The sequence below is a fragment of the Aquarana catesbeiana genome, linkage group LG02 (genome assembly GCF_042186555.1).
Source record: "Aquarana catesbeiana isolate 2022-GZ linkage group LG02, ASM4218655v1, whole genome shotgun sequence".
Classification (NCBI taxonomy): domain Eukaryota; kingdom Metazoa; phylum Chordata; class Amphibia; order Anura; family Ranidae; genus Aquarana; species Aquarana catesbeiana.
In genome coordinates this window covers 341,414,382-341,486,470 of record NC_133325.1, presented here as the reverse complement: position 1 = coordinate 341,486,470, position 72,089 = coordinate 341,414,382, and the positions used below count along the sequence as shown (strand labels likewise).

At 44.1% G+C, this 72,089-nt stretch overlaps 1 protein-coding gene across 2 annotated transcripts; it reads right to left on the bottom strand.

Moving 5' to 3' along the window:
* Positions 1–25,702: 25,702 nt before the first annotated feature.
* Positions 25,703–71,748, bottom strand: NXPE3 (neurexophilin and PC-esterase domain family member 3). 2 transcript variants are annotated; one of them, XM_073614951.1, is made up of 6 exons: positions 71,585–71,748; positions 63,468–63,675; positions 44,003–44,754; positions 41,831–41,904; positions 38,971–39,168; positions 25,703–28,589 (listed from the first exon to the last, which is right to left on the bottom strand). In XM_073614951.1, the coding sequence occupies exons 2-6, from the start codon at positions 63,558–63,560 to the stop codon at positions 28,045–28,047; spliced, it is 1,662 nt and encodes a 553-aa protein (XP_073471052.1). In that variant the 5' UTR covers positions 63,561–63,675; positions 71,585–71,748; the 3' UTR covers positions 25,703–28,044. The 2 variants fall into 2 exon arrangements, with proteins under 2 accessions (XP_073471052.1, XP_073471053.1); XM_073614952.1 differs by lacking the exon at positions 71,585–71,748 and adding an exon at positions 70,824–71,552.
* Between the last annotated feature and the right edge of the window lie 341 nt (positions 71,749–72,089).

The window sequence follows — 72,089 nt, the reverse complement described above, 5'->3', positions numbered from 1 at the left end:
AATTCTGTTAAAAATGTTTTAGGATGGCCCCAGGGCTCTTCCATACATGCATGGTTACTTCTGGTAAGACAGGAAATTTGCATGAGCACACAGACTATGGTTTCAAGAACTGTTACGAAGTCAACATTCAATTTTACCTGAAAAAAAAAAACACAAAAGTTTTGGAAAGAGAATATTGGCTTCTTTATGGAGTTTTCCCAGTTGTCAATGGTGTGTACAACGTGTAGATCATAATCTACAGCTAGGGCTACACAGGTAGTTTGTATTTCTTAGTTCATTTTATGTTTGAAATATTGTAGCACTGCACTTTCCATTTATTACTGAGTTTTATCATAGGGTTTGTCACCTTTGTGGTAGCAGCTTCACCTCTGAAGCACTTACTGTGTCTGATTGAGGTTTTATTTCTTGCTACCCAGAGATTTAGACATTTGTTTGTGGTTACCTTATTAACATTAGATTGAAATCAATGTGCTATAAATGAGATTATCATCAACAGGTGGTCCCAATTGGACTTGTACATCCATTTTAACAATTGCTTCATTATTGTAATTGTATCCCTTGTGTAGTGGTAACATTTGTTACAAGTATATTTTAAGTGCCACTAAACTCTGGTTTAGAACAAAATCTATTCAAGTACGTATTCTTAACTCAAAAAAGTAACAAACAAAACAGAGCAGCATAGAAGGCTGATATGAAAAAAAGAAATAATTGGGGAGCGCTGAATATACAAAAAGTCAAATGCTAAACACAAATATCCAGAGAAAATTTCTATGTGTTATTCCCAGTACACCAGCCTGCCTATGTAAACCAAATTGAATGTGTTTAAATATTGTGACTAAAACCATTGAAAGTGATAGTGCAAAACAATATTAAACAATCATAGCACAGCAAATAATTACAATATTGATACCTCAAGTGAAAATAAAAAACATAATTAATGACAAGTGATTAATAAGTGAAACGTATATAAATGAAAGTCCATATATAAAAAAATGTGTTGAAGTGAAATCCTTGTCTGGATCTTGATATCAAAGCATGAACAGTAGAATCCCTTCACCGTCAATAAAAAATCACCAAAACGAAAATGCTCATGGAACGGGTGTCAGCTTACCAGATGGAGTTGACCAATTTAATGAAAAAAAGGTCAAATAGGCTTTAGCAAGATAATGCTTGCTGCAATGAAGAAAAGTAGACCGGACTCCTGTCCTCACATCATAGGGTCTCACGTATGGGATATATACAGATGGAGAGGCACCGAATATAGTGTAACACCGTTTATTGTATAAATTGATAAAAACAAGCATAGCCAAAAGGCTGCTCACATATGAAGTGCCATCGCCCGGCACTGAGGCTGGAAAGCGTGTCGTTGGCAATGGATAACTAGCTCCAAGGTATTCCCGGCAGATCCCGGCAGCAGCGTGCGTTCCACCCACAACAGACAGACAACCACGGGAACCGGATGTGATGTAATTGCGTGACCAAGTACCGCTGATAGTGTAGTAAATATGAAATGAAATTTAATGTTTAAAAACAGTAAAAATGTCTCACTCACAAAAATGAGAGTAAAGTCCAGCAACAATCCAAATCCAGGGTAGTCCAGTATCCCAACAAAAGCTCCCTAACTTGGCCAGGGGAAGAGTCAGCTCTTACAGGACAGCCACGGGTTATATTGGTACCATCCATGCATACTGGTATCTCTTCATTTGTACATTTGATATTATTTTACAACTCGGGAGGGGTCAGTGTTTGTATTTGTATCAAACAGTTATATCATGGGTGCTCAACCTGTGGCCCTTCAGCTCATGCCTCTTTTTCCCAGTGATTTATGCTGAATGTGATCATCCTGTGATCGCTAGATCCCAAGTTGTCCCATAATTCCACATCTGTGATCAGATCTGAATAGATCAAGCAAAGCATTCTTTCTAGTTGGGGAATCCACCAATTGGGACATGAAGTTGTCCTGTAAGACATTTAGGAAATCATGGGCCTTTAAGGAGTGAGCTGTCTCTTCTGCCCAGTCAATATCTGGATAGTTGAAGTTCCCCTTTAAGATGACATTGCCCTGCCTCGCCGCCATTTCTAACTATGATAGGATGTCTAGCTCCTCTTCCTCCTTCAGGATAGGGGGCTTGTAACATACCCCCACTATTCATTTCCCACTTGTTTCTTCCCTTTGAAGTATCACACACACACAGATTCCACCTCCTCCTTTGCCCCATTTACAATGTCATTCCGCTGTTCCACCCGTAAATCATTCTTGATATATAGACAGACCCCTCCCCCTCTTCTACCCTCCCTGTCCCTCCAATACAATGAATACCCCTGAATAGTTGCCAGACAGTCCTGTGAGCTGTCAACCAAGTTTCTGTTATTCCCACAAACTCTAAATCCTCTTCGTTTTTGGAACATTGGGCTTCCTCTGGGATTTGCATTGTTGTTGGACCATACCCTCAGTTTTGTGAGTAAGAATTCACTCTTTTTGCTTTAGATAGTTGACCACAGTGATGGAGAGGAGAAAGAAAAAGTAAGAATAAGCAGCGTGATAGGTAATAGCAAAGTGAACCTCTAATGGCCCAAGCACAGGTTCTCTTTAAAAAGGCTCATAGATGTATTCAATAGTGCAACCAGAACAGACATCATACACCAGTCCCAATTTGAGACAGGTCACAATGGCTCTAGTGATCACCATGATCATTTTCAGAAACATACCATTTTAGTCACATTGTAACTTGTAACTGTTATAGCAAAAAGGCAGACAAATTGAGGCTAAAGAAATTGAATAAGCTATTGTGCTGACTAGAACCCAACTGTCATTTAACGGGGCATATAAGAGGGCCAGGAGAATGGTAGGGAACAAAAGGTGAAGTTGATCCAGCTCCTCTCAGATTAGGTTGAGATCCTAATGCGCATATAAAAAACAAACACAAGAGGGTTCCTCCATCTAGGTTTAGCTTTTTATTTAAAAAAAGTATAAAAGACAATAAAAATGAACTCACTAGTTAAAAGTGGATCAAGGCCTGTCATAAACCCATATAGACCTCCATAGGATCACCGTGAGGCTGCAGAGCTCTGCAGGCATGTGGCTATTTGAAGCAGAGTTCTTGATGGAAGTACAGCTGTCAGGCTTTAGGCTGGAACTTATACTATATTGACAAAAGTATTGGGGTGCCGGCCTTTACACCCACATGAACTTTAATGGCATCATAGTCCTAGTTTGTACGGTTCGATATTGAGTTGGCCCAGCCTTTGCAGCTATAACAGCTTCAACTCTTCTGGGAAGGCTGTCCACAAGGTTTATGAGTGTGTCTATGGGAATGTTTGACCACTCTTCCAGAAGTGCATTTGTAAGCTCAGGCACTGATGTTGGACGAGAAGGCCTGGCCCACAGTCTCCACTCTAATTCATCCCAAGGGTGTTCTATCGGGTTGAGGTCAGGCTCTGTTCAGGCCAGTCAAGTTCGCCCACCCCAAACTCGCTTATCCATGTCTTTATGGACCTTGCGTTGTGCACTGGTGCGCAGTCATGTTGGAACAGGAAGGGTCCATGCCCAAACTGTTCCCACAAAGCTGGGAGCTTGAAATTGTTCAAAATGTCTTGGTATGTTGATGTCTTAAGAGTTCCCTTCACTGGAACTAAGGGGCCAAGCCCAATCCCTGAAAAACCACCCCACACCATAATCCCCCCTCTACCAAGTGATTTGGACCCGTGCACAAAGCAAGGTCCATAAAGACATGGATGAGCCAGTTTGGGGTGGAGGAACTTGACTGGATTTTTTTTTTTTTTTACCATTTATACTTAAACATTTTAATGCTTTTATTCCTTTTATTTTTCCAACTGTATTGTTGTGTAACCACTTACCTACTGGGCACTTTTACCTCCTTCCTGCCTAGGCCAATTTTCAGCTTTCAGAGCTGTTGCACTTTGAATGACGATTGCGCAGTCAAGCAACCCATATAAAATTTTTAGCATTGTTTTCACAAATAGAGCTTTCTTTTGGTGGTGTTTAATCACCACTGTTTTTTTTTTTTTGCTAAATAAACGAAAAAAGACAAAACATTTAAAAAAAAAAAAAGTTTGCAAAATTTTATAACAAACTATGAAAAACAGGTAATTTTTCTCCTTCACTGATGTGCGCTAATGAGGCTGCACGGATGGACACTGATAGGTAGCACTGATGGGCACTGATTGGCAGTATTGGTGGGTCACAGCGGGCGTGATCATGGGAGGATGTCATTTGACGCCCTCCCAGAACTGTCCGGCCACGCTGTAGCCATCAGTTGGCTATAGCACGGTCAGCAAGTGGTTAAATAAAAAATACACAAAATGCAAAAAAAAATGTTTTCTTTTGTAAATAACTTTAACATGTTTTGTACCAGAAGTCTAATTTACATTTCTTGATAAATTAACCCCTTGCCGACCGGCTCACACCGATATACATTGGCAAAGTGGCACGGGTGCGCAAAACAACGTGCCCATACGTCACTCCGTCATCGGAGGCTAGTGGGCACATGCGCTCCCGCAGGTCCCGCGGACTCAGTGTCCGTCGGTGGCCTGCGATCATGGCACGGAGAGGCAGAACGGGGAGATGCCTATGTAAATAAGGCATTTCCCTGTTCTGCCTAGCAACATGACAGGGATCTACTGCTCCCAGTGATCGGGAGCAGTGATCTCTGTCATGTTATAGTGAGCCCATCCCCCCTACAGTTAGAGCACGCTGAGGAAACAAACTTAACCCCTTGATCGCCCCCTAATGTTTAACCCCTTCCCTGCCAGTGTCATTTACACAGTAATCAGTGCATTGTTATAGCACCAAAAGTGTCCGATCTGTCCACTGCACTGTCGCAGTCACAATAAAAATCACAGATTGCTGCCATTACTAATAAAAAAAAAAAGAATAATAAAAATTACATCTATCCCCTATTTTGCAGACGCAATAACTTTTGCACAAACCAAAAATATGTAGAAGAATAGATATTGGCCTAAACTGAGGAATACATTTTTTTTTTTATATATTTTTTGGGGGGGATATTTATGGCAAAAAGTAAAAAATATTGCTTTTTTTTAAAAATTGTCGCTCTTTTTTTGTTTATAGCACAAAAAATAAAAACCGCAGAGGTGATCAAATACCACCAAAAGAAAGCTCTATTTGTGGGAAAAAAAGGACATCAATTTTGTTTGGGTACAACGTCGCACGACCACGCAATTATCAGTTAAAGCGACACAGTGCCGTATCACAAAAAAGGGCTTGGCCAGGAAGGGGGTAAATCCTTCTGGGGCTGAACTGGTTAAACAAATCACAGCATAAAATTTGTATTTTGACTCGATAGCACTAATTGCTATAAATGTGTCACCAGTCAAACTGAAAAAGGAAGTATGTTTTCTCTTCTTTTGGCTTTTAGAATAGTAGAAACATAATTAAAAGATGTGTTTTTACTAAAAACATCTGAACCTCTGCAACATCTGGACAGTCGGGGACACATTGTCCTTCAAAGCCCTAGCTTACTGTTCCCTCAAGAGAAGGAGCCAGCACCTTAGTGAACACCCAAGGTGTAGAGGACATGCTGAATGGAAGGGTCAAAAGAAAAACATTTTGCTATGTGTTGAATAATAAATTTGATCCCCTGCAGCTGCTGTACACCAAGTGCTAAATCACTTACTAAATCAATTTTCAATATTACAGCGCTTACAGTGTTGCCAAATAATATAATACAATAAAGATATGATATAAATAAATTAATAATTAAAGTGACAAAAAAATTAAAAAGTCCAAATAATGTGAAAAATTTCTTAGTCCAAATAGTGATACAATCAATATATTATCCTCCTAAGAAGTGCTTGGTGCTCCAAAATTCATAGACCAAAGTGCTGAAGTGCTTCAGGTAAACATGCCGTGTAGTGTGCCACACTCCTCACTTGTATCCTCAGCTTTTCAGTCTGGGAGTCAGACAAGCTTGTATCTGGTGGTGGGGGTGTCACAGGACTTTTTGGTATCCTTAATTTAGGTCTCCAAGTTGCTGCTTCTTAGAGCAGCTCGAATTCCACCAGGCCGCACTGTGTACATCACTGTAGAGACAGGGAGACAAGCCACGAGCTTCGTCACCCTGTCTAGCTTAGCCCACTCCTCGAGTAAACTTTATTGACAACTTTGCGCTATAAGCAAATACATTTTCATTTTCTTTCCACATTCTCCAAAAAACTTGTGGTAAAAATATGAAATATGAATATCCCATCGGGAGACCCAAGCTACTAGCCGGCACATCCGCCTAGTCGGAGGCCCGAAGAAAGCTGGAATCGGCTTTGATCGGGTCGCCGATATGGTAACCCGGAAGCGATGACATGACTTCACTTTTTGAAAATCGAAGGTAGTCAAAAACACCAATCTTGACGTTTGAACGCTTTCAAAGGCACAGGAGGGATTTGGGGTCCCCAGATGCCTCCTTAAACAGTATGCCTATTGCTGTCACAAGGATGTTTATATTCCTTGTGACAGCAATAAAAGTGATAAAAAAAAAAGCAACAGTGTAAAAATTAAAAATAATAATAAATAAATAACTAATGAAAGAAAAAAAAATGGAATATGTGCTCATCCCCCCGTGCAAGTGCACAAAGGCAAACGCATGCGTCGGTCACACACGCAAATCACACATGTGAGGTATCACCGCAAACGTCAGATCATGGGAAGTACTTCTAGCACTATAACTCCTCCGTACATCTAAAGTGCTAACCTGTAAGGGCTTTAAAAGCGTTGCCTATGGATAGTAAAATTGACGTTGTCACCGTTGTGTGGGCGGGCGCATGTTTAAAGCGTGACATGTTTGGTAAGTATTTACTCAGCGTGACATCATCTTTTAGATTTTTTTTTGCATTAAAATGAAAAAAGGTGTATTTTTTTTCCCAAAGACTGTGTGCGCAGATACTGTGGGACATAAAAAATTGCAAAACCAAGCAACTTATTTTTCTCCATGGCCTCTGCTTTAATATATATATATATATATATATATATATATATATATATATATATATATATATATATATATATATATATATATATATAAAAATGTTTGGGTGTTCTAACTAATTTTCCATCAAAAAAACAAAGCAAATTTTCACATAGAAATAAAAAGTGCCAGAAAATGCCAGTCTTCAAGTGGTTAAAAAATACCTTGGAGTGTTTCATTTCCAAAGTGTGGTCATTTTGTGGGTGTTTCTACAATCCTGGCACTGCAGGGACTCTCCCTTGAAAGCTTGAAATTGCTCCTTGGATTTTGGGCACATCTATGCATCTAGGCTGCAAAGTCTTGCATATGTGGTAACCCCATACTCGGGAGAAGTAGCAGAATGTGTTTTGGGGTGTAAGTATCACCATGCCGTGTGACAGAAAAATCTTATTGACAGCTGTGTGTGTATATATATATATATATATATATATATATATATATATATATATATATATATATATATATATATATATATATAAAAAATTTTAATATTCCTAAAACTTGTGGCAAAAAACGACCTTCAAAGGACTCACTATGCCTCTAATTAAGTACGTTGGAGGGTCTACTTTTGGTAATTTTTGGGGTGTTTCTTCTGTCCTTTCACTTCAGGGCCTCAAGAAATGTAATAATCAGGAAATCAGATACAACATGTATGCCCCTTGAAAGCCCCTCTATGCATCTCAGCAGCTAAAAGTCTCACACACTTGGTATCCCCATACTCAGGAGGAGTTTAAGACTGTGTTAAGACTGTGTTTTGGGGTGTACTGGTAAGTATACCCATGCTGTGTGTAAGAAATACCTTGTTAAAATCACATTTGAAAAAAAACACATTTTATTTACTTTATTCCTTTTCCAAAAGATTATGGCAAAAAACGACAACTTCAATAAACTCACCATGCCTCTTGAGCTCAGCGAAGCTGCCCCCCCCCCCCCCCCCCCCCCTACAATCAGCACAAATAGAAACAAGTGTGTTTCGTTAGTGCTATGTTTGTGCTGTTTTGTGCCGTAAAAATGAACATTTGTGCTGCTTTTTTTTTTTAAGATATTAGCAATTGTTTTTTCCATATTATGACATCATCTAGCCCCCTTACAACAGCCAAATGACACAAAACCAGGTTGGTTGGTTAGTGCCGCGTTTGTGCGGTTTACATTTCTGTTCTATCTTTTATCGTTTTTGCGTTATTAATGATTTATTAAAAGGTCACTCAGCCCCCCTACAACACCCAAAATACAGGAAATTGGTCTCATTGGTTAGTGCTACATTTGTGCTGCTTAACTCTCCATTCTATCTTTTATCGTTTTTGCGGTATTAATAATTTATTAAACCAAAGGTCACTCAGCCCCCTACAACATGCTAAATACCTTGGGCTGTCTAATTTTCAAAAAGGGGTCATTATGGGGGTATTTGTGCTGTCCTGGCAGTTAGGGCCTCAAGAAATGAGATAGGTGGCCGGAGCTTTAAGGTTGATATATTTAAAAAATATACAGTATATTACATAGTTTGTAGGTTCTATACCTTTCACACAGACTAAATAATATACACTAATTTGTGTCATTTTTACCTAAGAAATGTTACAGAATACATTTATGAAGAAAGATTATGTTTGAAAAGTGTTTTCATTTTTTTTCCTTTACATAGTAAAAAAGTAAAAAAACTTGATGTAATTAAAGTGTCATTAAACCCACATCATTAAAAACTATCGGTAAATGCTGTCTTACATGCTGTTCATACTTGGTCTCTATGGGATTCGTTTTCTGTATTCTGCAAAAACCTGGTTGATCCTGCTGTTCTCTATCTACCCTTTCTGTCCATGTACCCATTTTAGCTAAGGATTTTACAGAGCAATGTTGGCAGCTAGTGCTCATGCTCAGTTTAGAGTATATTTCTACCCTGAGCATTTCCTCCCAGTTGTTAATGACAGCCCACTCCCTCCCTCCTCCTACATGCCCACTAACCAGCTAAACACAATGGGGGCAGGATATTACATCTTGATTGATTGGAGGCTTTACCTCCCCGTTGCTCTAAGACACAGGCCGGAGGGGTGTGCCACAGCCTGTAACTGGCAGAAATCCACCCACATCATGTTATTGCCAAAAAATAAATAAACATTTTATTTCAAATATATAATTGTATGACAATTTAAAGCATTTTATTGATATTAAATATTTATTTTAACCCTGTATCCCAAAGGCTGTTTTTTTTTTTTTTTTACTTTGAACATATTACCAGCAGCATAGGAATAGAAGCTCCTCCTGCTTATGCTTCCCTACAGACAGACTGAGAAACAGCTGGATCATGTGACAGCTGTTTATCGAACAGGAAACGGGTACTTAGATTTTTTTTTTATTATGATAATTACAGTGCCATCATCCACATACAGAAAGAGAAGGGATAATGTAAATGAACCAGTGTGTGTTTAGTATCACTTTAAGCACCATCAAAAGAAAGCCATATCTGTCTCAAAAAATATATAAAAGTTCATTTGGGTACAGAGGTACGATAGTAGGTATGACAGTGCTAAAAAGTGGAAAATGGCCTGGACAGGGTTTAACAGGCCGGTCCTTGAAATGGGTAAAGAACTTCAGTAAAATAGTCAGGGACTGCTTAGCAACCATTAACTGTTGAGACAATGAACACTATTGATAATGTACAATATAGTGTATACGGTGCTGGAGTCTGTAAGGCATAGTGCACAGGTGTGTAATGCACAGCGGTCAGGAGAATGTAATGCATTGCTGGGTTTAGGAGTATATTACACACAGATAGCAGGGGTCAGGAGTATGTAATGCATAGTAGGGATAAGGAGTGCAAAATGAAAAGAAAGCAGCACAAATCCCCCAACAAATCCCCTCTTCCCCCAATTCTTCCTCCCAGAACAAATCCTCTTCCACTTCCATCCTGGCACAAATCTTCTCAATCCCCCCTCCCAACATAAATCCTTTCCCCCTTCTATCACAAATTTCCCTCCCAGAATAAATACTCCTCACCCTTAGTATCAAACTTCTCTCTTCCAGCACAAATCCTTTTACCCCCCCCCCCCCCCAAATTCTCCTTCTACTACAAGTCCTCTTCTGCCCCCAACTTCCTCCTCAGCCCAAATCCTCCCCCATGCATTCCAATCCCTCTTTCTAGCACAAATCCTATTATTTCCCCCACCCAGCACCCAAAATCCTTTCAGTACAAATCCTGATATGGGGATTTTAGGGAAAATACACAAATATTCCTTGCTTACAAAGGTTAATCCCAGCTGAGGTATGGCTCGGATTTTTAGATATATGACATGATACTATCTGCACAGTAACTTCCTTAATTCCCATCATTTTCTGTCTTAAAATAAAAATCCCCTGCATTACATAGTGGTTTCCTCATAGTTCTATAGATATGAAATATCAAAAATGTTTTATACACAAAAAAAAAATACATTAGCTATTAGCAGAGCAGCATATATCATTGTTTCCCAGCTTTGGTCAGTCAGGTACTACAAAAACTTTTGCAAGGAGTTCTTCTTCTAATGTTATGCAAGCCTTACACATAATCATGAGATTGCTTTAATGAAATAATCATATCTTTCTTTTCTTCTTGAGTAAAATTGTTAATCATAATGTTTATGGGAAGCATAAGGTCCTACTACAAATCAACCCTCTAAAGTGTCACAATGTAGTTGTCAGTATGTTTTATTCTGTGTAAGGCCCCTTTCACACGATCGGACCGTTCAGGTCCGCCTGCCAGTTTTGACGGCGGACCTGAACGGGCGCTCCATGTTAGTCTATGGAGCGTCGGATGTCAGCGGAGACATGTCCGCTGACATCCGACCCGGTCCGATCCGCTGAAAAGCAGATGGATGGCTCTACGTCCAGGTCCGTCGCTGGCGGATTGGATCGGGTGAGATCTGACAAAAACGGACATGCTGTCCGTTTTCGTCCGATCCCTCCATAGGCGGCAGCGGCGCCTGACAAGCCCCTCCCCGCTCAGTGAGCAGAGAGGGAACTGTCATCCGCCGGCTCAGCGGAGATCAACGGACTGATCTTCCGCTGAGCCGGCGGACCGAGGCAGGCGCCGTAGAAACAGAGTCTGCCTCGTGTGAAAGGGGCCTAAAGGTTAAAGTGGATGTGCACTCGAGATTTTTTTTTTTTTTTTTTTTTTTACACTTCGAAAATTTACATCTTTACAATGTCACACTTACTTTTTGCGTTCATTTGCTCCCTAGATGTTTGGTTTTGTTTCAAATCGTAACATATAAAATGTGTACTTCCGTTTTCATCTTGCTTGTGGGCATTTGAAGCCCACAAGCAATCACTTCCTGGTTCCAGTATTACAGATCTACCAGAATTCCTTGCTGGTTCCCGCGCATAGTCAGTTGTAACAGCGCGGAGTGGTGTAAACATACCCACTTCTTTTCAAATCCCGCAAGATTTCGCGGCGGGCCTCCGCACTGACTCCTGGGAGTAATGACATGAGATCCCAGGAGACAGTGCGGTGAGGACAGGAAATTATGCAAATACCCGCAAAACACCCGCCCACAGCCTCAGAGACAATATGCAGCAAAAAAAGACCGAGGCACATATGTACAGGTACACCCGGAAAAAAAAGTTCCATTTTGCATTCTATGCTGTATTTAAAAACGACTCAGCTAAAATTGTGTGAACATCCGCTTTAAAGCCCATCATCTCCAGGCAAAAATTTGTTACTGGATTTTTGGCAAGATAAACAGGAATTTTATGTACTTGCAGAAAATGTTATTGGCCTAAAAAAAAATTAAACAAATACAGCGGCTGCAATATGTTAACATTTTTGTTCTTGGGTTTACATATTTTACACCGGCATGTAAACAAACGTATGAACACAAATGAGTGGGCACGTGTACAAAAACTACAAACGCGACACACGTTAGGTTTCACCATGCACACTGGAATGCTTTTTCATCTTATATATTTTACAAATAAAATGGGTATTTATAATATGAGGTTTTGTAAACTCTAAAATGAATATGAGAGTACTTTGTACTGAAAATATAGATTTAATAAACAGTAGAATATACCGTATATACTCGAGTATAAGTCGAGTTTTTCAGCACTTTTTTTGTGCTGAAAGTGCCCCTCTCAACTTCTACTCGAGTCAAGCACTTTTCTGCAGCAAAAAATTTCATTTTCCGAACTGACTTTGGGGCCCTGTATCTCAGGGCCACTTGGAGCTAGGAACCCCAAATTTAGTGTGCAAACCCAGCGGAACAGGTACCACAACATATCCAAAGCTGGAGTTCCTAGCACTAAGTGGCCCCGAGATACGGGGCCCCAAAATCGGTTCGGAAAATGTCATTTTTTGCTGCAGAAAAGTGCTTGACATTTTCTGAACTGAATTTGGGGCCCCGTATCTCAGGGCGACTTGGTGCTAGAAACCACAAATTTGGTGTGCACACCCAGTGGAACGGGTATCATAATATATCCAAAGCTGGGGTTCCTAGCACCAAATGGCCCCGAGATACGGGGCCCCAAAGTAGGTTCGGAAAATGTCATTCTCTGCTGCAGAAAAGTGCTTGACATTTTTGGAACCGATTTTTGGGGCCCTGTATCTCGGGGCCACTTGGTGCTAGAGACCCCAGCTTTGGATATTTTATGGTGCTGGGTTTGCACACCAAATTTGGGGTTCCTAGCACTAAGTGGCCCCAAGATACGGGGCCCCAAATTCGGTCAACTGTGTCCATCTGCAGCAATGTCATTTCGGGACCCTTTGGATTCAGAGACCCCAAATTTGGCTTCACTGCCCGGTTCCCTACTGCGCATGCGCGAGTCGCACAGCGTGTCTACACTGGTCCCCGTTGTGTTGTGGGAACTGTGTATTTCCCACAACACAACGGGGGTGGGCGGGGGTTTCACGGCTAGCTGCGGCTAGCTATTCCCGGAAGTGGGTGCAGATACCTGTATTATACAGGTATCCGCACCCCCCCCCCCCCCCCTGAAAGGTGCCAATTGTGACACCAGAGGGGGGGGAGGAATCCGATGAGCGGAAGTTCCACTTTAGGGTGGAACTCCGCTTTAAGGAGATTCAACCTCTCCATTTGTCCTGTTCACCGTTATCATTGAAAGTGAAAGTAAAAGAAAATCACAAATTTTGTCTTGTCCCCAGAAAAGTAATAGAGGGGAAATCTTCCAGTGGGGACACTAGTTCAGGTGACCTGGGGGTCCCCAAGGAATTTCCTTAATTTGCAGGGATTTCTTCTCATATCCTGTTTAGCTATTGGACAGGAAGTGAAGAGAAATCTCTACAATGGGACAAAGATGGCGAAACAAATCTGACAGGGGTTTTTACTCTACCGTGCTCTATCCAAAATGAAAAAATTTTGCCAATAGTTCTACTTTAAATTGTAGGATATTGGTTCCTGTTAAGTGACTCGCAAAACAGCGAACAAAGAATAAAAATGGCAGTCATGGAGCTTGCACCTTCAAAACAAACTGGCAATGGAAGCTCCCATATTTTTATCTTTGCAGGTTAAATGTCCCCATTGTGTTCATGAAGATGTTGAACAGATGTTCATTTGTTTTGTCCTCTCTACATTACGTCTAGGTCAGTAATACATTTTTTTTTTCTTTCTTTTTTTAAATTTTTTTTTAACCACATAAGCAAGCACCTTTGAGAAACTTAACTCGGCTGAGCCAGTCATATTTTGTCCCTTTTCGTTTTCGCATCATTGTGATGAGCTTTGTCTTATTTTCACACTTTCATTTCTTCCTATTATTTCAACTTTGATTTTTAGTCTTCAATACATATAAATATTTATTTATCTCCCCCCCTCCTCCCACCCAAAAAAAAAAAAAAAAAACACACACCCCGTTCCCCCTCAGTCCCCCTCTCTCTCTTCTACCTCTATATATCCATTATCTTCATACATCTCTCCGTATTCCTAAATTCCAGCCATTTCGCCCAAGTCCTACAGTATTTCTCCCGTAAGCCTTCCATCGAGTATATTGACTCTTCCATACCTCTTACCCAGTCCACCCTTATTACCCACTCCCTTAACCTTGGGGCTTCCTGGTTTTTCCAACAGCGCGGGATCAGCGCTTTAGCCGCGTTTAGGAGGTGCGGGACTAATGACTTGCTCTATTGGGATACCTCTTTCTCTGTATCGTGGAACAAACACATCCATGGATTTTTATTAACCCGCTCCCCCGTTATTTGCAAGATTTCTCCCAAGATTCCCTCCCAGTACAACTGTATTTTGGGGCACTCCCACCAAAGGTGCGTGAGTGTTCCCAAGGCCCCACACCCCCTCCAACAGGTTGGAGGATTCTCAGACCCATACTCGCGCACCCGCTGGGGCGTCATGTACCACCTAGCAATCAACTTATAGGCCATTTCATGCATCCGGGTGACTCTTGCCGGTAAGTGTACCATTTTGAATATCGTACACCTGTGTTCCTCATCTCTCAGGTATCCTATTTCTCTTTCCCACTTCTCCAAATAATTAGGGAACCCCTTACTAGCTTCCCCCCTGAGCACTCTGTAGAATTTAGATATACTGCCATTCATGCTTGTGAGCTTAGTAATTTTTCTATTGCTCTTAGTTGGTCTCTTCCCCTCAGTGGTTGTGGAAGTGATTGTGTAAAGTGCTGCAACTGAGCATACCTCCATTTATGCAATGGTTTATTCCCCCATACCCGTGTAATTTCTGTGAAAGTGTATAATCTATTTCCCCTCATCACATCCTTTAATTGTATCACATCTTTTTTCGCCCACCTTATGAAATATAAGTGCTCCTCATTCCCAGGCATAAAATAATTAGTGTTCAACAATGATGTCAACGGGGAATTATATTCCCAGTGGAATCTCTTACTTAACCCATCCCAAATCTTATATGTGTTCCTAGTCAAAAAATGAATACCGTGTCCTAACTCCCGAAATTGTGGTGGGATCCATATCATCTTTTCTATATCAGCTCTACTTTGTGCAATTTCTATATTCACCCAACTTTTCTCTTGTTTACTATATAACCAATCAGTGATTCTAGAGATATAAATGGCTTGGTAATACTTTTTAAAGTCCGGGGCTCCCAGCCCTCCCTGTTTTTTTTCCTTCACCAGGGTATCGTACGCTATCCTAGGACACCTACGTGCCCAGATAAACCCCAGAGTTATAGACTGTAGTTTATTAACCACTTGCTTACTGGGCACTTAAACCCCCCTCCTGCCCAGACCAATTTTCAGCTTTCAGTGCTCTCACACTTTGAATGACAATTACTCAGCCATGCAACACTGTACCCAAATGATTTTTTTGTCCTTTTTTTCATACAAATAGAGCTTTCATTTGGTGGTATTTGATCACCTCTGGGTTTTTTATTGTTTGCGCTATAAATGAAAAAAGACCGAAAATTTTGAGAAAAAATGCTTTTTTCTTTGTTTCTGTGATAACATTTTGCAAATTAGCAATTTTTCTTCATAAATGTTGGCCACAATTTATACTGCTACATATCTTTGGTAAAAAATAACCCAAATTAGTGGATATTATGTGGTTTGTGTGAAATTTATAGAGTCTACAAGCTATGGTGAAAATCATTAAAAAAATGATCACATCTGATGTACTGAGGCCTATCTCATTTCTTGAGACCCTAACAAGCCAGGAAAGTACAAATGCCCCCCAAATGCCCCCTTTTTGGAAAGTAGACATTCCAGGGTATTTAGTAAGAGGCATGGTGAGTTATTTGAAGTTGTCATTTTTTCCCACAATTCTTTGCAAATTAAGATTTTATTTAATTTTTTATATTTTTTTCAGAAAATTGTCATTGTAATAGCTTATTTCTCTCACATGGAATGTGCATACCACAAATGACACCCCAAAATATATTCTGGCCACATACAGAGGCCCAACATACAGGGAGCATCATCAGGTGTTCAAGGAGCATAAATTACCCATCTAACTTGTTGACTACCTATTACACTTTTGAAGGCCCTAGAGCACCAGGACAATGGAAACGCCCACAAAATGACCCCATTTTGGAAAGCACACACCCCAACCTATAATCTATGAGGCATAATGAGTCTTTTGAACGGTTCATTTTTTCCAGAAGTTTTTGGAAAATGTGGAAAAAAATGAAAACACATTTTTTTTTTTTTACACAAAGTTGTCCGTTTATAAGATATTTCCAACACATAGCATTTACATAGCAAAAATAACACCCCAAAATACATTCTGCTACTCCTCCTGAGTAAAACGATACCACATGTGTGAGACTTTTACACAGCCTGACCACATACAGAGGCCTAACATTGAAGTAGCACCTTCAGGTGTTCTAGGAGCATAAATTACACACTTCATTTCTCACCCACCTATTACACTTTTGAAGGCCCTGGAGCACCAGGACAATGGAAACTCCCACAAAATGACCCCATTTTGGAAAGCTAACATCCCAACGTACAATCTGGGAGGCATAATGAGTCTTTTGAACGGTTCATTTTTTTCCAGAAGTTTTTGGAAAATGTGGAAAAAAATTAAAACGCTTTTTACACAAGGTTGTCAGTTTATAAGATATTTTTAACACATAGCATTTACATAGCAAAAATAACACCCCAAAATACATTCTGCTACTCCTCCTGAGTATAACGATACCACATGTGTGAGACCTTTACACAGCCTGGCCACATACAGAGATCCAACATGCAAGGAACACCGTCAGGTGTTCCAGGGACACATAGCATGCACATACCAATAATTACACCCCAAAATACATTATGCTGAGCAAAGGGTAAACAAAAGATTACCTGTGGTTTTAGTAGTACAGTTGTCCACAGGAGGATAGCACTGGTCCAGGCAGCAGGCAGGGACTTGGTCAGCAACAGCGAACACAATTTTTCAGGCAGCAGGCAGGAATACTGTCCATAGTCAGTACAGGCAGCAGGCAGGGATACTGTCCATATACAGTCCAGGGTCAGTGCAGGCAGAGATTGTCAGCAGTGCCAAAATATTGGTCTTGGTAGTAGCCAGGAACATGGTCCATGTGCTGTGGTCAGTGCGACAAACAGAGGCATGACAGCAGTAAGTCCTACAGGCAGCAGGCAGAAGTAGGGCCTCGTTCAGGACAGAATGGGGACAGGGGTAGAGGCTTCTCCCACCCAAATCTCTTTGAAGCCTCCGAGTCTCCAGACCCTAATCTAGGAATGAAATTGTTTTCTTCATCCAGAAAAACTATTCTGGAGCCCCTCACATATGTGAGACCCCTGTGTTGAATCCCACTAGTCCAGTTGCAGGGTACAAGATCAGTCCAAGAGGCAGGCAAGAGGCATGGTCAAACAGTCCAAGGTCAGTTCCAGATCAGGCAGAGGTATGTACAGAATCGGTAGGCAGAAGCGTGGTCGAATAACAGTCCAGGGTCAGTTCCAGATCAGGCAGAGGTATGTACAGAATCGTTAGGCAGAAGCATGGTCGAATAACAGTCCAGGGTCAGTTCCAGATCAGGCAGCGGTATGTACAAAATCGGCAGGCAGAAGCATGGTTCGAATAACAAGCCAAGGTCAGTTACAGAGCAGGCAGTGGCATAAGGGGTGTCAAGGCAGGAACTGAGGATTACGTTTACCATACTTCACCAATAATTTAGTGAAGTATGGTAACGGCGGAAACATTCACCTATGCAGAGGTCTGGTTGGGAAGGACATTGTGCACAATAATAAGATGTGTCTCTTCTGACTCCTGCTCTGGTACACACCTTACATCTTTTCTGACGTCTTTGGCCTGTTGGTTTTGAAGGGAGTTTATCTGGAAAGTGGCGTTCGGAGAGTCGACTAACAACATCTGATCGGATGTTTTCTGGTGGGCCGTTCGGGAATATAAGGGCAGTGTAAATTTCCTCCTGGTAGCCAAGGAAGGGTTGGGGGTTTTGGGTGGAGTTGCGGTAAATGATATAGGAATTGAATATGGCCAATTGAAAAAAATAAATTGCTACTTTTTTGTACCAATGGTATGTCCGTCTTGTGGCAAGGTATGGTTCCAACATTTGATCGTTGAAGTCGACTCCCCCCATAAACAAATTGTATTCATGGATGCATGTTGGTTTTTGGATGGGGCCATTCCTTCTGGGGATTTCCACATAGGTGTTATTGTGGATGGAAGACAACATGTACACATCCCTTCTGTCCCTCCACTTCACTGCCAGAATCTCTTTGTTATGCAGACTTGCCGTTTTCTCCTTTTCTCAACTTCTTATTAATAAGACTTTGAGGAAAGCCCTTCTGATTCTTTTTTACAGTGCCACATGCTGGCGTCTTCTTCCGGTGAAGGTTGTGGGCAGAGATGTGTAGAAGTTGTCTACATACAGGTGGTAGCCTTTCTCCAGTAGGGGGTATATGAGGTCCCAAACAACTTTCCCGCTGGATCCCAAGTAGTCCGGTCAATTAGGGGGCTGCAGCTGGGTGCCCTTCCCTTCGTACACTATGAAGGCATATGTGTACCCTGTGGCTCGGTCACATAATTTGTACACCTTCACTCCATAGTGGGCCCTTTTGCTGGGGATAAATTGCTTAATTTTAAGCCTGCCGCTAAATTTAACAAGGGACTCATCCACACATATGTGTTGGTCCGGGGTGAACAGCTGGGGGAATACTTCTGAAAAATAATTTAATATTGGCCGAATTTTGTAAAGCCTGTCATAATTTGGATCATTTTGGGGAGGGCACTGGGTATTGTCACTGAAACGTAGGAACCTCATTATCATCAGATACCTGGTTCTGGGCATTACCGCGGAGAAGAGCGGCATGTGGTGGATGGGGTGGGTTGACCAATAGGAACGGAATTCATTTTTTTTGGTGAGTCCTATATTAAATGTGAGGCCCAAAAAAACCTTGAACTCCTCCACTGTCAGGTCTCTCCACTCATAAGGACGGGCATAATATGATGTGGGATTTTGCAAATTAAATTGCTGTGCATACAGGTTGCACTGGGCCACAATTGACACCAACATGTCCTCCGTAAAAATTAAATTAAAAAAATTAATTGGGGTAAAATTCTCTGTGTCCACCTGGACCCCTGGCTGGGTGGTGAAAGGGGGAACGCTAGCTTCTCGTGAATTAGGAGGAAGCCACAAGGGGTTCTGAAGGGCATAGGGAAGGCTGGCATGGGACCTAACCCTTTGGGGCTGAGGTGACACCCCACTGGTACTTGGCCTTTCTTGCCGAGGTACTGCAGTGCTGGTGGATGGCACTGCGGTGCTGGTGGATGGCACTGCGGTGCTGGTGGATGGCACTGCGGTGCTGGTGGATGGCACTGCTTTCTTACCAGAATGCCTTCGTTTGGCGGGCTGAGTTTCTTCCTCCACTGAGTCTGTTAGTGTTCCACTACTGAGGACTGGCTCGTAATTTACATCAGACTCAGACTCCGAATTGGAAAGGGAATTCGAAAAAGAGAGCTCCCCGTTGCTCTCGTCGGCCATAGAAAGAATTTGGTATTCCTCCTCGGCGGAAAAGATTTTTTTGGACATGGCTGCTGGTGGTTATGAGATTGCACAGGTGTGTGCTAAGCCTGCACTGATGAGGTGGCACTGATGGAGCACAGATGGGCACTGATTGATGGCACAGATGTGCACTGATGAGGTGGCACAGATGGGCACTGATCACACAGATGGGCACTGATGAGGTGGCACAGATGGGCACTGATGAGGTGGCACAGATGGGCACTGAGGTAGCACAGATGGACACTGAGGAAGCAGCACAGATGTGCACTGATTGCACAGATGTGCACTAATGAGGCGGCACAGGTTTGCACAGATATGCACTGATGTGGCACTGGTGAGGTGGCACAGATGGGCACTGATGAGGCGGCACAGATGGGCACTGAGGCAGCACAGATGGGCACTGAGAAAGCAGCACAGATGTGCACTGAGGCGGCACAGGTGGGCACAGATATGCACTGATGTATAACTGATGAGGCGGCACAGATGGGCACTGAGGCAGCACAGATGGGCACTGATGAGGCGGCACAGATGTGCACTGATGAGGCAGTGCAGATGGGCACTGATTGGTACAGATGGGTACTGTTGAAGTGGCACAAATGAGCACTGTTGAGGTGGCACAAATGGGCACTGAGGCGGCACAGATGGGCACTGATGAGGTGGCACAGATGTGCAGATTGCACAGATGTGCACTGAGGTGGCATAGATGGGCACTGATGAGATGGCAGAGATGGGCACTGATTGCACAGATGCGCACAGACGGGCACTGATGGCACAGATGATGATGGCACAAGTGGGCACAGATGGCACTAGATAGATGTCACTGTGGGCACTGTTGGGCACTTTTTGGGCACACTTTCTCTTTTATACTGAAAAAATTTACTCACACACTGTTCACAGAATCTCTCTCTCCTCACACGCTGTCTCTGTGTGAGGAGAGAGAGCCGGCAATGAGAGATGATCTCAATTGTTTACATTTGAGATCATCTCTCATTGGCCACGGCGATCACACTGTAAATGGCCGCTGTGATTGGCCGTTTACATCGATCTGTGATTGGCTGTGTCCAAGGGACACGGCCAACACAGATTTTCCCCGAGGCGTGCTCATGAGAGCGTGCTGGGAACGAGGAAAGGGGACGACGTCAATAGACGTTGTCCCGGTAATGTAGATCCGCGCTGTTGCCGTCATTTGGCAATAGCGCGGATCTGAAGAGGTTAAAGAAAATAGGAGGAAGAGCTATTGGGGTCATTTGGAAGGTATAAATTAGCATAGGCAGAACAAACATTTTTACAGTGTTTATCCTGCCGATCCATGATAAGGCTCTATACCTCATCCTGTTTAGTAGGTCCTTGATCTTATTGAGTAAGGGAATATAGTTAGCAGCAAATAAATCTTTCGGTGTCGGTGTCAATTTTATGCCCAGGTACCTTAACTCCCTCTCGCACCAAGTGAAGAGGAACCTAGGTTGGATTGGCTTCTGCTCCCGCAAAGGGATCATTATGTTTAAAAGCTCTGATTTACCCATATTTATTTTGAAATTTGTCAATCTTCCGTAGCGCTCAAACTCCTTGAGCACCATGGGGATTGTTGTTCTAGGATAGGTGATATAACAGAGTAAGTCATTGGCAAATGCCACTACTTTATACTCCCCTTCTCCCACTCAGATTCCTTTAATATCCTCATTCTTGCGGATCACAGCTAATCTCAACATCCTCTCCCCGATTCCTAGGTGCTTCAATGTTTCAAACATAAATCCCCAATCCACTCTATCGAAGGCCTTTTCAGCATCGATTGACAATAGGACTGCCGGGGTGTCGCTCCTAACTACTTCCTGCATCAGAAAAATTGATTTCAGAGAGTTATCCCTCCCCTCCCTTCCAGGTACAAACCCCACCTGATCATTATGTACCCACCGGTGCAGCCTGACTTTCAACCTGTCTGCGAGTATTTTAGCAAAAATTTTTATATCTGCATTTAATAACAAGATTGACCTGTAACTACCTGGGGATGCTGGATCCTTACCTTCTTTCAGGATAAAGGTAATATGAGCCAACAGGGACTCTTCTCGGGACACCTCACCCTCACCCAGGGCATTCAGATAATTACACAATTTAGGTACTAAAAGTTTAGAAATGTTTTTATAGTATGCTATGGAGTATCCGTCGGGGGCCCGGGCTCTTTCCCAGGGCAGTATTACTTATCGCTCTTTCTACTTCCTCCTGCAAAATGGGGATCTCAAGGCGCTCTACCTCCTCCTTCTCTGCCCTGGGAAGGTCTAGGCCCCGCAGGTACTCCCTCATCGCCTCCTTCCTACTTTCACCCACCTCCTCTTTCTGGCCTACCTTATATAAGGCACTATAGTAGGAGTGAAATATTTTGGCAATATTTGGGGATGAGAACTCCAATCCCCCCCATCCCTAATTTTGGGTATAAAGGTCCTATTCTTTTTTTCCTTGACCTTTCTTGCCATCCACTTTCCTGACTTATTAACCTCCTGGTACATATCCCTATTAATAGTGTAGAAGGCACATTTCCTTTCCTGTTCCAATAGCTCATCCAAATCTCTTCTATTCCCTATTAGCTCTTTCTTTTCAGGGATCCCCCTGGGTCTTGTACCGTGCTCTAATTCCTGGATCTCCCTGTATAAACGTGACATCTTTTCCCCCCTTTCTTTCTTTTTCCCTGCTCCAATACCAATCAAAATCCCTCTTATGTACACTTTATGCGCCTCCCAAAGGGTGGCCCTAGATATTTCCGCTGTATTGTTTATCTCAAAATAATTCTTCAATTCCTGCTCTATTTTCCCCACAGAAACCGGATTTTGGATGAGAGAATCATTCAGTTTCCAATTCATCCTGGTCCGGGCCGCACCAGCGATCTCTAATTGGATTTTCACTGGTGCATGATCGGAGAGGGTGATTGCTTTAATTTCTGCCACCTTCAGGTGAGGGACCAGCTGGTGTTCTATTAGGATATAATCTATCCTTGAGAATGATTTATGCACAAAAGAATAAGTATAATCCCGTTCCTTTGGGTGGCAAATCCTCCAAGCATCCATTAACTGAAGATTCATTAGCATTTTTTTTAGTGCCTCACCTTGTGTTCCGGACTTTGTGGCGCCCCTTGAGGTATCCAGCCCAGGGTCCATATTCCAGTTTAGGTCCCCTGCAACTATTAGTATACCTTCTTTAAAGGTCTCAAGCTTCCTTAAGACTTTCCTCAGGAATTTGTCAGGATTTTTATTTGGGGAATAGATATTTCGCTATTGTAACCATCATATTGAACTTCCCCTTCACAAAAAGGAACCTACCCCCTGGGTCGGCCAGCCGCTCACCCTCTATGAACAACATTGTCCTATCAAACCCAATAGCCACTCCCCTTGAATGTGTTGATCCTGCATCCCCATAGAACCACTTTGGCAATTGATATGACGCCAGTCCGCCTCCTGATGTGATATAAGTCTCCTGTAGGCACACCACATTTGCTTCCAAAAACTGCAACTCCTGGTTTATTTTATACCTTTTTTTTGCTGTGTTAAGTCCACTTACATTATACGTAACAAAATTTACGACTCCCAAAATTCGCCTCAATAAGAGCGTCTGGCCAATCCAGTAGGGCACTCCAAGGAGAGAGAGAGGGAGAGGGAAAAAAAATTAATTCGCAGGTTTTTACGTCGACTGCGATTCTCCTGGTCTTTTATTTTGTATTGGAGACTTCTATTTGCGTTTTGTAAATATCTTAGTTGCTTACTGATGTCCTCAAGTCTTCGCTCATGATCTTCTAATCTGTCCTCCGTCTCTTTTACCCTTCCAAGCACTTGCCCTATGTCTGTTTTTACAGCCGCTATGTCTACTTTCAGTGATGTCTCCATTCTTAACAGCATCTCAGCAAGCATTTCTTTGATTTGTGGGGCTTCCTCCTGTGTTATCTGCTGTGTTGGTCTTTTTCCTGCTGATTCCTCCTCTCCACCATTCTTCCTCTGTGGCCCCTCTTGGGCCTCAGAGCTACTCTGCTGGAGGCTCCCGCTGCTTCTTGGTCTCGTAGTTTTACCCTCCTGTATTTTCCCTCCTTTGTTCTCTTCTACTGCCCCCTTCTGTCTACTAATTCCTGCGCGTGTTGGGGCCCCTACTCTAGGCCTTCCCTGCGCTTCTTCTACAATGCTGGACTCCGCGGACATATAGTGTTGAATCCCACCAGGGCTTAGCACAGCCGTGGCACCTTTGTTTACTTTAGTTGATTCCCCCCTCATTTCTCTGGTTTACGCCCCACCTATGATAACATGGGGTATTGATTTGGTCCTGGGAAGATATCCAGCTTATGCGCGATTTTATTCAAGCTAGCCACTCATGCACTTCCTTAATATAGTTATTAGCAGGGGAAGAGAGATCAAATATTTACGAGATCACCTCCTGATGATCGTGCACAATTAATTATCCAACTTAATTCAGCATAAGCATGAACCTGGACATAGGCACCATAAGATCTCCCTCAATCCTGGGCTAGTCTGGGAGAGAAACATACATGAGAGTTATCCAGTAGTAGTCCCTGTATGTGCAATATCAGATGGGGAAAGGTGTCCCTGTCCTCGTCCCCGTCTCCCTATATCTTCCAGACCCCTGGTCCACTCAATTCAGGAGAGGGGGAAACCCTGGGTCTTCCTCTGGGTTAATATATGCAACTCGTCCTCTAGCTTGCCTCACAGCTCCACTCCAGCAATATACAATCTTTACACAGTCCTGGAATATTATCGACTAAGTTTTAAGTATTAAGTATTTAAGTATTCCAGGGTATGAGCTCTTACAGTCCATATGTTACCAGTTCATGTGTACAAGCAAATAGAATAGTGCATCTATACAGCCTCTTCCTAATCCAGCATTGACATATTGTATAGTCATCTACTATCCCCCACTTCTCATCCTCACAGCTTTTTTATTTTCACCTGTGATTAGGGTATAAGGGGGATTTTCTCAACCACAGTCTTCTTATGTCAGGTACAGGGGAGTATCACCATCCAGACCCCTTGCTATACTGATCTCATTTCAAGTAGACCACAGGGACACACAGACACTCTCACCTCCTCCTTCGCCGCAAATCAATGAGATCCTGTGACGGGGCTCCCCCTTCCCGCTGCAGCATTTGCTCCGTCCAGCTCCACCAACCTGCTCAGTGAGGGTCCTTTAGCGATACCTCTCTCCAGCTCCAACTCCAGTGGTACCTCTCTCCAGCTGATGCTCTGATTAGCGCGGACAATTGACATCCGAGGTCCTGTGGTAGTGGGGGGACAGACGTGGTCACTCGATGCCAGCGGAGAGAGAGCGATAACTCACCGGGCAGGGCCAGCTCTATCTCTCAACGCCACGCTCTTGGCGTCCCCTTCATTCCAGCCACGAGCAGAGCGAGGCTATGGGGAGGGTTGAGGTTCCAGGGCGTGCTCGAAGCGCGCCTATGTGTTGATGCTCCGCCCCATCCCGATGACCTAAAATGTTTTCCCTAGGTCAGTAATAAAAATAACCCTTCATTTAAGGAATAAAACTTTCAGTAAAAACACATTAATCCTATATCCGTATATCAACTCGTAGCATGTCTACTGCAACCAGCATCTACATGTGTAAAGCCACACAGTTTGTTGAGACAAGCCAGTGTCCACGCAAAGATTAAAAAAACACTGGTTTAGGGCAGATTAAAAGGAGGTTTACAGGCATTTTTTTAAAAAATCAGCATTCTTTAAGTATCATACTTTCTTTCATATGTACACTTTCATTGAAGCCGCAGTGTTGTTTGTCTGCCCCTTTCTCCCCTTGCCCATTCACAGAATGCTTTGTGGAGAGGAGGGGTAGACATACGACGATGCATCTTCTGTGTATGACAGCCACAGCTGTCCTAGTTGCAGGGCCAGAAGTATAGTGATAGCTATGATTTCCTGCTTTACTGAAAGTGTACATTTCAAATATAACAAAATTACGATTTTTAAAGTGACATACACCTCGTGAGACTTAAAGTAATTGCAAAGGCTCTTTTTTTTTTCAAAAATCTGTTTATTAGAATCTTTTTCTTCATTACAGATTTATCATAAAACACACATGGAAAAAAATATTTCCAAAATACATACAGCAATAACACATTACATTCTAAACACAAACCCCCAAGAAAAAAAAATAAAAGAAGAGGGGGGGGGGTGGGGGGGGGGACCCAAAGCAACCTCTCCCTAAAAACATAAAAATTCCCCGTCCTGCCAAAAGCCCCCTACACCGTTCCTTCCTTCTTGAGTCTTCATACCTTAATTATTCTATAACTGGTAAATAATCTGTTAACCCTTATACTTCCATCTGGTCCCAAGATGAATGGTGTCAACTAGGGATGTCCCGATATCACTTTTTTAAGACTGAGTACAAGTACTAGTATCAGTATCGGGACAACCCTAGTGTCAACCCTGGTAACGTCAACCATGGTTCCCACATTTCACTAAATTTATTTGCTAAACCACTATTCTTATATACCTACCATTCCTGTAGTAGTTCGTCATTCACCTGTATCTGCCATTCTTCATATGTTGGGCTAACTAGAGGATATCCATTTCATTGCTATCAATTTTCTTGCTATAAATAACATTCTAATAATGGGAAGTCTAATTGCCAGAGTATACATTTCTTTTTCTAATTGTCCTAACAGACATATTTTTGGGTCTGTCTGTATCTGGGTTTGATACACCCGATTAATGGTTTCTACCACATTCTGCCAATATGTAAACAGTTTAGGACAATTCCAAAGCATCTGCATTATGTCAGCAGATACTCTTGAACATTCTGATGTATCCTGCTTTCCCCATTGATATAATTTAACTGGTGTCCTATAGGCTCTATATATTATTTATACTTGGGTTAGGCATTGCTGTGGAGATTCCAATATGCCCTGCCAAGTTTCATCTGTCATTTTTCCAAGATCTTTTTCCCATCCTTTTCTAGCTAAACAACTATTTGTTTCTCGTGGTTGCTCAGTCAAGCGACCATATAGAGTAGAGATCAGACCCCTCTTAGCCTGTAACTTTGCAAGAAAATCCATAAGTGGCATACTTTGTATCTTAACTTTTTTGTCTTTAAACAGACTCTGTTGTGCAATGGAGTAGTTGTAAATATTGATAGAATGTGTAAGGAGGCAATACATATGTTTTCTGTAAATCCTGAAATGTTTTTAATATATTATCTGTATAAAGCTTTGCAATATATTTTATTCCCTTTTCTCTCCATACTACAAACCCTTTTAATTTATCTAGTTCCTCAAAATGTTTATTTCCCCATAAAGGGGAGTATACTGAAATATGATTATATTGCATTATACGTTTCATTCCCTGCCAAACCTTATATATGAGTCCAAGAGTTAAACCTTGTTCCATATCAGCAAAGTTACCTGATTCTATTTGCGCTATCAAATGGTATTGTGAAGACCTACTCAAAATTATCGATTGGCTACGATCTTTCCAGTCTATCGCTCCCCATCCTGCAACCTGTTGGAGTTGTGCCCGCTAGAAATACATTTTAGCATATTGAACAGCCAGTAACAAACACATCATAACTACCCGTTCTGTGCAATGGATTTGTAGCCCCGACCCTACTTTTTTGGGGTCCCCTGCCGGCCTGCTGGGGGGGGGGGGGAGTCATAAAAGGGTCAATAAGAACTGCAGAGCTGGAGATGTGCCTGTGTGTTTGTGTAAATCCAGGAAGTGAACAGGCAGCGGCCTCAGCTGCCCAAAGTTAAAATGGATGCAGCCAGACTCAGTGGAGGGAGATTTCCTGCAGCATTTTTGGCAAGTACAGAATCACACTATATGTAAAATAATATGCAAAGTGGTTGGAGGAAAGCTTCAGAATGGCAAAGATGTTTTTATTATAAAATATGTGACCAGACTGCAGTTCCTCTAATGTCTGCATTACACTGGTCAATATATAAAAAACGATTGGAGTAAGGTGTGCTTTCTCTTGTCGCAATAATTTAAAACACTAACACTGTTTACATATGCACAGCATACATATAATGTGACGTTAGACACGCTTGTGTTACTTTTATAGGCAGCCCATACAATTTCACATTGAAGAGGAACCTAATTTCACTGACATCAGTAAGGCCTGATTCACACTAATACAATTTCAGATGTGACTTGAGTTGCACAGAATCACATGACAATGGAAATCATTGTTTTCAATGGTGTCCATTCACATCAATGCAACTCAGAATGGTGTGATTTCTGGAAAAGGTTCCTGTACTACTTTGGTGCAATTCCAGAGCAATTTCTATTCCATAGAATATACAAAACTTATCAAAGTTGCGTCCAAGTAGCACTACATAATCACACTGAAAGTCAGAAAAAAATAATATGCAGCAGTGTGAACCTAGCCTAAAACCAAACACAAAATAGTAAGGAGCTGTCATTTTCTTCTCAGCCATATTGGCTACCTGGTTCCAGGGATTTTCCAAACCCTGATATACTGTAAACACAAACACATTTTACAGCTTCTAAATAAATACTCTTATACTACTGCCTACAAGATTCCAAGAACACAATTATTTGATTCTTTAAAATCTAAATCAACCACAAATTCTAGTTGTTCAAATACCTATACCTTTAGTTGGGGCAAACAAATGATAAAAATTCATCTATTTGATTTTTAATAATGATTCTTCCTGGGTGTAATGCATGTGGTAGATAATGTGCAAGTGACATTTCCCAAGCATCCACAATATGTACCTTAATATCTGCAAACATTGCTCTCATAACAATGTCCAACTGTAAAGAGAACCAGTCACTATTGAACAAGCTCACTTCAGGCCCAAGCTCCTGGACATTGGCAGAACGAATGATTATGGCAGTGTTAGGACTGCGTTCAAGCAAACGGAGGACAGCTACTCGTATGTTCCTGAGACGTCTTACATACACTTCTACTGGAAAGGTGCTGAAGTGAGACCAGATGGTCATGGCCACCACAGTGTTCTGTCCTCCAACTATACCATCCAATTCATTTGCAATGTAGCGTAGCTCATTACTTGAAACAGTTGAAAAGCGGATAGGTGGCCCATGACAGCGAAATTTTACCATTATATTATTGTCAATATCAATGGATAAGAAAGGTCCAACATTTTTAGGGCTGCCCAGATCAAATGGCTTAAGCTCTGTAATACAAAAAGAAATATAACATTAAGTTAACAAAAACATGTAAATGAGCATTCTCTCACCTTATTTAGGTACAGATAGATTCCTCTGTTTAAAAATGTTAAAGCCCAATTTAAACATTTAGTTTACCGTAAATCAGCTAAATATATTCCAGGTGCATCAAAACAAAATGTGTGGAAAGGGGGGTCTCTCTTCAGAGGTCTGACACACCCCCTGTCAAGTCACACCTAATCAGCAAAGTATACACTCCCTCCAGTTTGTTTTATAACTTTTTGACACACACAATATACAGTGGCAAAAAAAGTACAGTATGTGAACCCTTTGGAATTAACTTGTTTTCTGCAGTAATTTGCCATAGATCCTCACAACAATAGACAAACACAATGTGCTTAAGCTGATAACACACAAAGAATGCTAATTTCTCATGTCTTTACTGAACACACCCATTAAACATCACAGTGCTGGAGGAAAAAGTAAGTGAACCCATAGCCTAATTTCTTCAACAAAAGTTAATTGCAGTCAGTAGTTTGCAAACCTGGAGTCCAATTAATGAAATGAGTTTGGAGGTGTGGTTTAGAGCTACTTTGATTGATAAAAGACACCAAACATTTTTAAGATTGCTCTTCATGAGAAGCATCAGCTGATGTGGACCATTCCTCACAAAAAGAAGCTCCCTCAAGACTTACGATCAAGATCAGTTTTTCTGCATAATGCTGGAAAGAGATACCAAGCAATCTCAAAGTGTTTGAACATCCATCACACGACAGTTAAGACAAATGGTCTATAAATGCAGGCAGTTTTGTATGGTGGATACTCTTCCTAGAAGTGGGCGGCCAGCCATAACTCCCTAGGCACAACACAAAATCCTCAATGAGGTATAGAAGAACTCATGAGTAACAGCCAAAGGCTTGAAGGCATTAATGGAACTGGCAAACATCCCTGTTTATGAGTCTGCTATACGTAAGTCTTTAAACAGGCAGGGTGTCCATGGCACAAAGGAAGCTGCTGCTCTCCCATAAAAACAAAGAGCACCTTGGCAAACTGTAACGTTACTGAGAATACTCAGAACTATAAATGGCACAGTTTGCCAATATCAAAACATCATCCCAACGGTGAAGTATAGTGAAGGGAACATCATAATTTGGGCTTGCTCTACTGCCTCAGGCCTGGACCACTTGCCATCATCGAGGGGAAGATGAATTCCCAAGTTTACCAAAATAAGAACAGGTCTGCAGAAGGCACCCAAACAAAAACAGGCCCTAACAAAAAGAAAAGTCAGAAAATTAGGAAGGCCCTAGCCTCAACACCCAATAATCCCCTGGGGATGAAAACTCCATGTCAATTAGAATGCCTGCTCAGACATCTAATCTCACTTGGTGAGGCTTATCCAAGAGAATATTGAATTAGCTAGAAATAAACAGCCTACAAACACAGTCAAGCGAACTCCAGAAAACTCCATGATTTTATCCCGTGGAGTAAAATTACTGAAGGGGTAGGGTGCGAGAAAGCACCTCTGCAAGGGTAGCCAAAAGAAGGGATATCTACCAGACTGTCAGGAAGATCCTGCCAGTAACAGGCGCTCCAGGCTCATTGGCGCACGTTCGCGGGCGCCATTGTGAATGCATGTGCGCGCACGGGATGCGTGCGCTCCTGTTGGCGCCAGGCGGCTATTTAAACCTGCCTGTCCCATACAAACTTCGCTGTCTGCTCTACAGCGTTCTGTGTGCCTTAACCTGATCTGAGACTTATCTGTGAATACCCGGCTATCCATGACTATCCCAGCTATCCGCCTGCATCCGACCTCTGGCCTGCTTTTGACTACTCTTCTGCCTATTCCTCTGGTTCTTCTGCTGCCCTCTTAATATCCGACCTGGCTTGCCTGACTACTCTCAGTGTGTTCCAGTTCCAGCCTGCTAACCTCTCAGCTGTTCCTGGCTTCAGTCCATTGCTCCAGTTCCAGCCTGCTAACCTGTCAGTTGTTCCTGGTTCCAGTCCAGTGTTCCGGTTCCAGCCTGCTAATTTGTCAGCTGTTCCTGGTTCCAGTCCAGTGCTCCAGTTCCAGCCTGCTAACCTGCCTGCTGTTCCCAGTTCCAGTCCAGCACTCCAGTTCCAGTCTGCCAACCTGTCAGCTGTTCCAGTCCAGTACTTCAGTTGCCACCTGTTCCTGTCTCCTGCAAGGGATTCCTGGACTTCTGGACTGACTTTCTCCGCTGTTGATCCTGCCAGGCACTCGTCACTCCTGTTACCTTATCAGGGACCGTGAGTAGGAGCCGTAAGGGAGGACTCCCTCTGCAATTCAGGCTTAAGCCACTAGGTATGTGACACAGACTGGTGACTTGAGTATAGCCAGACAGGCTGAGGTAAGCTGAAAATATCCTCCTTGGAATGTGAGAAATAACTCTGGAGCAACCCCTGAGGAAGCCTGCTTAAGAGCAATTCTGCTTATCCTTGGAATATAGTCATGGATCTAGGGATGCGTCTTAACTCCCAGATCCAAAGCACCAGCATCCATGGAGCAAGGAACAGCAGACTTACTTATACAACCAAGTGTACATGCCTAGCTGGAAGCCGAAATAATATAATAATAAAATATTAGAATAAAATAGAATAGAATAAAACCTGAGGTTCTTCCTCAAAAAGCTCCAAATCCACCAAGGAAGAGGGGCTAACTCTAGTTGGATGAGTCCCCCCCTGAAGTCTGTAGGGGGTTCCCCGTGCCTGTTTGGTGTTATCTGCCTCAGGGAACTAGTGAGCTCTACCTGCCAACCATCTCAGAAGACACAATGTCCTCTGGCGAACTTGGCCTCCTGAGCAGGGTGTGAGGGTCTCTTCAGTAATCATAGGCTCGCCTATGAAAAAGAAAGACGTGGAAATGGAATAAGGGAGTGGTATCAAAATACACTTTACTGAATCACACGGTGCAATAAATTTAAACCCCAGCCTAAAAATATTTTACAGTATAATTAAAAATGTAACAACATTGTCACCCCCCAAACTGCCCTACACCACAGCAGCATACATTAAAGAGTTAGGTAACACTAAAGTCTGGTTTAAAAAAAAAAAAATCTGTTTCTAGTATGCATTTTTAACTCAAAAAATAGCTCCTATTGCTGTCAGTCCCTTCCAAATCTCCAAATTACTTTTCTTTTCTTCCTGTTATCTGACCTACTGTTAGAAGTAGTGGTGCACTGAATGGAAATTTTGGTACCGAAACCGTAAATGCAGGATGCACTTTCCCGAAATCGACAGTTTTTAAAAAATATTTATATTTTTATATATAATTGTACACAAAGACACTGAATTTCAAAAGAGCCAACTTCCCTAAACGGCGAACCTTGCTAGAAGACATAAACTGGGATAAAATCTTAGAAACAAAGAACACGGAGGAGAGATGGGTTTGCTTTAAGAGCATATTAATTAAGGGCATTAGCCAGTGCATCCTGGATGGCTTAACTCCAATGTAAAAATGCATATAAAAGTAAAGGAAAATGCCTTAAAAAAATACAAGGCTGAGGGATCATCATCAGCATTCAGACTTTACAAAGAATGCAACAAGATATGCAAGGGTGCTATTAGGGCGGCTTATAAAGGACACGAAAGACACATAGCAGAGAAGAGCAAAAAAAATCCCAAGAAAGTATATAAACAGTAAAAAAGGGAGGACAGACCATATGGGCCCCATAAAGAATGAGGAAGGACATCTGGTTACAAAGGATGGGGAGATGGTGAAGGTATTGAATTTATTCTTCTCAGTATTTACAAGGGAATCAGGGGGCTTCAGTAACCAAAACTACAGTGTTTATCCTCATGACACTTCACAGGAAGCACCTCCATGGCTAACAGAGGACAGAATTTGAAAAAGACTTTGAAAACTTAACAATAATAAATCACCGGGACCAGATGGCTTGCACCCGAGGGTACTTGGGGAACTCAGTCAAGTAATTGCCAGACCATTGTTCCTAATTTTTTACTGACAGTCTACCGACTGGAATGGTACCAGCTGATTGAAGAAAAGCCAATGTAGCACCAACATTTAAAAAGGGCCCAAAATACATCCCTGGGAATTACAGACCAGTTAGCCTAACATCAATAGTATGTAATCTCTTGGGGGGGATGATAAGGGACTATATACAAGATTTTAGTAATGAAAACTGTATCATTAGCAGTAATTAGCATGGATTATGAAGAATCGTTTTTATCAAACCAATCTATTAACCTTCTATGAGGAGGTGAGCTGCCATCTAGATAAAGGAAGGCCCGTGGACGTGGCGTTTCTGGATTTTGCAAAAGCATTTGATACAGTACCCCATAAACATTTTCTGTACAAGGTAAGGTCTGTTGGCATGGACCATAAAGTCAGTACATGGATTGAAAACTGGCTACAAGGGCGAGTTCAGAGGGTGGTGATAAATGGGGAATACTCTGAATGGTCAGGGATGGGAAGTGGGGTGCCCTAGGGTTCTGTGCAGGGATCAATCCGGTTTAATCTGTTCATAAATGACCTAAAGGAGGGGGTAAACAGTTCAATCCCTGTATTTGCGGACGACACTAAGCTAAGCAGGGCCATAACTTCTCTGCAGGATGTGGAAACCTTGCAAGAAGATCTGAACAGATTAATGAGGTGGGCAACTACATGGCAAATGTAGAAAATTGTAAAATAATGCATTTGGGTGGTAAAAACACAAATGCGATCTACTTTCTAGGGAGTGAACCTTTGGGGGAATCTAGGATGGAAAAGGACCTGGGGGTCCTAGTAGATGATAGGCTCAGCAATGAGGGGGGTGGCCGGGATCTGGGGGTCCCCTTGTTAAAGGGGGCTTTCAGATTCCGGTAAGCCCCCCGCCCGCAGACCCCTACAACCACCGGGCAAGGGTTGTGGTAATGAGGCCCTTGTCCCCATCAACAAGGTGCTTTGGGGGTAACTCCAAAGCATCCCCCCCATGTTGAGGGCAAGTGGCCTGGTACGGTACAGGAGGGGGGGCGCACTCTCGTCCCCCCTCTTTTTCTGTGGCCTGCCAGGTTGCGTGCTCAGATAAGGGTCTGGTATGGATTTTGGGGGGGACCCCTACGCCATTTTTTTTTTAATTTGGCGCAGAATTCCTGTTAATATCCATACCAGACGTGAAGGGCCTGGTATGGATTTTGGGGGGATCCCGACGCAATCAAAAAAAAAAAAAAAATTGGTTCGGGGGTTCACCTTAAATATTCATACCAGACCCAAAGGGCCTGGTAATGGACTGCGGGGGGGGGGTTGGGGGGGGGGGACCCATGCCGTTTTTTCAATGAGTTTTATCTATATTGCAGAGACTCGACAGCCACGAGCAGTTTTAAATGACTATTTTTCCTTTAGAAATGTCACTGTGACTTTTTTCCTTTAGAAATGTCATTTTGCTGTGGTACTGTTCTAAACATGGGAAAACTGCGTCACTTTACAGGCATACTATAGACACCCCCCAGGAACAATATTTAAAGGCTTATTTTGTTTCACTTTAAGCATTATTAAAATCACTGCTCCCGAAAAAATGGCAGTTTTTAAAACTTTTTTTTGCATTGATACATGTCCCCTGGGGAAGGACCCGGGTCCCCAAACACTTTTTATGACAATAACTTGCATAAAGCCTTTAAAATGAGCAATTTTGGTTTTTCATGTTAGTGTCCCATAGACTTTAACAGGGTTCCGCAGATTTTGAATTTGCTGCGAACACCGCATAATGTTCGTTGTTCGCCGAACGTCCGAACAACCAAAGTTGTATTTGTACTTAACATGTATGGTTCCAACTGGCAACCAAAGATGAAAGCTTGGCTAAATAGAGCTCCCTATAATAATAACTGAGCTATGAAAATAGAAGCAGCCACTGACTACAATTGCGTCAGCACTATAATAAGCTCCAGACTTTGAGCATGCAAATGTCAGTCTGATGGCAAGGGCCTTAAAAGACCACTTAAATGTGAACCTCAGTAGCTAGGGTCAAGTGTGGAACCCTCATGTACAGGGGTGACAGATCCAGGAGTTGAAACCTGACAAGGCATGATCTGACCAGACTGTGCAGTCCTTCAGGGAGGTGTTGTCCACTAGGATGCTTGAAGCTTTCCCTCTTCACAAGGGGTGGAAGTATCCCACAGAGGGATGCTAGAAAAGGGCATTAGGTCTTATACAAGTACAGGGTCTATGGAGTATTATGTGCACCTTTACAACACTGATGATTTAGATCCCCCACAGGTTAAGGTAGAGTCAAGGCTGTTTCCAGACAACCAAGTGAAACAGAAAGTCCATCTAGAGAGGGGGGAAACTAACGGGTACCAGGTACAACTGGGGAACTAGTATGTTTGAGGAAATTGAAAATTCTCTGCGGCAAAGAGATGTGGCCAAGATGGGGCCCCTACTATAGAACCCTACCTGACACAGAGTCTTAAGCATGGGATCCAGGGGAAATGGAATTCAAGGTAACTGGAGGAGGTGCAGCAAATAGTATGCTGGCATGAGGGTGGACAAGAGGCACAATTGGATAAAGTGCCAAGGTCAAAGAATTAGCTTAGGTACCTAAGGGTGTGCTCTCTGTACCTAAATGGGCAACATTCGCATGGACGTGGAAGGAGTTCCACCATGGCAGTGGAGAGGTCCTTTATGAAGGATGCACTGAATTTGGCACAGTTTGGTAGATTAAGGTCAAGGACAACACAGGACTGAGGTCAGAGCCTGCCAGAGTAACCCTGAGACCGAAGGAGGGTAGGAAATGCAACTGCTCATTAGTAGGATCCTCAGGTGTGAGCACAACCTCTACCTGCCAATTGATTTTCCTGTCAAAGTGAGTCACTGGCAGATTCTATAGAAACAAACGGTTAAATATATATTAGTAGTTATAGATAACTTGTTACCAAATTACCTCTCACAGGTGAATAGTTCTGACTTTCTCAGGTGGAGCTCAGGACCCTTTAGGGTGATTCCTGTCCATATAGAGCAGTGTTTCTCAACTCCAGTCCTCAAGGCGCCCCAACAGGTCATTTATTCAGGCTATACATTATTTTGCACAGGTGATTTGATCAGTTTCACTGCCTTAGCAATTCATCTTAGGGAAATCCTGAAAACATGACCTTGTGGAGTTTCAATGATCATGAGAACGGTGAGGAAGCCCAGAACTACACAGGAGAATCTTGTCAATGATCTCAAGGCATCTGGGACCATAGTCACCAAGAAAACAATTGGTAACACACTACGCCGGGAAGGACTGAAATCCTTCAGCGCCCGCGAGGTCCCCCTGTTTAAGAAAGCACATGCTTTTGCTACTGAACATCTGAAACATGGAGGTGGAAACATTATGCTTTGGTGGTGTTTTTCTGCTAAGGGGACAGGACAACTTCACTGCATCAAAAGGGATGTTGGATGGGGCCCTGTACCATCAAATCTTGGGCGAGAACCTCCTTCCCTCAGCCAGGGCATTGAAGATGGGTCGTAGATGGGTATTCCAGCATGACAATGACTCAAAACACATGGCCAAGGCAACAAAGGAGTGGCTCAAGAAGAAGCACATTAAGGTCCAGTAGTGGCCTAGCTTACCAAATGTCAGCATAGTGACTTGGAGAGGATCTGCAGGGACAAAATCCCTCCTGAGATGTGTGCAAACCTGGTGGCCAACTGCAAGAAATGTCTGACCTCTGTGATTGCCAACAAGGGTTTTGCCACCTAGTACTAAGTCATGTTTTGCAAAGGGGTCAAATACTTATTTCACTCATTAAAATGCAAATCAATTTATAACTTTTTTGAAATGTGTTTTTCTGTTTTTTCTTGTTGTTATTCGGTCTCTCACTGTTAAAATAAACCTGCCATTAAAATTATAGACTGATCATTTCTTTGTCAGTGTGCAAACATACAAAATCAGCAGGGGATCAAATACTTTTTTCCGTCACTGTATAGTCCTGAATATAGGAAAATATATACAAAACATTCACAAATGGAAGAAGAAAAAAGCATCTACTTTCTATAAGTTTCTCCTTCATACAGTGCATCCGGAAAGTATTCACAGTGCTTCACCTTTTCCACATTTTGTTATGTTACAGCCTTATTCCAAAATTGATTAAATTCATTATTTTCCTCAAAATTCTACAAACAATACCCCATAATGACAAATGTGAAAGAAGTTTGTTTAAAATCTTTGCAAATGTATTAAAAATAAAAAATGAAAAAAAAAATCACATGTACATAAGCATTCACAGCCTTTGCCATGACACTCAAAATTGAGCTCAGGTGCATCCTGTTTCCACTCATCATCCTTGAGATGTTTCTACAACTTGATTGGAGTCCATCTATGGTAAATTCAGTTGATTGGACATGACTTGGAAAGGCACACACCTGTCTATATAAGGTCCCAGGGTTAACAGAGCATGTCAGAGCACAAACCAACCCATGAAGTCCGAGCTATTGTCTGTAGACCTCCGAGACAGAATTGTATTGAGGCAAAGATCTGGGGAAGGGTACAGAAAAATTTCTGCAGTATTGAAGGTCTCAATGAGCACAGTGGCCACCGTCATCCGTAACCAGAAGTTTGAAACCAACAGGACTCCTAGTGATCAGGGGAGAAGGGCCTTAGTCAGAACCCGATGGTCATACTGACAGAGCACCAGCGTTTCTCTGTGGAAAGAAGAGAACCTTCCAGAAGAACAACCATCTCTGCAGCACTCCACCAATCAGTCCTGTATGGTAGAGTGGCCAGACGGATGCCACTCCTCAGTAAAAGGCACATGACAGCCCACCTAGAGTTTGCTAAAGGGCACCTGAAGGACTCTCAGACCATGAAAAACAAAATTATCTGGTCTGATGAAAAAAGGTTGAACTCTTTGGCCTGAATTGCAGGCGTCATGTCCGGAGGAAATCAGGCACCACTCATCACCTGGCCAATACCATCCCTACAGTGAAGTATGGGGATGACAGCATCATGCTGTAAGGATGCTTTTCAGCAGCAGTAACTGGGAGACTAGTCAGGATTGAGGGAAAGATGAATGCAGCAATGTACAGAGACATCCTTGATGAAAGCCTGCTCCAGAGCGCTCTGTACCTCAGACTGGGGCGAAGGTTCATCTTCCAACAGGACAATGACCCTAAGCACACAGCCAAGATAACAAAGTAGAGCTGCACGATTCTGGGAAAAATGAGAATCACGATTCTTTTGCTTAGATTAAAGATCACGATTCTTTAAAATGGTTAATTTAAAAAAGAAAAAACAGCTGTAGATGGCGCATGCGCAATCAACGCGCTGCTCGCTCCCCATACTCGGGGCTGGTTATTCATTTAATACAGCAAGGGGCAGATGCTTTTCTCAAAGGGGTGGATGTATGGTTATAAAGACAGCAAGGGGCGGATGCTTTTCTCAAAGGGGCGGATGTATGGTTATACATTGAACACAATCAACACGATGCTCGGGGCTGGTTATTATAATGGGCGGATGCTTTTCTCAAAGGGGCGGATACCGCAATCTTTATACGATTAATCGTACAGCTCTACAAAGGAGTAGCTACGGGGCAACTCTGTGAATGTCTTTGAGTGGCCCAGCCAGAGCCCAGACTTGAACCTGATTGAACATCTCTGGAGAGATTTGCACCAATGCTCCCCATCCAACCTGATGAAGCTTGAGAGGTCTTGCAAAGAAAAATGGGAGAAAATGCCCAAAAATAGGTGTGCCAAGCTGGAAGCATCATAATCAAAAAGACTTGAGGTTGTAATTGGTGTGAAAGGTGCTTCAACAAAAGTATTGAGCAAAGGCTTTGAATACTTATGTACATGGGATTTTTTTTCCATATTTTACTTTTAATACATTTTTAAAGATTTCAAACAAACTTCTTTCACATTATCATTATGGAGTATTGTTTGTAGAATTTTGAGGAAAATAATTAATTTAATCTATTTTGGAATAAGGCTGTACCATAACAAAATGTGGAAAAAGTGAAGCTCTGTGAATACTTTACGGATGCACTGTAGCTACAGTAAACAATCGACTGTAAACCAAAGTCCCACTGTTTCTAGTAGTATTATGCTCTACTGCCTTGTGGGATACAGGTGGCATGTTACATGTTTGTATGTGCCTAGGATCAGGAGCTCCCACAAGTTGTAGAGGGATTGAGTTCAGAAATACAGAAGGTATGTATAACGTAGGTTACCCCTCTAACTTATCAGCTTATTAAATTATTTAGTAACAAGTTTACTTTACCAAAAAAAAATTTCACACAATCCAGGTTTGTCTGGATAGATTGGATAAATATTCACACCACCCAGACAAACTTTTCAAACATAAAAAGCTATGTCATGGTATCTTAGCTAAAAAATAGCCAGTACTCTTTGAAACTTGATAACAATTGAAAGAAAAAGAGATGAATGGACCAGGAAATTACCTGGAACAAAATCTGTCAGGTATTCATACCACTGCCTTATTGTAGAATCACCAAACAAATGTACCACTTTTCCTTGCAGGCATTCAGTAATATCAGAAGGCTTTTCAAATTGCCATACAATAGACCTTCCAGACACCCACTGATCTCGATAATAATAACCCGATGGAGTAAACTTGGAGCCATGAAGGGAATTTATATCTGAAAATCAAGAAAAACTAGAAATGTTATTGCTGTTGCTCTTTTTATGTTATATTGATATTGTTAAATATGCAATGTAAAACTGACCTGTCCAACCTTAGCTGACCGCCATAACATAAATGTAATATTCTGAAGTCCCCATAAAAATAATACTGTAAGAATTAACGTGATAGACTTACAGTTAAAAAGTTGCCCACAAGTGGAATTTCATGCTATTTTTTGCGTTTCGGGGTGCACCCCCTTCCTCAGAGCTAGGCTAGCCTAGCTCTGAGGAAGGGGGTGCGCCCCCAAAACGCGTTAGCTGTGCCCCCTGTTCTGTGCATGTCCATGCACTGTGTTTATGGCCTTTTGCCAGTTGCATTTTGTGATTACCCATTTTTATACAACAATTTCTTATTATTAAATTATCTCTGGTAATGCACTAGGTGTGCGCGCCTTCCATTTCTGTTTTTCATGTACTGTATATACTCAAGTATAAGCCGAGTTTTTCAGCACAATATTATGTGCTAAAAAAGTCCCCTCGGCTTATACTCGAGTCACTGTGCCCATCTGCAGCCTCATGCGCCTGATCTTCCGGCGCTGTGACATGTAGTCTAGTCGGCGGCCGTGCAGTGTAACAAAGCCCCGTCTTCTCTTCGTCCTCGTCCTCGATAGGCGGAACACTGACTCACTGCTGGGAAACTGAATCAGTAATCCGTCATGGACAAGGAGCAGGCGGGGCTTTGTTACACTGCACGGCCGCCGACTAGACTGCATGTCACAGCGCCGGTATTCTGGAGATCAGGTACATGAGGCGGCAAATGGACACAGTGAGGCAGGGAGATGGCACAGTGAGGCATGCAGATGGCACAGTGAGGCATGCAGATGGCACAGTGGGGCATGGAGATGGCACAGTGGGGCATGGAGATGGCACAGTGGGGCATGGAGATGGCACAGTAGGGCATGCAGATGGCACAGTGAGGCTGCAAATGGGCATTGTTGACCCTCTTTTCCACTTACAGTAGCTGCTGCATTTCCCACCCTCGGCTTATACTCGAGTCAATAAGTTTTCCCCATTTTTTTGTGGTAAAATTAGGTGCCTCGGCTTATATTCAGGTCGGCTTATACTCGAGTATATACAGTATTTATTTTTAATGTTTTACATAGCTATACCTGCAAAAGGGGCAAGATTACATTTTCTGACTAATGTTCCACTTTAAGGGTATATCTTTCTAACAGGGATGCAAATGCAATAAAAACCACAGTGAAATGTACTAAGACTGGAGCTGGAGCAGCCAGAATCTGGAGCAGCCATGCATGGCAACCAATCAGCTACTAGCTTTCATTTTCAAAGCTTTAGCCCAGTTCACACTGAGCTGCGGGAATGAAGCCGTGCGAGTTCAGCTGAACTCCCGCATGTCAGTCCCGATTTCGGCCGCAATTTCACAGACATCTGTTCGGGTTTCTGCACAGATGTCAATGGAAATTGCACCCCGAAATCGCAAAAAGTAGTACAGAAACTACTTTTTGAAATCTGTGTGGCGCCGCAAATGCAGTATCGCGCCGATTAGGGCGGTGCCATTACTGGCAATTGCCGCAGATTTGAAATGCGACTTGACATGTCAAATCTCACAAATGTGAACCAGGGCTAAAGCCCCTTTCATATGGGCTTTCCAATCAGGTCCACCTGTTTAGTTTTTTTAGGCAGACCTCATCAGAAGCTCTGTGTGCCGTTTATATCTGCCTACCTCTGAGTCTGCCCTGGTCTGAAAATAAAATGGAAAAGGACTGTATCCTTTCATTTTTCCGGACCTATACCATGAGGGATCAAACAGAAGCAAGTTTGCTTCAATCCCTCACAGGTCTGCCAACATCTGATGTCAACAGGTGGACAAAAAAAAAATGAATGGGCACAGGTGTCATAAAAGGTGTGCCTTATAACAGAAGTATTGACAAATCTGACTTTGGTAGACATCTTAATGGTGTTTTTGGTGGCTGCACTTTGCACAGCCTCATTATATTTTTATACCACTTTACTGTGTAGGCCTGACAGTGTCTAGAAGAGGCCTTTTGTAGACATATATTTCTTGTAGAACTTTAGAGATTATACATATTCTTCACAGACATCCTTGGTCAATTTGTATACTGTATCTCCCAGTGCCAGTTCACACATATGCGATGCGGGAACCAGTGTGATTCCAGTGGCGGTTCCTGCATCGCATACAACTCGCAGGCAGTTCACACTGCCCTATGCAAACCGTTGCGGGTGTCAATACAAAGTTAATGTCCCCCCCAGGTCGGTTCGCATATCGCAGAGCGAGCTGTGAATTCTGATAGAAGTTGGATCGCATGGGTGTGAACACTCATGGGATCTGATTCTGGTGTGGGTGAAAAAAAGGGTCCAGCACGATTTTGGTCTGAATGCAATGCGAATTAAGCCATACAATCTGTATGTCTGAATTCGCATCTCACAGACATTGCATGTTATCTGCACAGCGGTGCGAATCACATGCGATGTCTGTGATCACAGAAGTGTGAACCGGCACTTAATGGAAATTTCCTAATTCTATTCTTAAAAATGCAGGGTATGTGCTTTTGTTCTTTACTATGAAGTATTCTTCCAATTCAGATTATTAGGAGATGCACGTTCTAAAACTGACCCTATAAAGAGCGGCAGACATACCTTTAATTTTCCACGGATGAACCGTCACTGTATCAGGGCCACTTGCCAGGACTGGAGCTTTGATATTTATGCCACTTTGGGAAACAAAAGTAAAAGGAGTAAATTTTAACTAATCAAATTTACCTAAAGAGCTTGTACATATAGACTCCAAGGTCTGGCACCTAGCAAGTATCATGGCAACAGATTAGATTGTCAGCTCTCACAAGCAAGGCCCTCCCTAATTGAATTGTATTGTAACTGTACTGTCTCCTTTTCTAATCTAAAGCACTGTGCAGACTGTTGGCGCTATATAAATCCTGTATAACAGTGATATAACACTTTTATAAGTTGCAGGGTAGAGCCCCACAATTTATGTCATCAGGGAAATTAGATAATGAGATGTAAGCCAAATTTTTAAATATGTGCAATGGAGCAACATGGATGTGCTGGTACAAGCTGATTCTTCATTCATGTCTCCATGCTGTCAGACAGGAGCAGTAAAGCAACATTAAACCAAAAACAAAAAAAAGGAATAAATTGCACCTTAAAGTGGAACTGAAGTCTTTTTTTAAAACAGGCTGCAAGCAGGCAGGCTATTATGGCAGGAGAGACATGCAATGTCTCTTCTGCAATAACATGCACCTACCTGCCTGCTCTAAGTGATCTCTGGCATGTAAACTGAGCTGTGTTGGTACAGTTCTGCTTACAGCACCATGCTGATACCTGTGTGCCGGGATGACTGGCTCATATGCATGCGCGAGGCTATCCCACTCCAGCCAATGAAGATGGCCAAAGACTGGAATACACAAAAAGATGCTGGCAAGAGATGGAAACCTTTGGAGGAAAGGTGTGTAAGGCTTCCTTTAACCCCGTCACACCGGTGCAACTTGACATGCGATTTGACTGTTCCAAATCGCATGACAAGTTGCACCCTATTTTTGGAAACGTTCAGACCAGTACAACTCCAACTTGCACTGATTTGGAAAAGGTTCCTGCACTATTTTTGGCAATTTCTTGTGCGACGTGCATTGACATCTGTGCATGAAATCACACAGACGTCGACAAGCCGCACATGAAATCACACAGACCGGCGGCTTTGAAATCATGCTGAAAGAGTGAGATTTCAAAGCCGCATTCAGTGTGAACAGGGGCTTAGGGGTTTTAACTCTTAGATGAGCTGGTTGCATTTTTTCTTTTTTAGGCTTTTTTTCTTTATTTTCACCTGGTGATCTGGCCAGTAAGTTTGATATTTTTCAACTTCTTTAACAGACAATTAGAGGTTTGAGGCAGAGTGGCAGTTATGCCGCGTACACATGATCGGAATTTCGGCCCGCAAAAGACCGATGAGAGATTTTTGTCGGAAAATGCGACAGTGTGTATGCTCCATCGGACTTTTGCTGGCCGAATTCCAGCCAGCAAAAGATTGAGAGCATGCTCTCAATTTTTCGGTCGGAAAACGTTTCTATGCGAAAATGTGATCATCTGCGGCAATTCCGAATCGCAAAATTCCTACTCATGATCGGAAACAATTCGACGCATGCTCGGAAGCATTGAACTCCATTTTCTCGGCTCGTCGTAGTGTTGTACGTCACCGCGTTCTTAGCGGTCGTAAGTTCAGCGAACTTTTGCGTGACCGTGTGTATGCAAGGCAAATTTGAGCGGAATCCTGTCGGAAAAGCCATCATATCTTTTTCCGACAAGAAGTCCGATCGTGTGCACGCGGCATAAGAGTATTAAGACAAACCATTTAAAACTGACAGGGGTGCTACAATGGCAAACAGAAAAAACCTGTTGCTGCTTAAAAAGTGTTAGCTGCAGTTCGGTTTTAATTTGTTAGTCAAGTCCATCTAAATCTGCTAGTGCATCTAACACTACCCTCTCCCCAGTTTGACAATGCTGCTGTCTAGAGATGTCTCCATTGTTCCTCCATCCAGAGTGGTGACATCCCAAGACAGGAAGTATGTTACTGGCTGGATCACTATGTAAAAATAAAAGGAATAGAAGCTTAAAAAAAAGAAAACTAATGCAGCCATCACAATTATGGATTGGTAAGTTGTAATATATTACATTTTTGTTTTTGGGTTTAATACCGTTTTATGATCTGGACCACGTTAATTTTATATATGACAGCAACTATGCAATAGGTTCAAATTATTTGCATTTATAATGCATGTCAAGATCTATTCAGCGTACCTTTGAAAGAACATGCTTTCTTCAGAAGTCAACAGATTTTTTAGATAGCCACCTTTAGCATGATTTACTCTACTTGAACAAGACAGCTTCTCAGGCTTGTAACAAAACCAAGGTTCTCCAGTCTTGAGGTCTGTATAGTTGCACACAGGCATTGTCCTAGGCAGACAAACATTGCACATTTTGGTTTCTGTGGTACCACCAGATCGAAACAAACTCTTAAAATAAACTCTGTCTGGTTTCTCCTGGCGTAAGCGCTGAAGAATTTGGATTGCTTCACTTGAGTGAACCAGAGTTACTGATGCAGTCACCCTTCCTGGCCAAAGTAAAGTAAAATAGACACTATAAAACCCGTTCTGGTGATCAATCACCTTCCCTACTGCCCCAGCTTTCAAAAGGGGGGAATGAATTCTGGCTTGCAAATAATCGCCTCCATATTGCTTTGGATTGCCTTCAAAATCATGCATCCTAACCAGCACTTCCACGATATCCCCCAGCTTAAACTGTGCCTGAGATTGCAAGATCACAAAATGGCTGTGTGCTGCATCAGTGCTCTTTAGGAAAAGGACTTTGTCATGCGGTGGTCCAGGCCACTCCAGTGCTTTAAGCAAGCGTTTCTGTTCCTCATATTCAGGTTTTGACAGGGTTTGATGTTGATAGTCACAACTGATTTTTCTGCTTACAGGCAAATGACGAGTTGTATCTCTGCTCAACTCTGTCCATCCTGGTTCCAGACTTGTCCTGTGATTTAGATGCTAAAAAAAAAAAAAAAAAAAAAAAAAAAAAAAATTATGCTGAAATTTAGTATTCGCTGTAGTTATGCATACATGAGTGTTATAATACTAGTTTGTTTTTTTGACCATCTAAAAAATATACTCGAAACTGGTATTCTAATTAAAGGCTAACTCTACCTTTATTACCCTGTTACACCCATATTTAAGGTATTTAGACCTGAACATTGCTTACTTCTAGAACAAGTGAAAAACTTCAAGCACACTTCATTGTGCCCTGCAAGTGGTATCTGGCAGCAAACATCTCCTTCACTTTATAGAATGTATTAAAGGTAAGAAACCTTCTGCCTTCAGAATCACTTTAAATTACTTCCTTGGGGCGTGTCCAAGATGGCGACCTGAGCGGCCGCATACTACGGAGCTCTGCTGGCTGACCCGACTATTATCTGTCTCTTGGGCACTATTTTTTCCGGCCACGAGTGGATTTTATTCAGATGAGATGCTGTTCAGCTAAGGGAACCCCTGGTAGAGGAAAGCAGCTCCGATTCTCGCCAATCGAGGAGGCACAGCTCCCGTCTCCTATGGCCTGTGTGGAGCCTCGTGGCACGTGGAGGAGCAGCATGGCATCACAGACGGACCCGCTTCAGGACACTTCTCCTCCGCCGAGCTTTGTGGCGGACATAATGTCGGCGATAGCTACCTGTCAGGCCACTCTAACAAACAAGAGGCAGTGAAGCTTGAAATGGGTCTCATGAGGCAGGACATAGATAAGCTCCGTTCCCGAGTGTCTGAAACGGAGCAACGTGAAAGCCTCAGGCGTGTCAGGTGTGGATTTGCTGTATTCTTAATAATTGATCTTTTTTCAATAAAATTATTGAATCCATTACTTTATCAGTCTGGTAATTATTTCCCAGGGCTCATCTATGTGACACTTAGTACTGAGTCGTCTTTCTGACACAGTGCACACTCCTTCTTAGACTTTGGCATCTGTCCGGGTTCTGGGCATCAGATGACCAACTGCAGGAACCCATTGCAGATTCCCTATCCACATATTGGAATGTAAATGGGGATACGGAGTCTCCTCTGGTGCAATGGGACTCCTTTAAGGCGTGGGTCAGGGGTGCTTATATTTCTCGCACTGCAAAGCTTCAGAGGGCATCATCCCTTTCATTGGAGCGTCTGGAGGCTGAGGTGACTGACTTAGAGGCGAAGTATGTTTTGTCTTTGTCCTCGGATAGATATAAAACGTGGCAGCATGCTCCGAGACAACTTTCCCTTCTATGTGTGGAGAATACTAAGAAGGCCATGTTATACACCCGGCAGAGAGTTTTTGTATATGGCAACAAGAACGGTCACTTGTTGGCTAGCACCCAAAGCGCCACGACCCATATTGTGAGTGTACGGGATGCAAATGGGCTATTTTTTACAATTTTTCAGTGACCTATATAAGTCCATGGCTGCTTACTCATTGACTAAAATTAACAGACTTTCTGGACTCACTTGCATTTCCAATGTTGACCATAGCTGACAGGAAATGATTAGATGAGGACATCGCACTGGAGGAGGTACAGACTGCTATAGGGCGACTGCAGGCGGGTAAGACCCCTGGGTCTGATGGTCTCCCGACCAAATTCTACTATAACTTTGCTAAACTTGTAGCCCCTAAACTTACAGCCCTGTTCTCTGAGTTATCTCTCGATACGCTTCCTGAGTCCTTGGAGGAGGCGGTTATTGTCTTAATCCCTAAACCCGTTAAGGACACTCAGGATTGTGCCTCTTATAGGCCGATCTCGCTTCTAAGCCTGGGTTCACACCTATGCGAATTAGATGTGCGTTACCCCACATCTAATTCGCATAGCAGGAGAAGGTGACTGGCTCCCTATGGAGCTGGTTCACATATCTCCGGGACGGCTGCCGAGCGCACTGCACAAAAACGCTGTGCGTTTTTGGCTCCGTTTCAGGGCCAAATTCAGGCATAGAATCGGCCCTGATTCGTCCCTGAAACGGGGAACAGGGACGCACAGCGCTCCTGTGCGATCCGCAGCCCGTTATATTGTGAACCCAGGCTTAATGTTGATGCAAAGATCTTGGCGAAGGTTCTGGCCAACCGTCTCTCTACCATTATAGAGGACTTCCCCAGGCAAGGGAACAAACATTAACTTACGACGCCTCTTTCTTAATTTGTCAATCCCCGCGACAATCCGGGCACTAGAGTCATCACCTCACTGGACGCGGGAAAGGCGTTTAACTCAGTGGAGTGGGTGTATCTCTGGGAGGTCATGAAACGCTATGGGTTTGGCCCTAAATACCTTCATTGGCTCCAACTACTCTACAGAGCACCCAGAGTACGGGTAGGTAGGTACTAACGACCAGTTGTCGAAAACATTCGCTCTTTACAGAGGTACGCGCCAAGGATGTCCCTTGTCTCCTTCCCTGTTTGCCCTCTCCCTGGAACCCCTGGCGATCTTAATCAGGGAATCTTCTGAGGTCTGTGGCTTACGGGTGGGACGCCTGGAGGAGAAGCTGTCCCTATATGCGGATGATGCTCTACTTTACTTACATGATGCGGGTCCATCACTGTTAGCAGCCCTACGGATTTTTGATAGGTTTGGCTCATTCTCAGGCATAAAGATCAATTGGTCCAAATCCACCCTCTTCCCAATTGATGAATGGGTGGTTAGCATGGGCTCCCCTACTCCGCTACAGTGGGTGGAGAAGTTCAGATATCTAGGGATACAGGTGACAAGGAAGACAGACTTTTTTGATGGAAATATCCTAACATTGCTCACCTCACTTAAAGCGAGCAGTTCATCCTGGGCTGGGCTCCTGCTGAATCTACTAGGCCGCATAAACTTGGTCAAGATGATGCTCCTCCCGCAATTTAATTATGTGTTTCGCAACTGCCCAGCTCTGGTCCCTGCTGCCTTTTTTAGGGAGATAGATCGTTGTCTGAGCACCTTTATTTGGAATGGGGCCTCTCCCCGTCTGGCCAAATCTACATTGTCCTTACCACAGAGGCTGGGGGGGACTGGCACTACCAGACTTTTGAGTCTGTTTTTGGGTGGCGGTCTTGGTCTCAGCATATTGATGGTTTCAAAGCTCCAGATCTAATGCGGCCACTTGTTTGGAGACAGCGTTTTTGAGATCCTTAATGGATCTTCGTAACTTAATTTATAGAGGACCGCGTGCCTACCCCTTTATGCCGGGACCAACACACACCACTGGGAAAGTGTGAAAGGCTGCGACTCAACGCTTTATTCATCCGGGTCAGCTGTCACCTACTCAGCCTCTGTGGGAAAACCCATGTCTTTCCCATTTTTGTACTGTCCCTGATCCTCACATATGGGCACGCTACAGGGTAAAAACCGTGGGAGATATTATGCCTGCTGGCGTCCTTTTGACCCTTTCCCAAATGTTCCAGAGATTCGGCTTGCCAGGCTGGATGTTGTTTCGGACATATGTCCAGTTATCCACTTTTTCCAGTGGTTGGTGGCTGTACTGGGCTTCAACTGATTTTTATATTCTCCAGGATATGCATGGCTCTACAGACGACTGACAGTTATAGTGCTCAAGGACCTTTCGTTGTTTCGGTACCATCAACTGCGCCATGCAGCTTAAGCTCAGTTTCTTCAGTCTCTAACCCTCAAAATGGATGCTATTGAAGGCCTATAGACCCCAGGTGAGCTGGATAAGCCCTTGTCCACCCTATATGGTGCTCTCCTTTGCACTGATTCAGCCAAAATAGAAAAACGATGGGAGTACTGGCAGGGGGACATTCCCTCTTTGAATAGGGAGGAATGGGAGGATTGCTTGGAGCAGAGGCCTAGACTTGTTACTTCATCGAAGGACAAATTTAAATCAACTTTCTCCATTGGGTATACTAAACCCCCCCAAGGCTTCAACAGATGTTCCCGGAACGTGACCCCAATTGTCCTCACTGTAGCCTTCACCCAGGTTCCTACATGCATATGTTCCGGTAGTGCCCCTCTGTTGTGTCATATTGGCAGGCTGTATTTGCCGAAATTTATCTTAGATTACAACTTGATCTAACACCCACCCTGTCCCTAGCCTTATTGGGGATTCCAGATGATGAACAACGCTCCCACCACTCTAAGCTCTTTATAGTATATCTTCTGTATTGTACAAAAAAGGCAATCCTATTAAAATGGATTTCTTCGACTCCACCTAATGTTTCTGTAATCTAATGTAATCTTAGATTACAACTTGATCTAACACCCACCCCGTCCCTAGCCTTATTGGGGATTCCAGATGATGAACAATGCTCCCACCACTCTAAGCTCCTTATAGTATATCTTCTGTATTGTACAAAAAAGGCAACCCTATTAAAATGGATTTCTTCGACTCCACCTAATGTTTCCACTTGGGAGAGGATGGTGGATGAGGCTCTTCCACTGTACAAAATAACATACTCAAACAGGGGATGCTCCTGAAAGTATGAAAAGGTGTGGGGCCCCCTGGACCCTGGCCTGATGTTCCCCCTCAAATGAGTGTGGGTTGTCTAGACCGTAATGTGGGCCAGGGGGTCTGCCTCCATCTCTCAGTCTCCCCCCTGTGGATGCAGTGTCCCTTGGCATTGACAATCCTCCATAAGGGAAACGGCGGTTCTTTGTTGGTATAGAGTTCTGTAATTTACTGTTACTTACTGATATCTCACTGCTGCAATGTCATGAAAATGTCACAGTTGGTTTCTTTTGTTTATTTTTTGCATTTACAATACATTGTGTTGGAACACTTTTTGTTCTTCAGTCATACTATAATGTACCTTTCTTTTCAAATAAAGCACCAAGTTCTCAGGCACTTACTGACATGCATGAATGGTGTACTGAGCTGTATGTGTGCTGCACTGTGTTTCCTGATATGTAAACAAATAATGCATTCTGTATGCAGGCCAACAAAATCGATAATGAAAATAGTTGACAACTATTTTTGTTATTGATTATAATCTATTACAGTGCGTCCAGAAAGTATTCACAGCACTTCACTTTTTCCACATTTTGTTATGTTACAGTCTTATTCCAAAATGAATTAAAATTAATTATTTTCCTCAAAATTCTACAAACAATAAGCCATAATGACAATGTGAAAGAAGTTTGTTTAAAATCTTTGCAAATGTATTAAAAATAAAAAACAAACAAAAAAAAAAAAAATCACATGTACATAAGTATTTACAGCTTTTGCCGTGACATTGACAATTGAGTTCAGGTGCATCCTGTTTCCACTGATAATCCTTGAGATGTTTCTACAACTTTATTGGAGTCCAGCTTGTGTAAATTCAATTGATTGGACACGATTTGGAAAGGCACACACCTGTCTATATAAGGTCCCACAGTTAGCAGTGCATGTCAGAGCACAAACCAAGCCATGGAGTCCAAGGAATTGTCTGTAGACCTCCGAGACAGAATTGTATTGAGGCAAAGATCTGGGGAAGGGTACAGAAAAATGTCTGCAGCATTGAAGGTCCCAATGAGCACAGTGGCCTCCAACATCCATAAAATGGAAGAAGTTTGGAACCACCAGGACTCATCCTAGAGCGGGCTGCCTGGCCAAACTGAGTGACCGGGGGGCGGTCTTAATCGAGGAGGTGACCAAAAACCCGATGGTCACTCTGACAGAGCTCCAGCGTTTCTCTGTGGAGAGAGGAGAACTCCACCAATCAGGCCTGTATGGTAGAGTGATCCTCACAGTAACCTTCTATAGCAGGAATATGCAATTAGCGGACCTCCAGCTGTTGCAAAACTACAAGTCCCATCATGCCTCTGCCTCTGGGTGTCATGCTTTGTCAGAGTCTTGCTATGCCTAATGGGACTTTTAGTTCTGCAGACTGCTGGTTGGAAGCTAAACAGTGGGGACCTTGAGTGGAGAGTGTGAACAAGTTTTGTTTTTGAACGCTGGTGATTGCTGTGTTGCATTTTTAGGTTCTTTTTGGGGCTTTTCCTTGCAGCTTTTTAACACCATTTTCTGTCACTTTTTAAACAGCCTTTTTTTCTTTCCTTCCTTCAGCCTACTAATTAAGGGGAGTGGTTAATTGGTCACAGGTGCTTGAGGCTTATATAACTTTCTGTAGAACTCATTTTGAGCCTGCTCATCTTTGAGTTTGCTGGAACTTAGACCAAGTGAAACTGGAATAAGTGGCGAGTTAAAAACCAGAGTTGAAAAGAGGAGGTTATAATAGGGTTCAAAGTACCTGTGTAGTGTGAGTGTGTACCTGTATATTGTAAGTACATGAGTGCTGCGAGTGCACGTGGTCTGTATTGAGTATTAGGGTCAGGTAGTACCTGTGTATTGTGAGTACTTGAGTGTTGCCTGAGTAGTGTGTGTGGATCGTTAGTACTTGTGTATTGTGTATACTTGTGTATTGTGTGTGCACGTGGGTCTGCGAATGCCTGTGTATTGTCTTGTTGAGTACCTGTGTATTGTCTTGTTGAGTATTAGTGTTAGGAAGCAAGTTGTTAGGTAATTTGGAGGGGGTATAATCCCCAATCCTAAATTAGTAGGTACGATCCCCGGCGGGTGTGGAGATACAACTCAGTGCACATCTTGCAGCATGTATGAGTTCCTTGATCATCCGATCGAGGGCGAATACTGCTGTGCAAAATGTAAGCACATTGTTTCCCTAGAAGCCCAGGTTCTGAATCTAAGGAAGCAACTGTCAGCACTGAGAAGACCCTCCATACTGAAGGAGAGCCTGGAACGTACCCGGCAGGTGCTGGCAGGGGGCAGCATAGAGGCGGGTGGAGACAAAGAGGTGCAGGCACTAGAAAAGAGTAGATGGGGGACAGTCAGGAAGGGTAGAGAGGGAAGTGCCAGGGCTGGAGCATCCCAATAAGTACACTCCATTGGTGAAACCGGTCAGGAACCAGCACTGATGGAGCTGAGGGATTCTCCTAGCTGCCGGGGGAAGAACTCCTCCAGTAAGAATGGGGGGGAAGTGAAGGGAAAGGAAAGACAGATTCTGGTGGTAGGGGACTCAATTCTTAGAAGGACAGAGAGGGCAATCTGTAACAAAGCCCTGAAGCACCAAACTGTATGTTGTCTAGAGATACTGTTGTTTGAGGAGGATTTGGATTTTGTGGAAATTTCAGAGACCTGGTTCAACAGCTCTCATGATTGGCTGACAACCATTCAAGGGTATTTATTGCATGGATAGAGAGGATAAAAAGGGGGAGGGGTATGCCTATATATCAAGAATAATGTACAAGTGAATGTGAGAGATGACATCACTAAGGGAGCTAGGGAGGAGGTTGAATCCTTATGGGTAGAGCTCCAAAGGGATGAAGCTAAGGGGCAAAATAATACTGGGAGTATGCTATAGGCCCCCTAACTTGAGGGAGGTGGATCTAATATCACAATGTGGATTAGCAGAAAGGATGGGAAGTGTTTTCATAATGGGGGATTTTAATTGTCCAGACATAGACTGGGCGGAGGGAATCACGCATTCGTCTAAGGCTCGCCAGTTCCTAAATGTCTTGCAGGACAATTTCATGGTTCAGATGGTAGACGCACCAACTAGAAACAAAGCGTTACTGGATCTACTGATTACCAACAATACAGACCTGATCACGGATGTGGAAATAAGGGGCAATTTAGGAAACAGCAATCACAGGTCAATTGGCTTCAGTATAAATCACACAAATAGGAAACATAAGGGGAATACAAAGACACTGAATTTCAAAAGAGCCAACTTCCCTAAACTACAAACCTTGCTAGAAGGCATAAATTGGGATAAAATTTTAGGAACAAAGAACACGGAGGAGAGATGGGTTTGCTTTAAGAGTATATTAAATAAGGGCATTAGCCAATGCATTAAAAGAGCGAACAAAAGTCCTGGATGGCTTAACTCTAATGTAAAAATGCATATAAAAGCAAAGGAGAAGGCCTTCCAAAAAAAAAAAAAAAAAAGAAGGTTGAGGGATCATCAGTATTCAGACGTTATAAAGAATGCAACAAGAAATGTAAGGGTGCAATTAGGGCGGCTAAGATAGAACACGAAAGACACATAGTGGAGGAAAGCAAAAAAAAAAATCCCAAGAAATTCTTTAAGTATGTAAACAGTAAAAAAGGGAGGACAGACCATATTGGCCCCATAAAGAATGAGGAAGGACATCTGGTTACAAAGGAAGGGGAGATGGCGAAGGTATTGAATTTATTCTTCTCCTCAGTCTTCACAAGGGAATCGGGGGGCTTCAGTAACCAAAACTGCAGTGTTTATCCTCATGACACATCAAAGGAAGCACCTCCATGGTTACTAGAGGACAGTATTAAAAATTAGACTTGGGAAACTTAACAATAATAAATCACCGGGACCAGATGGCTTGCACCAGAGGGTACATAGGGAACTCAGTCAAGTAATTGCCAGACCATTGTTCCTGATAGTCTACTGACTGGAATGGTACCAGCTGATTGGAGAAAAGCCATAGTCTTCTGTGGCTGAGGTACATCGATGATGTCCTCATGGTATGGGATGAGACTGATGTTCAGCTGTCCCTAATTATGGAAGAACTCAATACTAACAGGAACATCCATCTAACCTTTTCATGCCATACCAGTATGCTGTCCTTCCTTGATTTACAGATTTTATTGAAGGAGAATAAATTTGATACTAAAACCTTTAAAAAAAAAAAAAAAAGACAGCCGCAAACACTTTGCTTCAGGCTAAAAGCCATCATTCCCTCTCCCTGATCGAAGGAATACCTGTTGGGCAGTTTCTTTGTATTAGACCTAACTGCTCAACAACTAAAAATTTCCGTCAGGAATCTCAGGAGATGTATACAAGGTTCAGGGAGAGGGGATACTCTCATCAATGTATTAGGAAGGCCAGAAAAAGGGCATTTTCTTGTGATTGATTGGAGCTTCTCCAAACGACACAGACACAGGACCAGAAACAGACGTACATCAATTCACCAGCAAGAATGATCACCAGATTTGGATCTCAGTGGAACCAGGTGAAAACAATTTTGAACCAACATTGGCATGTGCTCACCAAATCACCACTCTTGGGTGAGATTGTGGGCCCATACCCTCTGATGGTGGCTAAATGTGCCAAAAATTTGAAAGATAGCCTGGTCCATTCAGAGTTCAGACGGACAAAGACTACTAATTAGCTTACTGAACTTCCCCCACTGTGTGGAATGTATCCATGTGGCCGATGTGCTATCTGTGGTTATGTAGATAGGATGAATGTTTTCGCCAGTTCGGATGGGAAAAAACTATTTAACTACTAGCTGCCCGCACACTGTCATATGACTGCGGGACGAGTCAGCTCTCGTTCTAGGTGGACGTCATATGACGTGACCGCCTTCCCGAGCCACTAGGGGGCGCCCGCCACGTCACTGGGGACCCGATGCGCATGCCCGGCGGCCGCGATGTCCGCCGGGCACCCGCGACTGCCCAGCAACCCAGCAGGACCGTGGATCTGTGTATGTAAACATACAGATCCACGTCCTGTCAGAGAGGAGAGGAGACCGATGTGTGTCCCTTGTACATAGGGACACCGATCGGTCAGCTCCCCCAGTCAGTCCCCTCCCCCCACAGTTAGAATCACCTCCCTAGGACACACATTAACCCCTTCCCTGCCAGTCACATTTACACAGTAATCAATGCATTTTTATAGCACGGATCGCTGTATAAATGTGAATGGTCTCAAAAATGTGTCAAAAGTGTCCGATATGTCCGCCGCAATATCGCAGTCACAATAAAAATCGCAGATCACCGCCATTACTAGTAAAAAAAAAAAAAATGTTATAAATCTATCCCCTATTTGGAGACGCTATAACTTTTGCGCAAACCAATCAATATACACTTATTGCAATTTTTTTTTTACCAAAAATACGTAGAAGAATACGTATCGGCCTAAACTGAGGAAAGAGATTGTTTTTAAAAAAAAAAAAATTGGATATTTATTATAGCAAAAAAGTAAAAAAATATTGTTTTTTTAAACTTGTCCCTCTTCATTAGGGTGCAGTGTAACATGACCGTGCAATTGTCATTCAAAGTGCGACAGTGCTGAAAGCTGAAAAATGGCTTGGACAGGAAGGAGGGTGAAAATGCCCTGTATTGAGGTGGTTAAAATGCAGTTCCGCCAAAAAAAGAAAAATTAAAAAAAGACAGCAGCTACAAATACTGCAGCTGCTGACTTAAAATAAGGACACTTACCTGTCCAGGGCGCCCGCGATGTCCTCACCCGAAGCCGACCCGTCCCTCGGCTCCCAGGTGGAGGCGCCTGCATCTTGCGGCTTCACAGCCTTGTTCCCTACTGAGCTAGAAGTGGGTGCAAATACCTGTATTAGACAGGTACCTGCTCCCCCCTGAAAGGTGCCAAATGTAACACTGGAGGGGGGAGGAACAGGATAAGCGGACGTTCCATTTTTGGGTGGAACTCAGTTTTAAGATCCGTGATTTTATAAATTGCTCTACTACACGAGTGGTTTATATGCTCACTTGCCCATGTAGAAAGGCTTATATTGGCAAGACTAAGCGACAGTTAAAAATCTGAATAGGCAAACACACTGGCAGTATTAGAAAGGAGGACGATGAACGTCCACTAGCTTTGCATTTTCTAGTTTCATGATGGTAATCCAGATGGGTTGAAAGTTAAAGGAATCTAGGCTCTGAATCTCCCCCTTTAGAAGAGGGGACTTTGATACTATACTTCCACAAAAAGAGAAAATGTGGATTTTCTGTTTGGGTACACTTATGCCAAATGGGTTAAATACAGAATGTAATCGGTCTGCATTTTTAGAAATGTAACCAATAAGGAATTAGATAGATATTTTTAGGCCCCTATGACACCTGGTGGTGAACACTAGTTCTTTCCATCTGTTTGATCATTGTCCCCTAGTGCATTTGATCAATCTGCCACTTGCACTTCATTATATATGTGTATATTATTTTTTGGTATATTTGTGTGTGCTTTACCACTATTTTTAACTTTTGACTACCTAATGTTCTTTTCCTTTATTGAGAGATATATATTATATATACATATATATACACACACACACACACACACACACAATTACAGGAGTGGGTATTCAATTGATTTTTTTTTTTTTATTTAGGAAAACCCCCGTTAGACTTACCGGTAACAGTATTTCCAGGAACCTTCCAGGACAGCTACTTGAGAGATGATCAGCTCCGCCCTCTACAGGAAACACAAATCAGATAGAATTTAAAAGGCCCCTCCCTTTCCTCTGACCCTCAGTTGTTTAGAAGATCAAGTAACCTCCACCGAAGGTGCACTCAGCAGAGGAAAAAAAATGGAAAACATAAAACACACCACCACCAGGAAAACATTAGTTGACCAGCAAAAAAATAGAATAGGGTGGGAATATAGACGCTGTCCTGGAAGGTTCCTGGAAATACCGTTACCGGTAAGTCTAACGGGGGTTTTCCCCCCTCACCTTCCAGGACAGCTACTTGAGAGGATAAGCAAGATATTATACCTTAGGGAGGGACGACAGCCTGAAGCACTTTCCTACCAAAGGAAAGGTCCTGGCTGGAAAGCATCTGAACTCTATAATGCTTGACAAATGCAAGAGAGGAGGACCAGACGGCAGCTTTAGAGATATCTTCCCATGAAGCTCCCGCTCTTTCTGCCCATGATGTGGCCATGGATCTCGTTGAATGGGCCCTAATTCTAGAAGGAGGGGTGCGACCTGACGCTTTATGCCTCACAGATGGCTCCCCTAATCCACCTAGCAATAGAACTTTTAGATGCTTTGGACCCCTTCTTGGGGCCACTGAACAAAACTAACAGTTGGGAGGAACTCCTAAACCCACTGGTCTTTTCTAGATAAAGTAGAAGACATCTCTTTACGTCTAAAAGGCCAAACCTTTCCTCTTCCGCATTTTTGGGAGAGGTGCAGAAACTAGGGAGGACTACCTCCTGGGACCTATGAAAGTTGGAAGAAACTTTGGGTAGATAGGGTGGTGATTAAACCCGATCCACTCTATCCTCTAAAATTCTCAGGAAGGGATCTTTACAGGAAAGGGACTCTAGATCAGAAATCCTTCGTCCTGACGTAATAGCCAAAAGGAAGGACAACTTCAAAGAAATCATTTTCAGGGAAGCCTCATGCAAAGGCTCAAAAGGAGCCCTTGTTAGTGCATTTAATACCAACGACAGATCCCAGGGGGGAACATGTTTGAGGATCCTGGGAGTATGCCTAGCTCTGGCTAAAAGGAACCTCCTGACTAAGGCATCTACTGCTAGTCTTCTCTCTGAAAATAAAGATAGGGCAGCAACCTGAACCCTAAGGGTGTTGACAGAGAGCCCCTTTTCCACTCCCTCCTGCAGAAAATCTAAAATGCAGGGAGTGGAAAAAGAATCTAAACCAAATTTCCTTTGCCAGGAAATAAAAGTTTTCCAAACTTTCCCATAGATTCTTCTTGTGACCAGTTTACGGCTGTCCAGGACAGTATGAATAACCCTCTCTGAACATCCACTTAACTGTAGGATGCGCCGCTCAGCCTCCAGGCCGTCAAATGGAAGGTCTGAGGGTTTGAATGCAATACTGGTCCCTGATAGAGTAGATCCTTCCGAACTGGAAGGGGCCAGAGAGGATACACAGATAGGGCCTTCAGAGAGGAGAACCAACTCCTTCTGGGCCACCAGTGGGCAATCAGAACGACTTCTGCTCTGTCCTGAATAATCTTCCGAACCACTAGGGGCAAAAGGGGAAAAGGAGGGAAGGCATAGGCCAGGCTGAAGTCCCAAGGGAAGGACAGTGCATCCGTCCCCAAGGACCCTGTTTCTCTCTCCAGAGAGAAGAACGCCGGTAGTTTCTTGTTGAGACTGGAGGCAAAAAGATCCACTGTGGGGAGACCCCATCTTAGCACCACCTCCTGGAACGTGCCTTGATGTAGTTCCCAACCGCTGGAACTGATGCTCAACCTGCTCAGAAAATCCGCCAGCACATTTTCTGACCCCTTGATGTGAACTGCCCTTACTGAAGAGACATAGATCTCTGCCCAGGACAGAATCTGCTGCGTTAATGACAGAAGTGATTCCGAGCGAGTGCCCCCTTGCTTGTACAAGTACGCCACTGTTGTGGCATTGTCTGAAAATATTAAAAGGTCCTTTGAATAGACCCTCTCTCCCAGAGACATAAGTGCTTTCCTCACAGCCAGAAGTTCTCTGAAATTCGAGGAGCGACCTTCTTCCTCTGGCAACCAGGCTCCTTGAGCCCGCCAATCCTGTGAGGGAGCACCCCAACCCCACAGACTGGCGTGTGTGGTAATTTTGACCGGGCAATGCTGTGCCCAATCCTTCCCCCTCTGCAGATGTTCTCGCTGCTCCCACCAGGCGAGATCTAGAAAATTCCCTTCTGGTAGTTTTACCAGCTGATCCAGAGAATTTTTCCTGCGATCCCAATGGAGCAAAAGAAAAGCCTGAAGGTGTCTGGAGTGCAATTGAGCCCAAGGCCCCCCTGGAATAGCTGCAGTCATAAGTCCCAGCAATTGCATGATTAGCCAAAGGGAGGTCTGAGGGAGCAGTTTGAAAGTCCGCACAGAGAGAAGAATTTTCACAATTTTCTCTTCGGGGAGAAAAATCTTTAGGGCAACAGAGTCTATTAGATAACCCAGAAAAAGTATGCTCTGTGAGGGTACTAGGCAAGATTTCTGTTGGTTGACCTTCCACCCTAATTTTTGAAAGGTCCGCAAAACCAACTGTAGGTCCTGAATAAGGGACTCCTTGCCCTGAGAAAAAAAATCAAAAAATCATCTAGATATGGGACGATTGATACACCTTGAATCCGAAAAAAGGCCATGACTTCGGCCATGATTTTTGTGAAAATCCTTGGTGCTGCCGAGAGACCAAAAGGAAGGGTATTGAACTGCCAATGAGACAGCTCGTTTCCCACGAGCACTGCAAACCTGAGGAACCTTCGGTGGCTCTGGCAGATTGGTACATGAAGGTCCAGGGTCACCATGAAGACCTCTGGCAACAACAGATTTCTTACTGAATAAATGTTCTCCATGCGGAAACGTCTGTAAACTATGAATTGGTTCAGGACGCTTAAATTTATGACCATACGAAAGCCGCCGGAAGCTTTCTTGACCAGAAAGACGTGAGAATAAAATCCCCGGAACTTCTGATCTTCTGGGACAGGAGAAATAACTCCCTCTGTTTCCCACACAGAGATCAAATTCAACATGGCTTGCCGTCTCTCTTGGTCTCTCGGCAGGTGGGTAAGAAAAAACCTCTGGGGGGGGGGGGGGGGAGATTTTTGAACTCCAATCTGTAACCCTTTAACAGCGTTTGAAGGATGAAGGAATTGGTGGAAATCTCTGCCCATTCCTTGATGGAATGGCACAATCTTCCCCCTACCCCTAACCTGGCGTCACTGGGTACTCTTGGAAGGGGCTGAAGGAGCAAAGGGAGTTCCCCCTTTGAGTTTGTCTTTGTTAAAGGACCATTTCTTTTTAGCCTGTTGGCTTTAAAATTAGCCTTGTTTTGGAAGCCACGAAAAGGCCTCTTATTCTGGGGCTTATTCCTTTGGGAAGAAGGGAATCGTTTACCTTTCTCAGAGGAACGAGATAAGACTTTTTCTAAGGAAGAACCAAACAACAGTTTACCTTCGAAAGGAATGCCACAGAGCTTATTCTTGGAGGTAAGGTCACCCTCCCAAGATTTAAGCCAGATAGCTCGCCTAGCTGAATTAATGAGAGCAGAAGCCCTAGCTGCAGATTTCACTGAATCTGCTGCTGCATCAGCTAGGAAGGCGACTGACTTGGCAATGAGTGGGAGAGATTCTTTAATCTCTTCCTTGGGGGTGTCAGATGCCAGAAGCTCATCTAGACGCTGTACCCATACATCTAAATTTCTGGCCACATAGGTAGATGCAACCGCTGGGCCTAAAGAAAAAGCTGAAGCATCTCAGGCCTTATGCAGCAATGAGTCGGCCTTCCTATCCATTTGATCCTTAAGGACCCCAGAATCCTCAAAAGAAAGATCTGTTCTTTTGGACACCTGTGACATAGGGGCATCTAATCTAGGACACTTAAAGAAAACCTCCTCAAAGTCAGGCTGAAAAGGAAATCTTCTTTTGTGTCCTCTGGATTGGAACAACCTTTTTTCAGGTTCTTTCCATTCAGATAGAATCATGTCTCTAAGAGACTGATGTACCGGAAAGGTTCTAGATTTCCGTCCTTGAAGGCCTCTATACATTTTATCCTGCACAGATTGAGCATGCTGTGGTATCTCAATCTGCTCTGAGGTATAAATTGCTTTTAATAGTTCATCAATATCCTCCACTGGAAAAAGATACTTGGATGAGCTACCTGTATCCTCCTCTGATGCAGACTTTTCATCAGATGAAGAGACTGAATTCTCACCTTCCTCCAGATCAGAGGTATTGCTTAAAATAATAGTTTCAGATACCAATAAGGGAAGGGACCTGGCAGACGTTGAAGGATCTTGAGCTATGGGTCTAGAGGAGGATGCTGCCGCTGGTTCAATACGAGCGGATGTTCCATCCTCAGACCTGTCCTCAAGCTCCATGAAGCAAGCGGAGAACGGTTGCCGAGAAGACTGCTGCTGTACCGCAAAAACTGCGCCTAGAATGGCGTTTTTAGCAGGCCATTCCCCTGCAGCATGTCCTCAGTGTCTCCACACCATGCTCCTTATGAGAACTCGGCATCCGGAAGTGCGTCATGTGACTTCCGGTTCCGGCTGCATCACAGGAAGTCCTCCTGACGCCATCTTGGTACACCAGAATGAAGCATTTGGGAGGACACAGTTCCACACCGCAGCGCTGGGGAAAACAAGGGAGTTGCCAGCATTTTCAAAGGCAAGTAACCCTTAGAAATAGGGAACCCTTCTGGTACAGACCATCATCCAGGACTTGGCCACAACTAGTACTGGATGAAACCAGAGAAGGGGGGTCCACCAACCACAGTTACCAGACCATAGGAAAACAAAAAACGTGTCGGTGCTCCTGGAGGGTCTGGAAACACAAAACAACCGAGGGTCAGAGGAAAGGGAGGGGCTTTTTAAATTCTGAGTTGTGTTTCCTGTAGAGGGCGGAGCCGATCATCTCTCAAGTAGCTGTCCTGGAAGGTGAGGGGGGAAATACTCTGTCTATGTGTTACAGGTGTGATGAGTGTTCATTTGAGTGTGTGCTGAGGACATCTGGTGGTCATACGCAAATACAACATGATAGTAATGGGTATTTAAAGGAGTAGTCCAGTCTGAGCTTTTTAGGCTGGGCTTCTCCTCTGGGTCACAGGAGTGCAATTTGTTTTGCACTCCTGTGACCCATTTTCAGCAGAGAGAGGTCTGAAGTCCACTCTCTGCTGACGTCACTGCCATCAGTGGAGGCAGCGCCTCATCCCAACTTCTAAAGTCTGTATCCACCAGCTGCCTTGATTGATGGCGGTCTCAGTGAGCCGCTGAGACGGCAGCTCCCCGTCCCTCCACAGCTCAGCACTCCAATGAGCGTGGCAAAGCAGAGAGGAGAGACACTGTCTGACAGTCAGCAGCAATCCTCTCGGGGATCTGTGAAAACCAAGCCATTGGCGATGTTCGGTAGCTCGGTTCTCAGTGCAGAACATACTTCTCTTTTAAGGCACCCACCCCACAGCCCTCCTAGCTCCGAAGAAGCTTGCGCTCATTGGTGGGCGAAACATGTCAGCGTGACATCATCACTGTGGTCAGAGAGCTGCTTATACAGACACACATGCTGATATTATAGACGTTGGATATGGATCTACACTAGCTGGGAAACAACGAACAACGAACTGTTTATTTGGCTGGACCATCTGCATTAATACAGGACTGACAGACCCAGTGAAAGCAAAGGTGCCATCTCACTGACAGTGAGTAAATTCTTACCTTTCAAGGTTTGGCAATGATGGTTTTCTTATACCTCCTCCTGTCTTCATTGAGTGGACCCACTGACACCTGATCAGCCCGTACATTCTCCGATCCAAGAGACAATTGAATCTCTCTGGGGAGGATTTCATTGTTTGTATCATCTACCTGAGTGCAGTTCCAGCCTTTTCATTGCACAATTACATAGCTGATGCTGCAGCAGTGATCCACCAAGGCTCCAACTTTCTGTGACACCCACCTTGAATTACAGGCACTTCCTGTCCTTGGGGTGACCATTCAATAACAGATCCATGAACAGCAACCTATACATGGTTTGTCAGCAGCGATTACCTTTTTGCAATCTTCATTGTGCAATCTATGCTTTACATCGTTCAGCTCCATTGAAATTCAATTCCTTTTTTCCCCCATATCCTGGTGGTGTGAATGAAAGACATGCATGATTGAGGTGTGCTGCTAGCAGCTTCATGTATCCACATTGACAACGTTGTCTTTTTTATCGTTTGCACTGGTTCTAGTGTGGTATTTTTATCTTAATGTTACTTTTTGCTACATTATTTTTAATAAAGTATTTATTTTTCCTTTAACCCTGGTGTCTCTATAGAACAAGGGTCTTCAAACTATGGCCCTCCAGTTGTTCAAGAACTACAATTCCCATCATGCCTAGCCATGTCTGTGAATGTCAGAGTTTTACAATGCCTCATGGGATGTGTAGTTCCGCAACTTTTTTCTATATGCTTTTCCTTCACAGAGACCACACCTGATGTAATCAGGAGGTATAGGGATTAAGGATTGGGGATAATTCCATGTATTTGGTGATCCTCTATTTCAGTATGTGGTTATTGCAGTGGTGATTTTTAATTTTTGTTTACTATCTGTATGGTAGAGTGGCCAGACGGAAGCCACTCCTCAGTAAAAGGCACATGACAGCCTGCCTGGAGTTTGCCAAAAGGCACCTGAACTCTTTCGCCTGAATGGCAAGCATCATGTCTGGAGAAAACCAGGCACCGCTCATCACCTGGCCAATACCATTCCTACAGTGAACCATAGTGGTGGCAGCATCATGCTGTACGGAAGTTTTTCGGCATCAGGAACTAGGAGACTAGTCAGGATCAAGGGAAAGATAAATGCAGCAATGTACATAGACATCCTTGATAAAAACCCGCTCTGGACCTCAGACTGGGACGAACTTTCATCTTCCTTTCAACAACCTTAAGCACACAGCAAAGATAACAAAGGAGTGGCTACAGGTCAACTGTGAATGTCTTTGAGTGGCCCAGCTAGAGCCCAGACTTGAACCCGATTGAACATTTCTGGAGAGATCTGAAAATGGCTGTGCACCGATGCTCCCTATCTAACCTGATGGAGCTTGAGAGGTCCTGAAAAGAAGAATGGGAGAAACTGCAAAAAAATAGGTGCGCCAAGCTTCATACTCAAAAAGACTTGAGGCTGTAATTGGTGCAAAGGTGCTTCAACAAAGTATTGAGCAAAGGCTGTGAATACTTATGTACATGGGATTTATTTCGTTTTTTATTTTTAAGAAATTTGCAAAGATTTCAAACAAACTTCTTTCACGTTGTCATTATGGGGTATTGTTTGTAGAATTTTAAGGAAAAAAATGAATTGAATACATTTTGTAATAAGGCTGTAACATAACAAAAGGCGGAAAAAGGGAAGTGATGTGAATACTTTCCGGGTGCACTGTATGTTGATTAGTTGTTTCAGCCCTAAAGTTCTTGCACTTTAGTCTCTATTTTTAGGTGCAGTAACCCATGGTAACCACGCAGAATTCATCTTGCAAACTGGTATGACTTTAGGAGAGTGGATTCTTATACGACACTTCAGAACAAGAACTCTTTATGGTATAAGTCTTGTGGCCACTTACCTCTACCAAATGAATGTTACTAACCAGCACAAGGATAGCTATTAGGAATAGCAGGGCAAAGCATAGCTTGAACCTATAGAAGGTACACCACATCTTCTAAAAATCGTTTTCATATCCATATTATTCTTCCATGTGGTCATGGCCACAGCCAGTCAAGGCAGCTCTGATCATTCATAGTTGTGTTTCTTATGCAGTTTATTCTGTGAATCTGAAGCAACAAAATACATTAATTTTGGCATGTTATTTTTCTCTTTATTGGTAAAGAACAATCTGGTCTACCCCATAGAATAATGTGTGTATGTTCTGACATTTCACTCTGGCAATGTAAGAGAACTGTTAGTAACAAATAAGACAGCTCTACAGTATATTGTCAAGCACAACATTTAGCACTGAACAGACAATAAAGTCTATTGAAAACCATATTATTTAGTAGGAATCCATCAAATGTGTCAGGCTTTGTATTGTGGTTTGTTTGTGCTGAAAACTTCACTCCTTTTTGTCCTAGTGACTACTGTCACAGGAACAAAAATAAGGAAGATCCTAAAACTTTAGTTGTCACTGAAACAAGAATACAGGGAAAATCCTCCAAATGAGACACATTCTGTAAAGCCTATAAACAATTCCTGCAGCGCGCACACAAATCCTTTGTGCAAACACAAAAGAAATAAATTAAATTGTTGCTCTCCTGTATGCCCTTGAGTGATTTAATGTCATATTGTGTAAAGACAACTGTCTAAGAAAGGATTTCCCCCACTTTAATAACAGACACTTTCCACCCTTCCTGCCCGGGCCAATTTTCAGCTTTCAGCGCTGTCGGTGTTTAAATGACAATTGCGCGGTCATGCTACACTGTACCCAAACAAAATGTTTATAATTTTGTTCCCACAAATAGAGCTTTCTTTTGGTGGTAGTTGATCACCTCTGGGGTTTTTATTTTTTGCTAAACAATAAAAAAAGACTGAAAATAAAAAAAAATAAAAGTTTTCTTTGTTTCCGTTAAAAAATTTTGTACATAAGCACGTTTTCTGATTCACTTATAGGCACGGATGAGGCTGCACTGACTGGCACTGATATGCGACACTGATAGGTGGCACTGATATGCAGCACTGATGGGCACTCATAGGCGGCACAGATGGGTACTTATGGGTGGCACTGATAGGTGGCACCGATGGACACTGATGGGCATCACTGCTATGGAGGCACTGGCAGGTATTGCTGATGGGCACTAATTGGCATCATATGTGGGCACACATTGGCATCATATGTAGCCACAGATTGGCATCCCTGGTGGCCATGGGTGGCATGCCTGGTGGTCATCAGTGGTGGCCATCCCTAGTGGCATCCCTGGTGGTCCTGGGTGGACATCCTCAGGGGGGCTGTGCTGATAATCAATCAGCACAGACCCCCCGTCAGGAGAGCAGCCTATCGGCTCTCCTCTACTCGTGTCTGTCAGACACGAGTGAGGAAAAGCCAATACACGTGCGGACCAAAAAAAGGGTCATGTACCATTTTGGTCCGAATGCGAATTCAGCCATACAAACTGTATGGCTGAATTTGCATCACACAGAGATCGCATGTGATGTCTGTGTTCACACCAGTGCGAACCCAGCCTAAGTCTAGTACACACGAGAAAATCAGACAAAAAAAAAAAACACTTTCGAAGCAGACGTCCGATAATCTGATATTAGTACGTGAAAATTTTTCCCATACAATACCAGAATGAACGATTTTAATTTAATCAGTACAGTATTCCTCCGAAAAAAAATCGGAAGACCAAGACCACGCATGCTCAGAAACAGACTACATTACAATACAATACATTACATCGCTTCCGAAGTTGCATTATGTTGTATGAGAATTTTCGTAACTTTAGTAACCTCTTCATTTTTGATGAGACTAGCATGAAAAAAAAAAAAAAAAAAAAAACGGATGATAATTTATCCGATATTCTCATTGTGTGTACAAGGCTTTAGAAATAAACTGTTCATAGCCAGGTAACTTTTTTTTTTGTTGTTGTTCAGCCAGTAGGCTGAATGAAAAAAAAAAAAAAACTAAAAGGTTCCTTCATCCACACAGAGTGGATGGAGGAATCCCCTCTCCCTGTAGTGACAATGTAGTCTGACAGGAGGACCCGCTGCTGTCAGACTACACTGATCAAAGGACACAGCATAAAGTGGCTGTAACCCTAAAAAAAACAAACAAAAAAATATGCTCCTGTCCCTTTAAGGCACAAGATATAGTACAGTGCTTTTGTCATGTCAATTGTCCCTTTCTATATTGTACAATACCTGGCCAATCCTGCCTGTTCCTGACTTCTCTTCTGTAAACCGACCACATTTATCATGGCTGCTGATCTCTGATAGCGTGGTCAGTTTACTTACCTCATCACCCAGCTATCTCCTCATCGGCTCTGCATCTCCCCCTCCCTCCTTCCCTGTCTCTTCCATAGTCTGTGTGAGAGCCGATCTTCGTTAGGCACAGCTGAGGCGTTTACATACAGCAGCGCTCATCTGTCCCTAACTGCTTTTTATGGGCTCTATCTTGTGTGCTGTGCCGCAGTTTTCTGTGTCTGCATCCTCCTTGGAGCTGTGTGCAGGCAGCCTACAGAAGTGGATACAGACACAACGGCTGCAAGGATGTAAGAGGAGTTGCACGGATTCAAATGCAGACAATGTGCGTCCAGATCCATGCACCTGCTCCTGAACGTATGTCAAATTTTGACATGAGGCTGCATCCATGCAGCCATTGCATCAGTATCCACTTCTATAGGCTGTCTGAGTGCAGGTGTAAAGGTGGCCATAGATGGATCAAAATATGAACAGTTCAGCAGGGACCAGCTGGATTTTGATTCATGTGTGGCCACTGCAGTTGAACAGAAGGCAATCCTCCGATCGAATTTTGTTTAACAGCACTGTCAAATAAAAGCTGCTTGAGCAGTGGCTGCAGCACTGATCAGTATATTCTGACAGTGAAGAAGTCCCTGTTATCAGAATACAATAGCACAGCGATGGAGGAGTCCCCCAACCACCTTGAATGTGTGGATGGGGAAATCAGTTTGTTTTTCTGTTTTTTTAGTTCAGCTCACTGGCTGAATGAAAAAAATGGAACCATGTATGGGCAGCTTAAAGTGTTACTAAACCCACAGCAGTAAAATCAGTCTGCTTATGCAGTAAAGCATGCTTGTTATACTCACTGTGGAATCTAAGGGGTTAATCCTCTGCATTGTGTAAAAAGGCTGTTTGATCCTGTCTTCTCTGATCCTCCCCTTCTTTTACTGTTCCCAATCCAGCTGCTGATGGAACAGACCCTTGGGGGCACTCTGTACATGCTCAGTTTGGTGTGTATTGTTAGAGAGTTTTTTTTTCCTGGGGGGGGGGGGGGGTGTATGTGATCAGCACAGGGCCAATCAGCATTGTCCAGACAGAGGGTCAGGCAGGGGCGGATTCAGAGTCTAGTCTCGGGAGGGTCACTGCCAGAAAATAAGGTGTTGCTTGCGGAACTGAATTTAATGTATAATACAGTGTACAGAGGTCAGTAGTAGGTTGGGCAGTGTACAGAGGTCAGTAGTAGGTAGGGCAGTGTACAGAGGTCAGTAGTAGGTAGGGCAGTGTACAGAGGTCAGTAATAGGCAGGGTAGTGTACAGGGGTCAGTAGTATGTAGGGTAGTGTACAGAGATTAGGAGTATGTAGGGTAGTGTACAGAGATCAGGAGTATGTAGGGCAGTGTACAGAGGTCAGTAGTAGGTAGGGTAGTGTACAGAGATCAGGAGTATGTAGGGCAGTGTGCAGAGGTCAGTAGGATGTAGGGCAGTGTGCAGGGAACAGCAGGGCAGAGAACAGGGGTCATTAGGATGAAGAGCAGTGTACAGGGATCAGAAGAGCAAAGGACTATGTGTCACCGGGGGGGGGGTCAAAACGGCAAACGCCGGGGGGTCAGAATGGCACAAGCTGGGGGGGGGGCATACACTGGGGGGGGGGTTAGGAGGGCATACACTGGGGGGGGTTAGGAGGGCATACACTGAGAGGGATCAGGAGGGCATACACGGGGGGGGATCAGGAGGACATACACTGGGGGGGGGATCAGGAGGACATACACTGGGGGGGGGATCAGGAGGACATACACTGGGGGGGAGATCAGGAGGACATACACTGGGGGGGATCAGGAGGGCATACACGGGGGGGGGGATCAGGAGGGCATACACGGGGGGGGGGATCAGGAGGGCATACACGGGGGGGGGGATCAGGAGGGCATACACGGGGGGGGGATCAGGAGGGCATACACTGGGGGGGATCAGGAGGGCATACACTGGGGGGGATCAGGAGAGCATACACTGGGAGGGGGGATCAGGAGAGCATACACTGGGAGGGGGGATCAGGAGAGCATACACTGGGAGGGGGGATCAGGAGAGCATACACTGAGGGGGGGGATCAGGAGAGCATACACTGGGGGGGGGGGATCAGGAGGGCATAAACTGGGGGGGGGGGGATCAGGAGGGCATAAACTGGGGGGGGGGGATCAGGAGGGCATAAACGAGGGGGGGGATCAGGAGGGCATACACTGGGGGGGTTTAGGAGGGCATACACGGGGGGGATCAGGAGGGCATTCACTGGGGGGGGAAATCAGGAGGGCTTACACTGGGGGGGAATCAGGAGGGCTTACACTGGGGGGATCAGGAGGGCATACACGGGGGGGGGGAATCAGGAGAGCATACACTGGGGGGGGGGGGATCAGGATAGCATACACTGGGGGGGGATCAGGAGAGCATACACTGGGGGGGGATCAGGAGAGCATACACTGGGGGGGGGATCAGGAGAGCATACACTGGGGGGGGATCAGGAGAGCATACACTGGGGGGGGATCAGGAGAGCATACACTGGGGGGGGGGGGATCAGGAGAGCATACACTGGGGGGATCAGGAGGGCATACACTGGGGGGGATCAGGAGGGCATAAACTGGGGGGGGATCAGGAGGGCATAAACTGGGGGGGATCAGGAGGGCATACACGGGGGGGGATCAGGAGGGCATACACGGGGGGGATCAGGAGAGCATACACTGGGGGGGAATCAGGAGAGCATACACTGGGGGGGAATCAGGAGAGCATACACTGGGGGGGAATCAGGAGAGCATACACTGGGGGGGAATCAGGAGAGCATACACTGGGGGGGAATCAGGAGAGCATACACTGGGGGGGAATCAGGAGGGCTTACACTGGGGGGGGGAATCAGGAGGGCTTACACTGGGGGGGGAATCAGGAGGGCTTACACTGGGGGGGGAATCAGGAGGGCTTACACTCTGGGGGGGATCAGGAGAGCATACACTGGGGGGGGAATCAGGAGGGCTTACACTCTGGGGGGGATCAGGAGAGCATACACTGGGGGGGATCAGGAGAGCATACACTGGGGGGGATCAGGAGAGCATACACTGGGGGGGGAATCAGGAGGGCTTACACTCTGGGGGGGATCAGGAGAGCATACACTGGGGGGGATCAGGAGAGCATACACTGGGGGGGATCAGGAGAGCATACACTGGGGGGGATCAGGAGAGCATACACTGGGGGGGATCAGGAGAGCATACACTGGGGGGGATCAGGAGAGCATACACTGGGGGGGATCAGGAGAGCATACACTGGGGGGGATCAGGAGAGCATACACTGGGGGGGATCAGGAGAGCATACACTGGGGGGGATCAGGAGAGCATACACTGGGGGGGATCAGGAGAGCATACACTGGGGGGGATCAGGAGAGCATACACTGGGGGGGGATCAGGAGAGCATACACTGGGGGGGATCAGGAGAGCATACACTGGGGGGGATCAGGAGAGCATACACTGGGGGGGATCAGGAGAGCATACACTGGGGGGGATCAGGAGAGCATACACTGGGGGGGATCAGGAGAGCATACACTGGGGGGGATCAGGAGAGCATACACTGGGGGGGATCAGGAGAGCATACACTGGGGGGGATCAGGAGAGCATACACTGGGGGGGATCAGGAGAGCATACACTGGGGGGGGGATCAGGAGGGCATACACGGGGGGATCAGGAGGGCATACACTGGGGGGGGGGGGGGTCAGGAGAGCATACACGGGGGGATCAGGAGGGCATACACTGGGGGGGGGGGGGTCAGGAGAGCATACACTGGGGGGGAATCAGGAGAGCATACACTGGGGGGGAATCAGGAGAGCATACACTGGGGGGGGAATCAGGAGAGCATACACTGGGGGGGGAATCAGGAGAGCATACACTGGGGGGGAATCAGGAGAGCATACACTGGGGGGGAATCAGGAGAGCATACACTGGGGGGGAATCAGGAGAGCATACACTGGGGGGGAATCAGGAGAGCATACACTGGGGGGGAATCAGGAGAGCATACACTGGGGGGGAATCAGGAGAGCATACACTGGGGGGGAATCAGGAGAGCATACACTGGGGGGGAATCAGGAGAGCATACACTGGGGGGGAATCAGGAGAGCATACACTGGGGGGGAATCAGGAGAGCATACACTGTGGGGGAATCAGGAGGGCTTACACTGGGGGGGGATCAGGAGGACATACACTGGGGGGGGGATCAGGAGGACATACACTGGGGGGGGGATCAGGAGGACATACACTGGGGGGGGATCAGGAGGACATACACTGGGGGGGGGATCAGGAGGACATACACTGGGGGGGGGATCAGGAGGACATACACTGGGGGGGGGATCAGGAGGACATACACTGGGGGGGGGATCAGGAGGACATACACTGGGGGGGGGATCAGGAGGACATACACTGGGGGGGGGATCAGGAGGACATACACTGGGGGGGAGATCAGGAGGACATACACTGGGGGGGAGATCAGGAGGACATACACTGGGGGGGAGATCAGGAGGACATACACTGGGGGGGGATCAGGAGGACATACACTGGGGGGGGATCAGGAGGACATACACTGGGGGGGGATCAGGAGGACATACACTGGGGGGGGATCAGGAGGACATACACTGGGGGGGGATCAGGAGGACATACACTGGGGGGGGATCAGGAGGACATACACTGGGGTAACTGGGCTGAAAAACTGCTGTGGGATGTACCAGGGGTGGAGTGTGCAGTAGTCCGATGTTTCTGAGCAGTATTGCATGCTGAGAATGGCTGCAAGTTGACCCGACCCGCGCCTCTGGTTATCCGGGGAGCGATCAGCCTCAAAGTCTTTAATATTTTCTCGGGGGAGCAATTGCCCTGTTGCCCCCCCACTGGATCCGCCCCTGGGGTCAGGAGTCATGCATCCTCATAGTACAGTCAGAGAAGAATGAGAACTTCTACAATCTTTAATCAGTGCTTGGCAACATTTTTTTTTTTTTTTTTTTTTTTTTACTAACCTTTACAATCACTTTAAAGCTGAATCCAGGAATTTTGCACGGGTTAACTGCACGGCATCCATGCGTTCCAACGGTTTTAAAAATGGACTGTTCCTGATTTCAGCGTGCTCCATAGACAAGAACAGTCCCACTGCTACACAGTGGGGGGGATCACAGTTTTCTAGACAACCAACGAATCAGGTGGGTATAAAAGTTGTGGTCACACCCAGAAAAAAACAAGCAGTTGGGGAAAAAAAAAATAATAATTTGTCCGGAATTGGGCTTTAAGGCAGATGCAGAAAACATGCAGGCCTGGTGTGAACACAGGTCTGAATTAGCACTATGTGATTACATGTGACCAGCCGCAGTCAGTGTCAGCCTGTCATTGATTTGTACAGAAATCCACTGACCTGGGCGGTGTATGGCTCTGTGAATGAGGCCTAAAAACAAAAAAAGAAAAGAAAACTAATGCAGCCAGCAAATCTTCCGATTGGTAAGCTGCAATTTATGAAATGCTTGCTCTTGGGTTTAGTAAGCAGTGTAATACATGGCCTATCTCTGTTCCTATGCCCACTGATGGGAAAGGGGACCGTTTGTGCACAGATGCCATTAATAACTATGATATTTCTCCAGTTCTGGGGGGAATGCTGTATTATTGTAGTCACCTTGTGAGAATATTACATAGAAAACATTGCACGTTAGGCCATTATTACCACACAAAACTGTGCACACGATATTGCCACCTCCTACAGACTGCCTCTACTATTGTGTACGCTGCTCACCTCTCCTCCGGTATGTGCCATGTCTGGAAGCGGGCATGGAGCTCCCTTCCCTCTTCTCTAAGCCCCTCCTACGATAGGGCGGCAGTACCACCTCCAGCTGAGTGTCGTGCCCACGCTTCCGCCAGGAGTTGTATAGAAAGCCGATGTGTTCTTCCTGTTATCCTCCGGATGTACACAGACTCCTCCTCTGTATGAACAAAGAGGAAGTGCACAGGGGAAAGCCACCGTCTCTATGGATGACGGCTGCTGCAGACAGGAGCAGAAGTCACTGTGCAATCTCATTCATAAATGGAAGATAAGATTTATTGTACAGTTATGTGTGCTAAAGAGAGCAGTGTCAGGGGTTTAATCCTGGAAGCGTCTGTTTCTACTGATGTGTCCTTGTTTACAGGATTCCCCTTCATTGTAATCACTGGAGTGGAGCTAAAGGCAAACCTTTTATTTTCAGTTTGGCTGGAGTAAGTCTAGGTTCACATCTATACGGCTGCGAAATGTGTTTTTCAGG

Excerpts from the sequence above, each read along its gene's own strand:
- NXPE3 (XM_073614951.1), bottom strand. The coding sequence starts at position 63,560 with ATGTGGTGTACCTTCTATAGGTTCAAGCTATGCTTTGCCCTGCTATTC. Across the intron at positions 39,169-41,830 it reads TCATCCGTGGAAAATTAAAG|ATATAAATTCCCTTCATGGC; the intron begins GTATGTCTGCCG and ends CTTGATTTTCAG. Across the intron at positions 28,590-38,970 it reads CCTGACAGATTTTGTTCCAG|AGCTTAAGCCATTTGATCTG; the intron begins GTAATTTCCTGG and ends TTTGTATTACAG.